Source organism: Delphinus delphis, chromosome 8 (genome assembly GCF_949987515.2).
Source record: "Delphinus delphis chromosome 8, mDelDel1.2, whole genome shotgun sequence".
NCBI classification, from domain to species: Eukaryota; Metazoa; Chordata; class Mammalia; order Artiodactyla; family Delphinidae; genus Delphinus; species Delphinus delphis.
Window position 1 is genome coordinate 99,101,756 of NC_082690.1, and position 65,805 is coordinate 99,167,560.

General features: G+C 38.8%; 1 protein-coding gene, 1 long non-coding RNA gene and 1 pseudogene across 3 annotated transcripts; 2 read left to right on the forward strand and 1 right to left on the reverse strand.

The window, feature by feature from the left end:
• Positions 1 to 6,130: 6,130 nt before the first annotated feature.
• LOC132429215 (olfactory receptor 9Q1-like) lies at positions 6,131 to 7,074 on the forward strand. Its single transcript, XM_060017430.1, is given in 2 exon segments — positions 6,131 to 6,556; positions 6,559 to 7,074. Coding segments are annotated over 2 exon segments (942 nt in total).
• A 3,802-nt stretch (positions 7,075 to 10,876) lies between these two features.
• LOC132430313 (olfactory receptor 9Q2-like) lies at positions 10,877 to 13,653 on the forward strand (annotated as a pseudogene).
• A 14,640-nt stretch (positions 13,654 to 28,293) lies between these two features.
• Positions 28,294 to 60,514, reverse strand: LOC132429944 (uncharacterized). Of its 2 annotated transcripts, XR_011246577.1 has the most exons (4): positions 60,255 to 60,514; positions 51,745 to 51,795; positions 33,132 to 33,305; positions 28,294 to 28,548 (listed from the first exon to the last, which is right to left on the reverse strand). It is a non-coding gene; the product is annotated as an uncharacterized lncRNA (long non-coding RNA). The 2 variants fall into 2 exon arrangements; XR_009520411.1 differs by lacking the exon at positions 28,294 to 28,548 and having other exon boundaries at positions 30,985 to 33,305.
• Positions 60,515 to 65,805: the final 5,291 nt, after the last annotated feature.

Below are 65,805 nucleotides of genomic sequence, written 5' to 3' on the forward strand. Positions count from 1 at the left end.
AAAGTTAAATGCTAGCTGTAGTTTGACCTAATTTTTTTCTATTGAAGAGAGACATTTCCTTTTGTTGAGGAAAACATCTTAAAGGGCATCTGGATTATGGAATTTAAGAAACTCTAATGTACAGTCTAAATGGAAGGTATTTGGGTATTAAAGATTCAGATTATCATGCATAACAATATACAAAGAATTTTGAGCCTTCTCCCAGTAGATTGGACTAGATAGGGATTTGGAAGATTGGGGAATTGGGAGAAGAGAAATACAAATGAAAGATGATCTCAGCAGAGAAAGATACGGGTCCTATAGCAGCAGGCAGGCTTAAGGTAGAGGCCAGGAACAGCCAGAGACAAATTCCTTGTGATGGAAATGACTGGGGAATTTGTAGCACAATGACATCAATTATTCAATTCTAATTTTCTCCCTAATCTGTGAAGTATTATGAACCTCTTAAGTTCTCTACAATATTTTTATTAAAAGTCAGCTACCCAAACAAACGCACTGTGTTAATTTTGCTTTGGAGAGTGAAGGATAAAGACAAAAGGCCATGCTTCATGCTTGGCATGTTGTGGTACTGGAAAGGGTGAGAAGTAATGGGAAGTGGGCACGAGTGTAAATAACACTTTAGCGGAAACAGGAAAACAGAGCCACGCACACGCAGGAGTGAGCCCTTGACTGTCCTTGGAAATTCTGGGGTGGGTTCTAGACTTTCTCCTGCACAAAGGATGCACAGAAGGTGAGGGGCGTGGCAGAGATTTCAGCCCAAATATTTGTTTGCACAAATATCTGTGCACTTCCCTACATCCTCTAGGTAATGTAGGCAGTAATGTTGAACCCCTGTGACTGGGTTCAGGTCACTGTGATGTAGGTGGGAGGGAGGCAGACCAGGCCTGGTCCTTAGTGGCATCCTGCTTGATCTTTCCCTGTCCTCCCCTGCACTAGCAGTCTTGAAGTTCAGCTGTACAAAATGGCTTAGCTGCAAGACAGAGGAGGACTACCTATCCCACACTGGCGTTTCCATGGGTAAATTTAAATGTATTGTGTTAAGTCACGGTGGTTTTCAGGTCATTTGTTAATACAGCATAGCCCAGAGGACTCACCTCGTCCTCGTCCAGTGAGCGCTGGGCGTGGATGTGGGTGTACGTGTGGTCATAAAAATATGTCCTCTTGGGCTGTAGGGCCTGTGGCATAGGCAGAGTCCATTAGCAACCAGGACCGACACAATTTCTAGTCCGCTCACCAGGTAACTACGTGACCTTGGGCCTTTCTTTGCCGTGTTTCCTCATCAGTACAGAGGAGGAATTTGTTATCTCTCTCAATCCCACAGGGGTCTTGTGAAGATGAAGAGAGTACTTGGAAATAGTTAAAGTTACTCTGCAAGTATTAGATCTTATTAGGTTGACTTTCCTACATTTTCTTTTCCTAACTGGAGGGTAGAGAGGAAAGAAATGGAATGTCCATTAAAAGGCACTTGTTAAGCCTGTGCCCTGGAAGCCGTTGGTCTCACCCTCCTTTTCAAGCGTAGGGTACCAGCGCTATGCTGTACTGTAACGGAGACTGAGGCAAAAGGAAAATCAGTAATACTGGTGCTCTTTATTTAAAATTTTGATATATATATATTTTTATTCTGTACCTGTATTTTCATTCAATTTGTTTTATTTTATTATTATTATTTTAACATCTTTATTGGGGTAGAATTGCTTTACAATGGTGTGTTAGTTTCTGCTGTATAACAAAGTGAATCAGCTATACATATACATATATCCCCATATCCCCTCCCTCTTGCGTCTCCCTCCCACCCTCCCTATCCCACCCCTCTAGGTGGACACAAAGCACTGAGCTGATCTCCCTGAGGCTGCTTCCCACCAGCTATCTATTTTACGTTTGGTAGTGTATATACGTCCATGCCACTCTCTCAATTCATCCCAGCTTACCCTTCCCCCTCCTTGTGTCCTCAAGTCCATTCTCTACATCTGCGTCTTTATTCTTGTCCTGCCCCTAGGTAAGTCAGAAAGAGAAAAACAAATACCGTATGCTAACACATATATATGGAATCTAAAAAAAAAAAAAAATTGTTCTGAAAATTTTGATATTTTATTCATCATAGAGATTTTTGCGTTGATTTTCATTTTTGATAATATTATATGGTTATTTACCTTGTTTACTAAAGGTTTTGGTGCCACCTTAACTTTTGAATCCTAGGTGAGTGCCTCACTCACCTCACCCTAGTCCTGGACTTGCCTAATACCATCCTGTACTGTGGCCAAAGCCCCGCTCATTGCCCCAGGAGTAGCCCCTGGGCTTTCCCGTCCCTGTGAATTTGCTCACGCTGCTCCCCCTTCCTGAAGAGCTTTGCCCATCATTCTCCCACCCCTCACTTCCATCCAAACTGCCTGCCAAAGTCCATGTCCGCTGGGAAGCCTTCCCTGATCTACCCCATCTATAAGTAATCTTGCCTTACTCTGACTCCCCATGGCACCTGGACTACACCTCACTTATGAGCTTAGTACCTGTTATCTGTAGGATGAATTATTATGTGACCTGCTAGTTTGCATAGTCCTTGTAGACTGGCATTGTGTTTTCTCTTTTACAGGGATTTGTTTCGTTTTGTGTCTCCTGCTCTTCATTTAGAATGCTTAGCACCGTGATGAATCAGTGACCGATATGGTCTCATTTTCTCTTGGTTTGCATAATTGTCCAAGAAAACAATTATTCTATAATTATTCTGTTCTTCCCCATCTTCCTTATTTCCTTTTCTGAATCGAGCCATCTTGACATTCAATGGCTTAACAAAATGCTTCTGAATTTGGGGCTAAACCAATACTGCTGTGTTAAAGATGCAGAGAGATGGCAAAGGCCATGCCAACAAAAAGGATATGCCAGCTTCTCCTCTGAGCAACATCTCAGGCTTTTGTTTTCCCTGTGATTTCATTTGCTTTTAAAGCGGGGGGAGAAGGGTGGGGAGGGGAGAGGAGACAGTGAAACACCTGACTTCCAGAGAGGGCAAACTTAGAAGACATGATGTGTCTTGTTGAGGTCTCTGTGTAGAGTCTCCACTGTGTCCTTCTGAGCGATGTGATAAAGCCTTGCGTTCACAAAGCACCCTTATTCCTTCCAGGATGTGGCCACACGGAGGAAGGCACAGTTTCTGACATTGTTCTGACAGAGAAGTTAAAGCCAGAGACATCTCACTCATCGAGGGACTGTGTAGAACTGGGATTTAGGCTTTTTAGACCCCACTTAGTGGGTGTGTTGAAAGGCTTTGGGAGCTGGGACTGAGACCAGGAGTCTTGTTAAGAATCCGAGTAACAGTTGCCTTTCCTTAGAGACCACATCAGCCATTGATTGGGGACTTCAGACTTTCAGAGACTATTGGTATCTTTGCCAAAAGGGATTTGCATTGGAGTCCAGAGCCCATACGACGAGGCTTTTCTCCAATCTCTGCTCTCCTAGCCTGGAACTGAACAAAAACCAGAGTGAGGAATGCATGTTAACCAGGTTTAGCAAGTCATGGAAACAGAAAGATTAAGGGAAGAGAGACAAGAAAGTGTTTGACTGACCAGAACTGGCAAGGGACTTGAGGGTGATATAGGCAGGGACTGGCATTCAGGCAGCTGTGACATTACTGTCCCCAAGTTGATTCACTAATGTGTGTGTGTATGTAGATTGTAGGGGGAGGGAGAAGGACACCAATGCCTGGAGAGATTAAGTAACTTGCTCAGTGTCGTAACTGAGCAGATTTGGGAGGACAATATCCACCCAGACCTCCTGCTACCCAGCCCAGTTTTCTCTCCCCAGACCCTTAGGATACTTCTCCAAGCAGTGGAAAAGAAACGATTTTTTAGAGACAAGGGAAAAATAGTGGACAAAGGGCGAAGAGGACTGGCCAGGTAAAGGTAACGTGGAATTCAGGTGAGAAAACTGTCCTGGTCCTCTTGGTTCATGCTCAGTTCAGGTCACCAGATCCAATGACTTTTATTTACCATTTTCTCCAACATGTCAGTGCAACACTGGCCTAGCTGTGAAAGTCTAATGCTTTAAAGATGATCAAATATCTTCTCTACCCCCCTGCACTGCAACTCTGCCAAAGGACTTTCTATCCATTAGCACAAGAGTCCCCATCCGCCTTCGGATATGAATAGACTGCAGTGCTGGTATTCATGTGTCTACTTAAAGGCAGACATTTTCTGGGTCCTCTTAGACTATTGGAATAGACATGTGATGTATGTAAAATCCTGTTTTCAGGTAAATAGTGCTTCTGTGTACAGTTTTGTTCTTCATGGCAGTTCCACCATTTACTAGCTGTGCAATCTTGGACACAAGATTGAGCTACTTAAAGTCTGTCTCAGTTGCCTCATCTGTGAAATGGGGGAAAAAAGTTCCTACCTCAAAAAGTGAATGTGGGAATTAAATGACTTAATATATAAATCATTAGAATAGTGTCTGTATATATGTTCTCTGTTATTAAAGAAAATATCTGTTCTTTTAAAATGGATTTGTGGTAAACTAAGAGGATCTAATTAAGACAACAGCTTTCTGTCAAGTAAGCGCACTGTTACGTTGAGAATTGGAGGGTAAGTCCAAGGATGGCTTATGGTCTCTGTGAATATTCATCAATTTTATTGGGTTTTTAAGACTTCAGACAGCTTCTGTTTTTAAATATTTTCATAAAAATAAGCATAATCCGGGGCTTCCCTGGTGGCGCAGTGGTTGAGAGTCCACCTGCCCATGCAGGGGACGCGGGTTCGTGCCCTGGTCCAGGAAGATCCCACATGCCGCGGAGCGGCTGGGCCCGTGAGCCATCGCCGCTGAGCCTGCGCATCCGGAGCCCGTGCTCCGCAACGGGAGAGGCCACAACAGTGAGCGGCCTGCGTACCGCAAAAAAACAAAACAAACATAATCCCTTGAAGATTTGCACAATGCCTTTCTCTTTGCAATATGCTTTATATCTCATTTGATAACTTTATTCCCCCAAAACATATTGAGGCTTTACAACGTGCTGAGCTCCAGAGGCACATACCCTGACCAGGGAAGACAGACTCAAGGGAGACTTCTTGTGGGATGTAGGATCTGAGCTGAGGCCTGAAGGTGGTATAGGAGTTGGGCAGGACCCTGAGGATGAGAAAGACAAGGTGTTTCAGCCGAAGGGGTGGCCTGCGGAAAGCACAGAGATGTGAATGAATGTGGGGCATTAGAAAAGCTGTAAATAATTCGGGTGGCTGGAGAGAAGCGTGGCTGAAGGTACAAGCAGTGAGGCATAAGAAAGGGACACGAGGAAGTAAGTGGGGGAGACCCCCCCGGAGGCCTTTCCCCAACACACTGAGGAGTCTAAAGAATATCCCATCCTTGATGGGGCGCCATGACTGGATTTTTAACAGGGGGATGAGAAAGTCTTAGAAATATCTCTCTGGTCACAGTGAGGAGAACAAACGTATGGACACCAAGGGGCAAAGCAGGGGCGGGGCGGGGGCGGGGTTGGCGATGGGATGAATTGGGAGATTGGGATTGACGTATATATCCTAATACGTATAAAATAGGTAACTAATAAGAACCTGCTGTATAAAAAAAAAAATAAAAATTTAAAAACTCACAATAAAAAGCACATATAAACAACAACAACAAAAATAAAATGTTAAAAAAAAAAAAGTTGGCAAGAAGCAAGTCTGAGGGCGGCGGGAGCTGTTAGCTATGTGGCTCTTGTTTTGATCCAGGCAAGAGATGAAGAGGGTTTGAAATAAGGGAGGAGGTATGGTCATAGAGAAAAGGGGACAGAGTCCTGAGATGGATATTTCCATGGTAGACAGGACCCCATGTATCAGCCCCTATTGGAGCGATAGGGAAAGTTTGGTTCTGTGGTTATCTGACTGCAGGGGCTCACACAGCTAGTTAGCCATGAAAAGTGGGAGAAAAAGCACTCCTATTCTGAAAATGTTTCCCCACATCAGTTTTCTTGACATGTCACAGAAGTCCCTTAGAAGTAGGAGTTAAGACCAGGCATCTCTGAAGGCCCACATAGCCCCTGGCATGTTTTGTCCATAGCACTTGTTCAGTACATGTAACCTAGAAATACAGTTAATTCCTACTTATAGTTCCCTAACTTGCTCTCATCCTAGCCTTCTCAGGTGCCTCTGGCTTCATGGCAGAGAAGAACCTCACGTTGGTGACCAAATTCCTCCTCATGGCATTCATTGACTGTCCTGAATGGGCACTACCTCTCTTCCTCCTGTTTCTATTTATCTATCTCATCACCCCTTTGGGCATGATTATCCTGATCCGCGTGGATCTCCGACTCCACAGCCCCACGTACTTCCTTCTGAGTCACCTCTCGTTCATGGACATCTGCTACTCGTTTGTCACTGTGCCTCTGATGATGGCTGTGTTGCTGGAGCACAGGGCCACTTTATCCTACACACTCTGTGCTGTCCAGTTCTTTCTCTTCACCTTCTTTGGCTCCATTGACTGCTACCTCCTGGCCCTCATGGCCTATGACCGCTATGTGGCCGTGTGCTGACCCCTGCTTTATGTCACTATCATGAGGAGGAAGGCCCGTTTGGGTTGTGTGTGTGTGTGTGTGTTGGGGGGGGGGCTTACGTTGCTGGTGTCTTCAGCGCCTTGGTGTGGAAGGTCTCAGCTTTCACGCTCTCCTTTTGTGGAACCAATGAGATTGACTTCATTTTATGTGACCTCCCTCCTCTCTTAAAGGTAACCTGTGGGGACAGCTACACTCAGGAAGTGGTAATTATTGTGTTTGCCATTTTTGTCATCCCTGCCTGCGTGGTGGTGATTTTGGTGTCCTACCTGCTCATCATCTTGGCCGTTATGAGGATTCCCTCTGCAGGAGGCCAGGCCAAGACTTTCTGGACGTGTGCCTCTCACCTCACTGCAGTGTCACTCTTCTTTGGGACCCTCATCTTCATGTATCTGAGACATAACTCTGGCCAGTCCTCGGAGGAGGACTGGGTGGTGTCTGTGTTTTACATAACAGTGATCCCCATGTTGAACCTTCTCATCTATAGCCTGAGGAGCAAGGAAGTGAAGGAGGCTCTGAGGAAAATTCTCAACAGAGCCAGGTTGTCTTAGCCATCCAACCTTGTTCAACCTTGGAAATTCCTGAGAATCATCTCCTCTGCAGTGCCAGCATTCTGGGAACTCATTATTTATAGCACGCTCAATGTTCAGATGAATACATCATGGCATAAGGCATTAAAAAAGGACCAGAACTTTTAGTTCCAGGGACAGAAAGCAAGGAGAGAAAGAGGCAGCCTGAGAAGACATTGGAGTGAGATTTCTAGCTCTCAGGACAAGTGACAAAAGAATCTGAAGTTAATCCTGTGTAATTCAGATGTGGCACGCCTTACTACAAGACAACATTTTTTTTTTGCAAATTTTCTGTGAAAGATTTCCATCATACAGAAATGTTGAAAATAATGCATAATGAACTCCCGATACCCAATACTTAGATGTTTTTGTTTTATCACATATTTATAATCAATCTATTCATTTATACATCCATCAGTTCATCCACAAATCCACCTTATTTTTTGACGCATTTCAAAGTAAGTTGCAGACATCAGTATTAGTACTCTTCTACACTACATAATGTGGAATGATGTCATCAATTAGGATTCAGTATTTAGATTATGTTTATTTTTTCAAATGTTTAAAAATTGAACTATAGTTGATTTGCAATATTGTGTCAGTGTCAGGTGTACAGCATAGTGATTCAGTATTTTTGTAGATTATACTCCAGTATAGTTTATTACAAGATTAATGGCTGTAATTCTCTGTACTATACAGTATATCCTTGGTGCTTACTGTTTTATACATAGTAGTTTTTTGTTTTCTTTTTTTTTAAAACATCTTTATTGAAGTATAATTGCTTTACAATGGTGTGTTAGTTTCTGCTTTATAACAGAGTGAATCAGCTATACATATACATATATCCCCATATCTCCTCCCTCTTGTGTCTCCCTCCCACCCTCCCTATCCCACCCCTCTAGGTGGTCACAAAGCACCAAACTGATCTCCCTGAACTATATTCATAGTAATTTGAATATGTTAATCCCATACTCCTAATTTGTCCCTCCCCCTTTGGTAAACATAGGTTTGTTTTCTATGTCTGTGAGTCTGCTTCTGTTTTGCATATACATTCATTTATATTATTTTTTTAGATTCCACATATAAGTGATATCACACTGTATTTGTCTTTCTCTGTCTGACTTATTTCACTAAGCGTAATAGGTCCATCCATATTGCTGCAAATGGCAGTATTTCTTTTTTATGACTAAGTAATATTCCATTATATATAATTATGTGCCTATATATATATATATGAATATCTTCTTAATCCAACTATCTTTTTATGGGCACTTGGTTTACTTCCATGTCTTGGCTATTATAAACAGTGCTGCTATGAACACTGGGGTGCATGCTTCTTTCTGAGAGTTTCTGTTTTTTCTGGATACATATACCCAGGAGTGGAATTGCTGGATCATATGTTGGCTGTATTTTTAGTTTTTTGAGGAACCTCCATATTGTTTTCCATAATGGCTGCACCAACTGTGTACAAGGGTTCCCTTTTCTCCACATCCTCTCCAACATTTGTTAGTAGACTTTTTAATGACAGCCATTCTGACAGATGTGAGGTGATAGCTCATTGTTGAAGTAAACTCAAAATGATTTAACGACCTAAGTGTAAGAACGGAAACCATAAAACTCCAAGAAGAGAACATAGACAGAACACTCTTTGACATAAAGCACAGAAGTATCTTCTTGGATCATCTCCTAAGGCAAAAGAAATAAAAGCAAATATAAACAAATGGGACTTAATTACACTGAAAAACTTTTGCACAGCAAAGGAAACCACTGACCAAAATGAAAAGACAACCTATAGAATGGAAGAAAATAGTTGCAAATGATATTATGGATAAGGGGTTAATATCCAAAATATACAAAGCTCATATAACTCCATGTCAAAAAAACAACCCAATCAAAAAATGGGCAAAAAATCTGAATAGGCATTTTTTCAAAGAAGATATACAGATGGCTAACAGGCACAAGAAAAGATGCACAATATCACTAATTATTAGAGAAATGCAGGTTATGTTTATTTTTAATGATTAAATTAAGGTAGTAGTTTGATAGTCCAGTTATAAAGCTGACCCTGCTCAAAGTATTCTTCAAACTCCTGTAGTAGTTTCCAGGGACGCCTCACGTGAATCTCTACGTGCTCACAATAATATGTCTGTCAGTTGCTGTCACCACCGGAAATATGTCCTGTTCTTTCTTCTTCCCCACATGTTCCATCTGTCACATCCTTTGCCTCAGAATCCACTTAGTGATTTATACCATTTCCTCTGCCCATAATGGTATTTGCAGAATCTGTATCATAGACGTCAACTCTTTATGTTCTTAAAGCTTTTGACCTTGGGGAGGCAGAGCATTGCTGTGTTCCATGCAGGAGTGGGCAGGAGGGAATCCTAGTCTGCACTGGGTCCCTGGGCTCTGCAACAGCTCAGCCTGCATCCAAAGCTTCCCAGGAGTCCACTGGGTCTTGCTCTTCACTTCTCTGACTGTAGGTACCTCAATCAAATCCAAGGTACTGGCAGGGAACAGGCCCCACCTACTCGTCATTTTCAGTTTTCCCTCTGATCGCTATTCTTAGAACTCAAACTCCTTTTCTACCTGTCCCTTGGATTAACAGAAAAACAAGATCCCAGGAGTATGAATGATATAAACCATCATGGGAGGGCATAAAGGTGGTGACAGTATCTCACAGAGGATGATTCCAAACTCAGCCAGCCAAAAATGATGTGTCACACCTGGAATTCCAGTAACAGAATTTTAAATCAGAAGAAGCAGATAAACGAAACATGGAAATTCAGGGTGAAGGCAGCCAAAGAATATTAAATTTAAGATCACTTATAATAAAGTAAAACAGTTAGACCTTCGAAGACATGATATTTATTCTAGAAGACAGGATGCTTTAACATGCATATTATAATTTTCATAAGAAATGTTTGATCCCTTTAATGATGGTTGGTCTGGTTATTAAAACCCCAGCTGAAAATGTATAGATCCTCTAAAAGGGGGATGGTTAATAAATAGTTCCTGTGTCAATTGTGTTACAGGAAAAATGTGGTGGGAAAAATTAAGCTAGTAGTTAGAAAGCTAGGGATTAGTTAAAAAGTTTCCTACTGATTGAAAAAGACAATATAGGGTTTGTTTGAATAAGAGTAGTATACTGCAGAGTTATTTGCTCTCTTGGAATCTGCCAGAAGGTGGAGAGAACACAACGAATTGACAGGGACTACTGAGAGAATGGGCTGTCAGGTCTAAGGAGACAGTTTAATGCCTCTTCCTGATTAAATGCTAAGCAGACAGTTAAAGACTTTTATTTAAGAAGGAAGGGCTAATTGAAAAGCCTCTAGGTACTGTGGCCACGAAGCCCCAACATTGCATATGAGACTCGATATACTTTTTACCCTATAGAAAGAACTTAGGAAATCTTCCAAGGAATATATTCCTTTTGGTACAAAATAGGAATGAGGCAAGACTAGGAACCAGCCTCATCAGACCCTGGTGGCAGGATGTAGGATGGGGCTTTGAGAGTTTGAAATTAAAGAGAAATCTTCAAAGATATTAGACACCTTGTTAGGAAGATAAATTGTCTTTCCCTGGAGACTTAACTCAGGAACCAATTATGGCATGATGCTGGGACAGAGAATACAAAAAGCACCACCAGGAAGGTCTAGTGCAGGATCAGAAACTCAGGGAGAGAGGCTGGTCCACAAGCCCTGCTCTCTTGGGCTGAGTCTGCAAAAAGTTCTGGGCAATTCTAACATCAGGGATGTATTGTTCTGTCAAGGGTGAGAGGAACTCCATGAAGTGAGAAGACATAGTGGTTCTGGAAGCAACCCCCTATCAACCAAGTTGCTATGATTGTGGACTCACGCTGCATTGTTGTTTATTTAAAGGGAGCAAAGACAACGTAATTGAAGTTCAGAGAAGAAAAGTGACTTGCCCAGGGTCACACATCTACTGTGAGTGAGCTACGGCCTAGGTCTCCTCTGGATCGGCAGGTCACTGGCAGAGGAAACACTAAACAAGGGAAGAAGACACTAGTGAAGTGGAATTCAGGTGAGGATGGTTCGTGTCCCGCTAATGCTTCTGAATCTAATTTCTCTTCTTTGTTATTATTTCTAATGGGTCAGTTTAGTATTGGCCTGGCTGCTGGTGTATCAGGTAATCAAATATGACCAAAGCCCTCCTTTACAGCTCTTTTCTAGAACTCTGTTAAGAACCTTCAACTCCATTAACCCAGATTCCTCCAACAGTGCTTAGACAACACCAGACTGCGGAAATACTTCTGCTTTCAAATTTGGGTGCTGTTTATTATCAAACTGCTGCTTTTATTAAGAACTATGAGAACAGCCAAACAATGCTTACGGAGCTCTGTGAGGGGCCAAAAGGAGCTTATGTTCGCTCTCTTGATTCCAAGGTTAATGCGAGTACTTACAAAAACCAAAAAACAAACAGAAAACCCTTCATAAGCCAGCCAACTCTAACTAGGATAACAGCTTTTTGTTAAAAATGCATGTTGTTAGACTGAAAATAGAAATATTCCTGTAAGCAGAGCCCATTGCTGATTGCTAATGGATTTTTTTTTTTTTGGTTTGTGCTTTTTTTGTTCATAGAATATAAATTACCCTTCCTTAAAATGTTCATTTAAAACTTTAAATAGCCACCATATATACATAGAGTGCTTTTAGCTTTCCAATGCACTTTTGCATCTGTTTTAATCTATGCATTAACCTTATCTTATAAGCAGGACAGATATTATGATCCCCTTCTGGCAGAAGAGGAAATTGAGGTTCAGAGAGGTTAAGTGCCTTGTGGAAGATCAAACAGCTAATTGGGGACAGAGTTGCAAATACAAGAGCTGACATAAGTTAGAGAATCACTTGCTCTCCATTCTTAGTATAATGGAAGCATTCATCACCTTTTATCTTATATTGTGTTGAGCTCTATATTCGTCCATTTCCACATTAGGCTGCGAAGTTTGTTGAAGTCGAATGCCTACCTATCAGACACTCAGTTTAAAGTCTTTTATTTTAAAATGACTCAATCTTTTGTTTTCTATTTTGTTTTAAAATTTTTATTGTAGTATAATTGCTTTACAATGTTGTGTTGGTTTCTAAATAAGTAAATAAGAGAAAACAAAAGAACAGAAAACCTAAGAGCCTTAAGTTCCTGAGGAGGATGAATACCACAAAATAAGAACAAGGGGAGAGTAGGCAAAAACAAGATATTGAGGGAGACTAGATACACTTTTGCCTAAGGGTACCCTGACTAAATTGTGGGAGAAATTGTGTTCAGTTTCCATGGTAAAACAATTTAAGTATCCTTATTAAATTGTCATAATGAAATTATTGGTTAAAAATATAAAATGAATTGAACTTGTCTTCAGGGATCCGGTTATCGGGCGCTTTCGTCTCAGCTTTCACAGGTCAACCGCTGAATGGAAGGCTGGGAGGAATTACACCGTAGTGACAGAGTTCTTCCTTACTGTGTTCGCTGAACATCCCGAGGGATGTTTTGTTATTATTCCTGACTTATAGGTAGATGAGTCATCTGAGACTTCGAGTTAATTGTGCCAAGGTCATCAAGCAAATGCTACAGTGGGGCTCCCACCCCAGCCAAGCCTGAGCTTTTCATTACCATGCACACAGTCTACAGCTCTGATCTACTGCCCACCCTATATAATCACTCAATCTGGAATTTATTCTTATTGCACTGTTCTTTTTTTGCACTGTTCTCCTCTCTTTCTGTCTTTTTGGGTTTCTATATACTCACTCTTCTGGGGAACTCGGGAACGATCTTCCTGACCCGCAAAGATTGCCGTCTCCACACCCCCATACTTCTTCCTCAGCCACCTTTCCTTCGTGGACATCAGCTAGTCCTCCGCCATCATCCCCCAGATGCTGACAGTGCTGCTGGAACGCGGCAGAGTCATCTCCAAAGCGCGCTGTGCCGCCCAGCTCTTCTTCTTCACCTTCTTTTCTTCCATTGACTGCTACCTCTTGGCGGTCATGGCCTGTGACCGCTACGTGGCCGTGTGCCAACCGCTGCTTTATGTCACCACCATGACCGAGAAGGCCCGCTTGGGTTTGGTAGCTGGGGCTTATGTTGCTGGTTTTTCCAGCGCCTTTATTTGAACGGTAACTGCCTTCACTCTCTTCTTTTGTGGAAACAATGAGATCAACTTTATTTTCTGTGACCAACCCCCTCTGTTAAAACTCGCTTGTGGGGAAAGCTACACCCAGGAGGTGGGGATTATTGTGTGCAGTTTTTGTCATGCCTGCTTGTATATTGGTCATCTTGGTTTCCTACCTGTTTGTCATCATGGCCTTCATGCAGGTCTGCTCTGCCTGGGGCCAGGCCAAGACCTTCTCTACCTGCGCCTCCCACCTCACTGCTGTTGCTCTCTTCTTTGGGACCCTCATCTTTATGTACCTGTGGGATAATTCAGGCCAGTCATCGGAGGCAGACCGAGTGGTGTCCGTGCTCTACACAGTGGTGACCCCAATATTGAACCCTGTCATCTACAGCCTGAGGAATAAGGAGGTCAAGGAGTCTGTTGTGAAAGCCCTGAGCTGATCAAAGGCTTCTGGAAGGCCCTAGATGGACCCTCATCAAATATGTCATTCCTTAGTTTCTCCATCCTTTCTGTCTTTCCTCAAATATCACCTACTTGGGAAGACTTTCCCAGAAAACCTTATTAATATTGCACCTAAACTTCCCACCACCACTTTCTGATTTACTATATCATGTAATACTTGTCATGATCTGATATACTATGTTTTACATATTTGATATTATCTAGTCCTCACAGCTAGAAAGTAAACTACATGAAAAGAAGCACTTTTATCTGTGAGATTCATTTCTGTACATCCAGTGCTTAGCAAAGCACCTAACACGCAGAAGACTCTCAAGAAATATTTGTTGAATGAATGAATGAATCTTAGGTTCCAATGTCGACCTTTAAGTTCCAGCTACTTCAGTCCTCAGTTTTCTTATCTGCCAAGTGAGTTCACGTAATTTATAGGACTATATTTTTGAGGATTCAGTGCATGAATGGACAGGGACCATGTCGGTCTTATTCACTAGCATCTGTGGAATGTAAGGCATTGCCTGGCACAGTTGATGAGTGAAACAAATCAAAAAGCTATCTACCAATGCACCTACTGTTTTGATCCAAAGGGATTTTCTGAATCCCATCGTTTATGTTTTCATTTTTTCTCTTCTTATTGTTTCTGTGGGTTCTGAATAATAATACCTTAATTAGTGATGATGATGATGATGATGATGATAGATAGCAACTAAGATTTACTAGGCAGTTATCACCTTCCAGGAATTGTAATGTTTGCTCCAGGAATTACCTGATTTAATTCTCACCACAACACTGTGAGGCGTTTTGTTATTATTCCTGACTTATAGGTAGATGAGGCATCTGAGACTTCGAGTTAATTGTGCCAAGGTCATCAAGCAAATGCTACAGTGGGGCTCCCACCCCAGCCAAGCCTGAGCTTTTCAATACCATGCACACAGTCTCCAGCTCTGATCTACTGCCCACCCTATATAATCACTCAATCTGGAATTTATTCTTATTGCACTGTTCTTTTTCCTTTTACCTAGTAAAGAAAGGATAAAAGCCCAATCTGTAGAGGTAGAAGGAAGTCAACAACATTTATTTTATAGCCCCGATGTGCTAGCACTCTGTAATGGGGCAGCATGTGTCAATGTGTGTGTGCGTGCATGTAGTTGTGTATGAGAAAATGAAGTGCATAGATTAAACAGATAGCAGCTCTGAACTCTAGGAACTTTCATTTTAAGGACATACAACAAAAATTTTAGAAAAGAGTTGTATAGACATGTTTAGGAAAAGATATTGGGAAAAATTGCACTGGCGGCCAAGATTCACACATCAGCCTTTGTTCATGTTTTGGCACAAATCCCTTAAAAACTGCAGAGTGGGGTGAAGCAACTCCACAGAGTGCATCTTGGAGGCCATTTTTCAGATATTAGCTGCCATGCAATGTTCCCTGACACATCAGCTTCTGTAGTAGGTGCTAAGAGACACTTGTATTGTAGAAAGAGCTCAGAATTTGGCACTAAAGTGTCCAGTCTGTCACTTCTTAGCTTATTATCGCTTCAGATTAGTTAGGGCCTATCAGCCTGCTTCCTCAACTACTGAGCATTTACTCTGGGCCAGATTTTCTGTGTATTTCATTTGTTCTCACAACAACTTGGGGCACGTGGAGGATGGGTAGGTGCTGGGTGAAGTTCTATAGACATAAACATTAATTCATAAATAGTGTTATTAAGGTGATTGTCCCAGGTTCCACAGCCCATGTGCACCAATGGGTAGAGGGACCCACAGCTGATCAGTGGACAACTTCATGTCAGAACTGTCTGGAGCAGTCTCTCTTGGGCCAAGATTAGAATTGGATCCAGATTCCTCCAGAATTAAAGAGCTCACCAATAGTTTTTAAGTGTAACTCAAACTAGTGTACACTTAAATGCACACTTAAACTAATGCTAGACACTATGCTAAAAGCTTCACATGAATCATTTATTTTAGTCCTCCGGACAAGTTTAATAGAATGTAATTATTATTGACCTCATCTAGCAAAAGGAAGAAGTAAGACCCAAAAAGCTTAAGTAACTTGCCCAAGTTATCTATCAGGAAAGTGGCAGAGCAGGGAGGATCTGATCTCAAGTCTCCTAAGTATGTACTCTTAAATGATATCCACTCTTCTGTATTTTTCCCTCTCTTTCTCCCAGGCCCCTCAGCTGCAATTTGCTTCAGAGGTGTCTGAATTTCAGTTGCATTCTTGGTCTCCATGTTTGGTAGGTGTGGGCTGGCACGGATGCGTCTTATGGCCTGACATAGATGTGAAGTTCATGGAACTCACCTTTGCCCTCTTGTAGGGCAATGAGGAGGATCTGGAGGAATTTGCAGCTCCCTCAGAAAGAGCAGGATTGGCTCAGATCAACTATTGCTCTCTGAAGCCCTTCTGAGCACCTCTGGAGTCAAAGCTTCCTCTGATAAGTTGTTCTTCGGTATGGGGTCTCCAAGCAGTCACCAAACTTGTCTTCATGTTTTCTTTTTCAATCTTCAGGGATTGCCTAAGAATTCAAGATTCCTTTCCAAACACCGATCATTGTTATTTCCTACCATTTAATAGCACTTTAAAATATAATTTATTTTTGATCATTGTTATTTCCTACCATTTAATAGCACTTTAAAATATAATTTATTATTTTGTTCTACTTATCATCTACTTATCTATCATCTATCATCACCATCATCATCATCTATCAATTATCTATCTATCTATCTATCTGTCACCTATCTATCTATTGTCTGCATCTAACTATTCATCTCTCTGTCTCATATTACTCAAGGGATGTGCCTGAAATGCCTCCTGATATGCTAAAACTTTTAAAAAACAGCTTCATTGAGGTGTAATTGACATGCAATAAACTGCACAGAGTTAAAATGTACAATTTGATAAGTTTTGATATGTGAATACACCCAGGAAACCATCACCACAATGAAGATAATGAACATATGATCACTCCCCAAAGTTTCTTTTACCCCATCGTACTTTCTCCTATGTGCCCCTTCCCACCACCCACACCTTCATAAACCCAGGCAACCACTTATCTGCTTTTTTCACTATACATTGGTTAGAATGTCTTAGAATTTTATGTAAATTTCATATAAATGGAATTATGTGTGACTTCTTTCACTTAGCATGATTATTTTGAACTTCACTAATGTTGTTGTGGATGGCAATAGCTTACTCCTTATTATTGCTGAGTACTCTTCCGTTGTATGGATATACTATAGTTTGATTATTCATTCACCTATTGATATACATTTTGGTTGTTTCTAGTTTTTGGCTCTTTTAAATAAAGTTGCTATGAACATTCATGGAAAGTCTTTGTATGGATACATACTTTCAATTCTCTTAGGTAACTAAGTGTAGAATGGTTGGATCATAAGGTGTGTATGATTAACTTTTCATGAAATATCCAAACTGTTTTCCAAAGTGGTTGTATCACTTAACACTTCTACATCCTCCACATCCTTGCCAACACTTGGTATGGCCATTCTTAATAATGCTAACCTTCTAATGAGGATGTAGTGATACCTCATTGTGGTATTAGTTTGCATTTCTCTGATGAGAAATGATGTTGATGTTTAATTTTTTTAATGTGGTCAATAGCCATTAGTAAATCTTCTTTGGTGAAATATCTTTTCAAATCTTTTGCCCATATTTAAGTGCACTTTTCATTTTCTTATGATTAACATTTGAGAGCTCTTTATATTTCTGGATACAAGTCCTTTATCAGATATGTGATTTGCAAATATTTCCCCCCATTTTCTACATGTTAGTTTTGTTATTCTTAACAGTGTCCTTCAGAGAGTAAACACTTTTAATTTTGATGAAATCCCATTTATCAATTTTGCCATTTATGATTGTGCTTTTGGTATCAAATTTAAGAAATCTTTGTCTGTCTCCATGGTCACAAAGATTTTCTCCTGTCTTCTAGAAGTTTATAGTTTTTTTTAATTTATGTGTAGGATCCATTTTGAGTTGAGTTTTGTATATGAAAAAGGTATGGGTCAAAGTAAACACTTTTGCATATGGACATCCAGGTGTTCCAGCACCATTTGTTGAAAAGACTATCTTTTCTCCACCAAGTTGTCTCTCACCTCTGTTGAAAATCTATTTTCCGTTTACGGGTGGGCCTGTCTCTTCTGTTCCAATGATGTATTTGTCTATTTTTACTCCAATACCACACTATCTCGAATACTAATAAGTCAGAAATCAGGTAGGGCTAGTCCTTCAGCTTCATCCATTTTCATAATCATTTTAACTACTTTAGGCCCTCTGAATTTCCATATGATTTTTAAAACAATTTGTCAATTTATACAAAAATGTCTATTGTAATTTTGATTGGGATTGCATGGAATCTGATTGGTCAATTTGGGAACAACTTACATAATATCAATATTGATTCTTCTGATCCATGAGGTTGATGTATCTCTCCTTTTATTTTGGTCTTCTTTAATTTCTGTGTCTTGTACTTTTCAGGGTATAGATTTTTCAAATCTTTTGTCAGATTTATTCTTAAATATTCCATTATTTTTGATGCAATAGTAATGGTATTGATTTTTAAATTTCAGTTTCCAACTGCTCCTTGCTTGTGTATAGAAATACAATTACTTTTTTATATTAAGCTGGCAACCTTGCTACTCTTACTTATTAGTTCTAGTAGCTTTTTTGTAGATTCCATTGAATTTTCTACTTAGAAAATCATATAAATAAAAATAGCTTTATTTTTTCCTTTCTAATTTGAGTGACTTTATTTCATTTTCTTGCCTCACTGCACCGGCTAGAAACTTTAATACAATGTTTCTTTGTTTTTTATTCCAAATTTGCTACCATCAGTTCTCCTTGGGCACTGCTTTCTGAGCCTGTGGCATATTATTTTATTTTATATATCTTTGTTATTTTTATTTATTTAATTTTTCCAGTTTTATTGAGATGTAATTGACATATGACATAAGTTTAAAGTGTGCAAAATAGTGATTTGATATATGTGTATATTGTGAAATGATTACTACAATTAGTTAACATCACCTCACATAGGTGAGAACTGTGAGAACTTTTTCCTTGTGATGAGAACTTTTAAGATTTACTCTCTTAGCAACTTTCAAGTATACAAGACAGCGTTGTTAACAATGGTCATCATGTACATTACATCCCTAGAACTTATTTATCTTACAACTGGAGGTCTGTGCCTTTTGACGACCTCCACCCAGTTCACCCACCCTTCATCCCCCACTCCCAGTTCCCCCACTCTCCATCCCTTGTCTCTGGCAACCACAAATTTCTATTTCTATGAGTTTGAGTTTTTCAGATTCTACATATAAGTGACATCATACAGTATTTGTCTTTCTCTGGCTGACTTATTTCACTTCCAATAAAAAGTTGAAGAGGAGTGATGAGAATGAAAATCCCTGTCCTGTTCTTGTCCTTAGGGGAAACTTTTCAGTTTCTCACCTTTCATTATGTAGATTTTTCACAGATGACTTTTACCAGGTTAAGGGAGTTCTCTTTGATTCCTAGTTTGTTGAGAGTTTTGTGTTTTTTTTTTCCCTAAAATCAGGGAAGAATAATGGATTTTGTCCAAAATCAATTTCTGTATCCACTAGGATGAGCACACAGTCTTATTTTTTGTTTATTAATATGGTAAACTACATTGACTGCTTTTGAAATGTTAAACAATTCTTGTGTTTCTAAGATAAACTGTACCTGATCACAGTGTGGTATTCTTTTTTTAAATATTATTATTTTTTTAACATTATTATTGCAGTATAATTGCTTTACAATGGTGTGTTAGTTTCTGCTTTAGAACAAAGTGAATCAGTTATACATATATATATATATATATCTCTTCCCTCTTGCATCTCCCTCCCTCCCACCCTCCCTATCCCACCCTTCTAGCTGGTCACAAAGCACCGAGCTGATCTCCCTGTGCTATGCGACTGCTTCCCACTAGCTATCTATTTTACATTTGGTAGTGTACATATGTCCATATATACACTCCCACTCTCTCACTTTGTCCCAGCTTACCCTTCCCGCTCCCCATGTCCTCAAGTCCATTCTCTAGTAGGTCTGCGTCTTTATTCCTGTTTTGCCCTTAGGTTCTTCATGACCTTTTTTTTTTTTTTTTAGATTCCATATATATGTGTTAGGTATTTGTTTTTCTATTTCTGATTTACTTCACTCTGTATGACAGACTCTAGGTCCATCCATCTCACTACAAATAACTCAGTTTCATTTCTTTTTATGGCTGAGTAATATTCCATTGTATATATGTGCCACATCTTCTTTATCCATTCATCTGTCGATGGACACTTAGGTTGCTTCCATGTCCTGGCTATTGTAAATAGAGCTGCAATGAACATTGTGGTACATGACTCTTTTTGAATTAGGGTTTTCTCAGGGTATATGCCCAGTAGTGGGATTGCTGGGTCGTATGGTAGTTCTACTTTTAGTTTTTTAAGGAACCTCCATACTGTTTTCCATAGTGGCTGTATTGATTTACATTCCCACCAATAGTGCAAGAGGTTTCCCTTTTCTTCACACCCTTTCCAGCATTTATTGTTTGTAGATTTTTAAATTATGGCCATTCTGATTGGTGTGAGGTGATAGAGATGGTAAACATTTTGAGAGTTCCTTCTCTGTTTCCTCTCTAGTGCCTAGTAGAGGGGAAACACTCAGTAAATACCTTGAGAATTGAGTTTAACTCCTGCACTAGGGATTATGGCTCCAAAGAGATGCCATATCTAGTGGAAGGGGATAGGCTACAGCTTTCTGTACCACTTAAATGAATGTCTGTGTTGAAAGGGAATCTGGAGACCCAGTAATTCAGCATTCAGGGCTTTTAGTTCCAAATTAAAGACATAAACTCTGGATTTTTAATATTGAAAAGAAATATATTGAAGTGATATTGGGTGGTTCACAGATACACTGGGAAGGCTGGAAATATAGACTCTGAAATAGGAGAAAGGGAGGATGCATAGCCAGAGACAGAACTGAAATTAATAGACTCTCTCTTCTAATGATTTCCTGTGCCTCATGACATAGTACAGCCATTTCTCACCCAAGACAAGAACACTCACCCCCTCCTCAACAGGAAGTGACTTAACCTATGGACAAACTGTATAAATATTCATGACTAATATTTAAAATAACTAGGTAATGGAGAAGAAACAAAAGGCAAGTTATTCTGTCTATCTATCTATCTAGTCACAGCTAGGAAAGAAATGTGGGTGGAACCGGAACCCTTTCTTCTACAGTTTGTCCATGAGGCATATTTATGAGTTCCTTCCTATACTACTGTTATGGTCTAAATATTTGTGTCCCCTTAAAATCCATATGTTGAAACTTGACCCCAGGTGATGGTATTAGGAAGTACGGTCTTGGAAGGTGATTAGGTCATGGTAACACAGCCCTCATGAATGGGATTAGTGTCCTTATAAATGAGGCTCGAAAGAGCTCCCTTGCCCCTTCCGCTATGTGAGGATGCAGTGAGAAAATGGCTGTCTATGAGCCAGGAGGCACTCTCTCACCAGACACTGAATTGCTAGTGTCTTGATCTTGGACTTCTAGCCTCCAGTACAGTAAACAATACATTTCTGTTGTTTATAAGCCACCCGATTTATGGTATTTTGTTATAGCAGCCCAAAGGGACTATGATAATTATTATCTTAGCATAGGTCTTCTTGTTTCTAGAGACTGAAACAAGAATTTATATGTCTTAACATTTTATTTGGAAGATGGAATCCCAGGGATGTAAGGAGGAGGACAATGGAGGGAACAGAGGCTAGGTTAGATGCAGAACAGTGCAATGAAATGCATCACTGCAAGTGTGATTGTTCCCAACAAGCACAGAAGAGACAGAGAAGATTACTCATCAGATATATTCGCCCAGCATGTCGGACTCCTCTGGCAGGAAAAATCATAGCTAGGAGGGCCAGTCCAGGGAGAGAAAAAAGGGATACTTCTATGTCCCATTCCTTTTCATCTCCTGCTTCCTATTAGCCAAGGTTCATCCATGGGGACTTGACCCTTTCGAAATTCCAGGTTGCATCATCTGGCCCCTTGGTGGCCACACAGGAAATCAGGAACCATATTCCACAATACGGCTATATCTGAAACCAGAAGATGAGGGAAATTCTGTGTGGGCAGGTTTGGCATATAGGTTTAATGTGGGTCTCAGCCAGCTGAGAGAGCTTGGAAAGAGGTAGCAGAGTTCCCGAGGTGAACTATGTCATTTAGAAAGAAGAAGGTAATATAAGGTTTGTGTCCGATGCAATCCACCTCTCGTGCTACTCATATCTACTCATGCCCTCTCATTATCTCTAGATTCTATAGTATAATTTTTGCAAGAGAATGAAAATACTTTGAGAAGGGAAGTACAAGTCCAGTCAGTCTAGAGCAGTTTCTCATCCTTTTATTCATTATTGCCCGAGAACCCCCTTAAGGAGGCTTATAGATCTTTTATCCTCAATTCTCTCCACCTCCCATGAAATCAAATGCTATGAGATAAGATTTTGTCAGGTATTGTTGAGCTTTGGAGAGGCACAAACCATTAAAATGTCTTAGATTTTTTTCACCTCGAAGTACTAATGTTTTCCCACTTCTGGGCAGCATCATCCCTGTTGAAACCCCTCCAAGTTGGCCAGTCCTGCCCTCCTGGAAAACTAAGGCAAGAATGTCATCGGAAAGCATCGCAGTCCTCATGGCCCATTAGCTGGTGCTGAGGCTCTGATCGTATTCTTCCTCTCCCTCCGCCGTCACTCATTAGATTCCCTCACTCTTGGCTCATACTGTGGCTAATTTAGGTTTGTCTCTGTGGAACCCAGAACTTTTGCCCTGAAGGGTATAATTCTTAGTGGCCCTGACCTTTGGGTTGTGGTGGCTGTAATTGCTTATTACAGTCATTCCTTCAGAGTTTGGAATTACCCTGGTTCAAGGTTTCCAGAATAGGAAGCCCATCTTCCCTACTGTGTTGTGAACTTGTGGAGGTTAGAACCTGAGTATTAACCCTATCTAAAGAGAAGGACTTGGAAAAATCGTCAGGGCCTCTAAATGAATTTTATCTGCTCCAAGTTTATTAATGAAACATTACTTAGGCTTTGCTTTGTATTCTGTTCTAGCCAAGTATTATGGGGAAGTCATGAGCGCTAACACTCAGGATTTTTCCTCCAAAAGTCCACGACTGACTTGAGGTATAAGATGTGAACAAAAAGCAAGAGTCTTTAGTTGCCAATGGCAGGTGGAGACAAATATAATGGTTCCCATCAGATATCAAGCATGGGAGGGAAAATGCTGCAGGAATTCAGGGGAGAGAGAGCTTTCTGTGGACTAAAGTAATAAGTAAATATTTCATGGAATAAGTGAACTAGAGCTATGCTTTAAAAATGGGTAGGGTTTATACAGGTAGAAAGACACAGAGGAGGGTTTTGAACCAAGTGCATGGTACGAGCAAAGGCCAGGTGGTAGGACCAGGCATGGCATATTCTGGTTCAGTAAAGAGACTAAAGAGACCAAAGAGACCAGCACTACTAAGACTGAGGTTTATAAGAAGAAGTAAGAAATAAAGTTGCAAAGTTGTAGCTTGGGGCCTGCTCCTGACAGGCTTTTAAAGTCAGGATAAGGTGTTTGCATTTGCATTTACCAATTCCTTACCAAACACTTCGTAGTCATTCATAAATTATACAGTGTCGCGTAATTCCATGAGTGAAGTCATAAAATCTATAGCTGGAGGGCACCACATACGTCAATGAGAACATCACTCATTGTGCAAATAAGTAAACTGACCCCCCCCAGAAGGATGGGTCTCTTGTCAACATCAGTTGATTAATTTTGGCAGAACCAAAATGAGAATCCACATGAAGTGGTTCCTAGTCCAGTGCTCTCTTGTTGATTCTCTTTCAACGTGATGTGGTAGAAAGAGTAGGGACTTTGAAATGAGACAGACCTGGATTTGAATTCCAGCTTTGCTACTTGACGGGTGTGTGACCTTGGGCATGTCACTTAGCATCTTAGAGCTCCCATTTCCATATCAGTAAACTGGAGATGAGGTTTGCGAAACACCTATCTTGGCATCTGGAACATAGTGAGCAGCTCAACAGGTGTTAGTTTCTCCTCCTCTGTTTACTTCAGAGGGGTCAGCATTCTAGGAATGATAATGAAAGAGTTCCATAATCCCAGCCTCTCTTCTGAGCTAGTTTGAGATAAACACTGATAAAATCACCAAGGGGTCAGATAACAAAGTATCTCCAGAAAGGCCTGGCTAGAACACAGGTATATTAGGCTCTGGAGCAGTGAGGGATGCGAATGGAGAAGCATCAGAATATGGGGGTCAGTCACAGAAACCATCCAACGATAAGTGCCCAATTTTACGCGTCAAGCACAAAATACCATGAAAAAGGAGTGTGAAGAAGACGTTAAAACCAAGCTCACAATGGACAAAGAAATGAGATAAACAAATTGTGGTATATTCATACAATGGATTGCTCCTCAGGAGTTAAAAAGAACAAATTGCTGAAATACACAACCACCTGTATGAATCTCAAAAACGTTATGTTAAGTGAAGGAAGCCATACTCAAAGGAATATGCACTGGATGAGTTCATCCATATGAAATTACCGGTTGGGCAAAGCTAATCTATGATGACAGAAGTCAGAAGCGTGGTGGACTGGGCAGGGAGAGGAACTGATTGGTGAGGAGGACAGGAGAATTTTCGGGGGTAATGAAAATATTTCATTATTGAGTACAATTTCCCAAACACATCAAACTGAACCAGTTGAGATCTATGCATTTTATCGTACTTTACTTACATTTCCATTCTAATATGTAACAAAAACAAGACAAGCTCACCAGTTTTTCCTTTTTGCTTCAAGTGGAATTTAAATCTGTTACAGTAAGTCCCCTACATATGAACCTTCAAGTCGCGAACGTTCAAAAATGAGAACGTGCGTTCAGGCGTGAGTGAAATGGCAGCTTGCCCTCTGTCTCCTGTTGCTGACGATCCTTCAGCTCTGCCACCTCCCACCCCCCACCCCCCTCCAGTCAGTAACTCTTCTGGCCTGTTCACTTGATGCCAGCCCCTGTATGCCAGCTGTTGTACCGTACTACTGAACTTTTCAAGGTACTGTACTGTAAGATTAACAATGTTTTATTTGTGTTTGTTTTTTATGTATTATTTGTGTGAAAAGTATTATAAACCTATTACAGTACACTACTATGTAGCTGATTGTGTTAGTTGGGTACTTAGGCTAACTTTGTTGGACTTAAGAACAAATTGGACTTACGAATGCTCTCTCGGAACTGAACTCGTTCGTAAGTAAGGGACTTACTGTATCACATTAGAGTCAATGGAAAATCTTTTCTTGCCTTGTCTTTCCTCCCAGATAAGCAGAGGTTGAGATGTTGAATCTTTACTATGACTCTGGAAGCAGAAGCTGGGAGGCAGAGAAGAATCAAGGATGCTCTTACACGTGATCACATCCAGAGTGAAGTTATCATCCCCCAGATAGTCTAATAAAAAGTAATACAAAGCAGCCACATAGCACAGGGAGGTCAGTTCGGTGCTTTGCGACCTCCTAGAGGGGTGGGATAGGGAGGGTGGGAGGGAGGGAGACGCAAGAAGGAAGAGATATGGGGATATATGTATATGTATAGCTGATTCACTTGGTTATAAAGCAGAAACTAACACACCGTTATAAAGCAATTATACTCCAATAAAGATGTTAAAAAGAAAAGAGTAATACACATTAGACATGAGAGAAGAGACCAGAAAAGTCATAGCTTCTCAGGAATAAGAAGACCCAGACAAGCCAGTGGGAGACACTTGTGTATAGCCACAAGGACTCTTTGCTGGAGGCTTGTGGCCTCATATGTGAGTGTGGAAGAAGTTGTCAGTGTAGACATTTTGGAGCTAAGGTTCCTAAGAAGAGCTCTTTGGCCATGGAAAAAAATAAATATTCTTCTTGGAAAACACAGGACTTGCCAAAACCTATCTCAAGGAAGACCTTAGCATATCTTTACACCACGGTCTTCTTGCAAGTATTATTCTCCTCTACTCTAGGGAAAAAAAGACTTATAATTGTGTGTTTATTTTCCCAGTGGTCTGTAAACTTCTTGAAAGCAGGTATCTTGTGTTTTTGTCTCTAAATTGCAAACATATAAACCGATACCTGGCAAATAATATGGTCCCATCTTCATCCCCAAGTCACTATTCCTCAGTAGTCCCCTAAATCTCCTAAATCCCAACTGAAGGAATTGTTGTATGATGGCATAAAAGAGTCCTTCTAAAATAGTTTCATAAAGATCACCAAGTGTGTGGTCCATCTTTGAAGATTGCTACACAAAACTGTGTCCCTTCTCTGTTGAGTATCCTATTTTTCCCAATGCTCTGAGTGCCATACTTTTCCGTTCTCATGAGAGCTGGACTGAAACCAAAAAGAGGCAACTAGGACAATCCTCAGACCGGAGCTGAGAGAGGCCATCATGTTTCAAACTTGTACTGATGTTCACTAGAATCTGTGATTTTACGATGTGGTTTTCGAAGTCATCTCTGAGAGAGAGAGAGAGAGAGAGAGAGAGAGCAAGAGAGAGAGAGAGCACGATCATCCTTATGAAAATACCTGTTGAGATTCTTGATGGTGTGGTACTGCAGGTTATTTTTGATCCACCCAATATGCATAAAACGAACAGTCTGTCCAGGATGTGTGGTTGCATGATAATCGCTCTCATTCAACGATTCCCTTATCTAGCCATCTCTCCATCTACATGCATTAGTTGTGCTTAGACAGCACAGACATGCAGGAACACACACTTCCTATAAGGTTTTCTTAGTCTTCAATATGTGGGAATGGGATATTGGAATTCCTGGGAATTTTTAGGAAAGCATGAAATTATAAGTCATTCTTAAAATATTTTCAGCATTCTTTATACTCTTTACTCATTAGTGTAGGTATCTAAAATTTGTTTAATAATTATAAATTTTAGATGTATTAGTATATACTGTGTATTGTAGACTACAGCAAACAGCCAAATACTGGAAAATGCCCCATGAACATTACTGGGTAGTAATTGAATAACTAAACATTCAGATCTCCCAATAAGATTAACAACATTATACAGAATCACATGTCAAAACTGCCAGTTTAAGGACTTATTTGTTTCTAAAATTTATTATTTCTTGGAACATCACTCATCAGATTTGTATAAAGTATCCTATGCATATAAACTTATGAATATTTATTTTATTTGCAAGAATGACTAACTGTTAACAGCAAACAGGGCCATGAACACACACATGGGAATAGCTACCAGCAAGACTGACTGATTAGCTTGTGATTGAGTCTCTACCAGTGCTTCTAGTTCTGGTTCCACAAATGTAGACTTAACTTCTGACTCTGTATGTCACGTTTCCTGGTTCCTACTTTCTCCTTGACATGAGTGGATTCCTCTGAACAAGTAACCTCTCTATGTTGATCATTACGCTTTGTTTATTTATTTTTAAATTAAATTAAAGTTTATTTTTAAAAAAATTAACGTGTAGCTTATTTACAATATTGTTTTAGGTATACAACATAGTGATTCAATATTGTTGTAGATTATACTCTATTTAAAATTATTGTAAAATATTGGCTATTTCCCCTATGCTGTATAATATATCCTTGGATCTTATTTTATACATAAACTGTACATATTTTGTACCTCTTAATTCTCTATCCCTGTGTTGCCCCTCCCTACTTCCCTCTCCCCACTGGTAACCACTAGTTTGTTCTCTGTAGAACTTTTGTAGACTTTTTGTTATTTGTAGACTTTTTGATGATAGCCATTCTGACAGGTGTGAGGTGATATCTCATTGCACAGTTTGATTTGCATTTCCCTTATAATTAGTGATGTCGAGTGATAGTTATGCTTTTATTCTTGCAAGAGAATTATAATACTTTTCTCAACTTTCCTGTTTTCTCAACTACCTTTTCTCAGAGTTTGGATTTAAAAATAAATACCTTTTTGGGGGGAGAAATGCTGGGAAGGAATTTCCACATAGAAGCACTACTCCTGCTGCTGTGACTAACCCTTCTCTTCACCCAACAGTTAAACTGTAAGAAAAGAGTTGAAGAAATCCACTGTATCAACATACCAGTGACATTTTTATCATGTATTCTGGTCATAAGGTGCTTATTGATTCATAATGGAAACATATGTGTACTTAATTACACTATGGATAGACTGTAATTTAATAAAATTATGGACTGTATTTTAATAAAATTCTAATGAGAGAGGCATTGGTAGAGAAGGCCAGTGTAGGGAAAGGTTACTTCCTGGGCAAGCACTTTTCTGTAAGTCACTTGATACCAAGGATAGACCAAACCCAAAAGGCTGCATGAAAAGGATGAGCAGGGCTTTGAAAGAAGGAGTGGAAATTTGAAAGTAGTAGTGAAGATGGAGGAGAGGAAAAGTAGAGGAAACCTAAAATAGTTTTGCAAGTTCTGACTTCCATTTATGCTACCAGGACTCTACCTTGTTACCAGGGAGTGGAGGGTGGTGGGGGAGGAGGAAACATCATTTTCTCAAGGGAAGCATCATCGATTGACATTTCAGTCCCATGGTGTGACTTATAGTGTACTGATATTCCACTCAATGTTCTAATTCTAGAATCTAACACCTTCATGCAAAGACTCTTATTTTAAGGGAATAATTTTTTTTATAAGAAGGAGGAGCTCATTACATTCAACTTAAATATGTTCAGAAAGGTAATTGGGGGAGCTCAGTAATTCGGTTGAAAGGATTGATCAACACTTCAGGGCCTTCTTTCCAACACGGTAACATTTCACCCTCTTCTTTTTGAATTCCAAGTTAAATTTCTGTATGATTTGTGACACTGAAAAAAAAAAAGAAAAGAGGCAAGGAAATGCAGTTGCAAACTTTCCTTTTGTTGGCAAGCCAGACAATGCTTAGCACAGTGTGTACATTTAATTGATTCATTCTGTTCTGATGCGACTTGGCCTGAGTTTGTTCATAAGCAACCCGCCAACCAGAGAGCTTTGTTTCTCTTCTCCAACATTTAGTTGGAAGCAAAGGCATTTCCAATATTGTTAAATCCATGGCTGTTCCTGGAATAAGTAACACTTTTTAGTTCTCCTTATCCTCATGTTAAATCAGCTTAAAAGTTTTAAAGTATCAAAAGTAGTCTTGAAGAGAAAAAGAAGTAACCAAAACAAAAAGTGTAAATCTAGGAAAAATATGAAAAGTGAAGGAGGAACATGCTGTATGATGGAATGTTCACTTGCCAAATAAATCTACGTGAGCCACAGATGCCTCTTAGAAATGATTATGTTCCCAGTTATAAGAGTAACACAATCTTATGTGAAAAATCATGAAAAATGCATAAATGGATAAAGAAGAAAAAGATCATCCATAATTCTACAAATCACAGATAAAAACTGTTAACTTTTTGGTATAGTTCTACTCATTATTATGCATACGTATTTTTACAAAATTGGGCTTCTATTGTAAACAAAGATTTGTACCTTGTTTTTAATCAGTTATAAATGCCCCTTATTATAAAGTATTGATTTAAATACAATTTAAACATACTGTACTTACGTGTCCAATATTTGAAACTACATTTAAATAACTTTTCATTTTATAAATGTAAGAAACAGCCTTATGATTTTATTTTTGTTTGACTCTCTGTTCATTATTTGAGGTTACAATTTTAGAATAAGGATTATTGAAACAAAGAATAGAAACCTTTTCTGGGCCTTTGGCATACTTAGTCATTTAGCATTCAAAAGGTATAGCCAAATATAGAGTTAAAAATTTAACAACTAACATTCTCTTTAAACACATGCATTAAATCAAATAATGTACACATGCTGTTTTTCTCTGCTAACTATGCTAATAAGTTCTTTCCTGTTTTGCTAGTTCTTCTTATCTTGAGTCACAGGTGTGTAGGACCAAGTGGTGAGCAGAAAAACTGTGAGAACATCTTGGCCAAAGGCAGACAACCACAATAGCCACGAATCATGAAAATGTCAAGAATCGTGGCGCCAGCTCAGCGACACCTTGATCACATAGTCCTGCGACCCCCACCTTCAAAATTCTCCTGAAGTAGACCTGCCCTCTTTCAGAGAGCAGGACGGTAGTTTTTAAGATGCTAGTTGGCTACTCTCCTCATTTGCTGGCAAATTAATACATTTCTCTTTCCTTTATCCTCACAACCTTGTCTTCATTACTCTCATTCAGCTCTGGGCACAGGGACCAAATTTTCAGTTACAAAGGGTTATATCAATTTCTTAGAACAGTTTTAATATCCACTGCAGACACTCACACTCTTGTAAAAATTAAGAAACAAAAACCTCAATTAAGATAGAGTCAGGGGCTTCCCTGGTGGCGCAGTGGTTGAGAGTCCGCCTGCCGATGCAGGGGAGACGGGTTCGTGCCCCGGTCTGGGAAGATCCCGCATGCCGCAGAGCGGCTAGGCCCGTGAGCCATGGCCGCTGAGCCTGCGCGTCTGGAGCCTGTGCTCCGCAACGGGAGAAGCCACAACAGTGAGAGGGTCGCGTACCAACCAAAAAAAACAAACAAAAAAAGATAATGAAAAAGTTTGAAATATTACAAGAATTACCAAACTGTGACGCAGAAGCATGAAGTGAGCAAATGTCGTTGGAAAAATGGTGCCGAAAGACTTGCTTGATGCAAGGTTGCCACAAACCTTCAATTTGTTAAAAAAAAAAAAAAAAAGATGCAATATCTGTGAAGCACAATAAAGTGAAGCCTGATAAAATAAGGTATGCTTGCATACCATTCTAAATACAGTTAAAACAATTCCTCAGCAAAAACTCCAGGTTGCTGGGCGATTAATCAGAACATATAATTCAAGATTGAGGAAGTTGTAATATAATAACCTGATTTGAGAAATCAAAGAGTAAAATACGTATTTAACACTAAATGGTTAGTGCAAATATTGTTAAAAGCAAACAAATTCTAAGAATAATTATTGAAAACATACATAATATAAAATGCAAAACATTAAAATAGCTATGCATATTTAAAACCACAAATTATACAACTGGGAAATTGGTGGGGAAGGATGGGAGAAATGAAAGTATACTAATTTCCTCCATCTATGGAAGGAAGAATTCAAGAGCTATTTCATGTAGACGTGACTAATTAGAGAAACCTCTCTTCAAACATGTAATTCTGAATAATAATCATCAGTAGAATATACACACAACATATCCACTCCAAACGACCTGATTTTAAAAAGTAAATATACCAATTAAAAAAAGTAAATATTGTGCAGAGAGAAAAAAGCTGAAAACAAAGGAAAATGTGATTAAGCATATAAGATAAAATAGCTTAACATAAGCTGAGCAAAGTAAATATTTCACTTCTGAAAATAAGTTTAGGTGAGGTTTATGTTTTATTAAAGGAGTCTCACATTTACATGAAAAAAATCCACCAAGTTTACATATATTGACATAAAAAGGCTAGCATCACTTTTATTTAGCATTGTGTTTTATGACATAGCCAATGCAAGATGACAGAAAAAGGATGCAGAAGATTTAATTGTTTAATTTAAGACATAACAGAACAAATTGAAAAATTGAGATGAATAAGATATTCATAATTGTGGTTAGTTCCAAATGGAATGTAGTAGGGAGTCTCAACTAATTCTTACTTAACTGATGTGTCAGATTAACCAATGCTCATCATCCCCTCTGTACCATATACTAGATTATGCCCATGAAGTACTGAACACAAAAGACCTATGGCTTATTCTCTGATATGTTTGAACATTCCTACAACCACAAATTGAATTGTATGTCTATAAGTCAGTTGGATTTCACCCAAGCCTACTTAGACCATTTGGATTCATTTTTGTAATGATGTAATTTTATTACATTAAAATGCCAATATTTTTATTTTTTTAATTCATTTTTCATTCTTTTGGCCATGCAGCATGTGGGGTCTTAGTTCCCTGACCAGAGATTGAACCCATGCCGCCTGCATTGGAAGCACAGAGTCTTAACCACTGGACCGCCAGGGAAGTCCTGACATTCAAATATTTTAAAAAGTGGAAGAAAACTAGAAGATAGTGTAGATAAATATTTTTCAGATCTCAGAGTACAACCAAGTGACTTAAAACCAAATGAGCAGAGAACATAAAAATATTGATATTTTGACAGAATAAAAATTTAAAATTTCTGTGTGTCAAAAGTACAATAAGCAAACTGAATAGAAAATGAAATTTTATAACCCAGAAAAAAATCATCATCAGAAAAACAGGCAATTCAAAAAAGAAGAATTCAGGGGCTTCCCTGGTGGCGCAGTGGTTGAGAGTCCGCCTGCCGATGCAGGGGACACGGGTTCGTGCCCCGGTCCAGGAAGATCCTACATGCCGCAGAGTGGCTGGGCCCGTGAGCCATGGCCGCTGAGCCTGTGTGTCCGGAGCCTGTGCTCCGCAACGGGAGAGGCCACAACAGCGAGAGGCCCGCGTACCGCAAAAAAAGAACAAAAAACAAAAAAGAAGAATTCAAAGGCAAACAAAAATATAAAAATTCAATTTCATTATTATTCAAATAAATATAAATTTAAATAAAATTGGATACTATTTTCTGCTTAGAAACCAACAGTTTTAGAAAAAAGATAATACCTAGTTGTGAAAGTTGCGAAGAGGAATATATTCCCAAATATTGCTACTGGAAGTATAAAGTGCTATAAAGATGTGTGGTAATATATAATAAAAGACTTGAAGAAATGCATTCACTTTGATTCAGCAATAATGTATTAAGGAATTTTTTATAAACTAACCATGTGTATGTGCATAAAATTGTCGACAGGAGTGTTCATTAAAGTTTTCAATATAATGGTGAAAAATTGTAAATATCAATAATGAGAAAATGCTTAAATTCACTGTGGTCTATCCATGTGATGGAACACTGCAATCATTTGAAAATGATGTTGAAAATGATCTTAGTAAGATTGGGAAGCTCATGCAAAACCATTATAAACAAGTGTTAAATCATGATTCCATTTAAAAAATAATTTCTGTTCATAAAAAATAAAAGAACATACCTTAAAATGTTAACAATGAGTATACCAGGTTGGTGGGATTTTAGTTTATGGCTTCTATATTTACAAATTTTACAAATTTGTATATTTACAAATTTTACAATGACTATACCCAATTTTGCAATCATATAATACATTTAAAAATTTCCTTTGTCTTTTGTTATTTTAACATAATGTTGGGAAGGAAGAATGGTAGAGTGTTAATCGCATGGATTTTTGTAGTCAGTTAGATCTGGGTGTGAAAACTACCCTTATGTGCGAATTTAATTTTTACTTAATTCTGTTACTTGATGCGCCTTGAGTCACTAATGTGTGATTGGAGATGTGAATACGGAGCATTATGAGGACTTTATGAAAATTAAATGTTTCAAATATAAAACGTGCCTGGATATAAGACTGGACATAACAGGTGTCCAGTGAACATAACTGCCTTCCCTTCTCTTTTCTCATGGTGGTGAGTTTCCCCTGGACATTTACGCTTTCTTATCTTTTCCGGAGTGGACAGTGAGGCTCCTCTGGAGTTGTATCCTCCCCGGCCTTGCAGTTGCTCTGCTAAACCTTGAAAATCAGAAGAAGAGTAAAAGAGAAAAGGAAGAAGAATAAAATAAAATGGATGAGACATTTCAGTAAAATAATGTGATCATATACCATCAAAGTCAAGTAAGATAGACCTTGGCTCAGGAAAACATTTAAAAAAGAATCTATCTTATTAAGATTTGAATATCCAATGAGCAAGATTTGGTGCAAGACATACTTAATCTGTGGATAATGGAAGATATATCGTTTTGGAGCCTGATATCTGCCAGGACAAGTTATACTAGGGCAATTTCAAGGGAAAAACCTAGCACATATATTCAGGGTGAGGCTATAATCTATTAAAAAATAAAACGCATCAAATTTTATCCTTACATATTAGGGTTTTCCCTTTCAATGGTCACTTTCAAAGGTTTTGCACTTACTCTGATGGTGTTTCTTTCAAACCATTTTAGGATTGCCTCTGGGGGGTATTTTAAAAGACTGCACATTTTCTTGAATATCATTAGTTGTGACGTATGTTCACACTTGGAGAATGCATTTGCTTTTTTTTCTTAATAGCAAAATATTTGAGGTACGGTGAGATAAAATATAGTAAATTAACCAGGTGGCCCCAGTTTGCACTATAGAGTTTGATCAGAACAGGAGTTGGTGAAGATAATACTGTTGTGAGTAGAAACATATGTTTTTCTTCAGCTCTTTTTTGAAATATAAGAATAAATATTATCATTGCTATTAGGTGTACCATTCAAGATGTGTGGCAAAATCTTTGTGAAAACTTTCCTCATGTTCAAGTTTTCAACCATAAGTAACTGATTTTGTCATTCCAATTCATCTGTTTTGGCCACTACCTTGAAGTAATCTCTCCATTGGCACAAATGAAAAATCTGACCATTTCAACATTTTCATCTGGCTTATGTGTGAGAGGTTGATTGGATCTAAAAAAGTTCTTGATAGACGTCATCCCGGTGCCAGCTCTTTACTTCATGTCCCAAAGAGCTCTGTGCAGATACATCTGAGTCTTTATCATCCTATCGTATTTCACGAGGCATTCAAAACTTCATTTCTTTATTACTTAACAATCCATGGAAATCCATAAAGCTGCATTTATTCTTCTCAGTCTTCTACTACTCTTCCCAAAACTGTTTCCAGAGAATCTTGCAACCCTGTTATCTTTGCTACTCACAGAATCCACTTTATTTCTGGGTGCCCACATTCCCTCCTTGTGGAACACTCAAGTCCTGGCAATGCCATTTTGATAAACATCTCAATCGGGGCTGTTTTTAAGCACCACAAGGGCAAGAATGCCTGTCTTGTTCACCAGTATATCTCTATCACAATTAATTTGATTTGAACTAGATTGAATTATTTTGTAGTTAAATCTCATGTCCTTTAAACTTCCTTTCAAAGCCAATATCCAGCGGCACCTTCTATAACCCAGTTTTGCAGCCATTGCTTTAGCCCTACATAGATTGGGGCTTTCTCAGTCCAATGGTTATTTTGCCTAGACTTGTCTGCTGTGTGCAAAAAAGGAGGGCTTCGATGGGGTAGATTCACTTGATTAATGGATGATGGAAAGCATAGCAGTTAAACTACTGCTGTGCTTGTAGAAACAGTTTGATAATATTGGGAAACTCATCTAGTTAACTGTTATCCTCAATGACTGTTGAAGCAGTATTACAAGGTGTAAGGTATGCTTGTTGCTAACCCACAAACACTGTGCATATAAAACCAAAGCACTTGTGAAAATGTCAGGGACCCATGAAACCATAGCAAAGCCCAGTCAGAGGTCCAATGTGTGCTCATTTATAGAGCATATATAAAGTTGAATCTCTATACCTGGGAACTGTAAGGGAATTTAAGAGGCACCTAGTCCTACATATATCCTACATGCAAAAACCAAGGTCTACTGAGATTAATCCTTATTCAGAGGCTAGTTATGAGCATATCTGGGCCCAGAATCTATGTTCTATTTGATTAGTTACCAGAGTGTAAAGTGTACACACAGGCCTTGAGTCTATCTCACGTTTCATCTACAGCAAAGGCTATGTAACTTATTTAAGAGAGTGCAAACATCCATGCAGAAAGGGCACAATATGATTCTGACAGTGATGCTAAAAACATGCCCAAGCTCAGTCTGATACTATGCTCACAAGAGAAGCGACATCTTTTGTAGAATAATTTGAAAACTCTTTAAAACTCCTGTTCCGAACGATTTCCCCTAATGTGGCCACTGTGCCATTCCCAAGTTAATTATGCCTTTGTTTTTAGTTCCCCCCCAACACCAGCTTTATTGAGGAAAAATTGATAAATGTAATTGTATATATTTAAGGTGTACAATATGATGATCTGATATCTATATATACATTTGGAAATGATTACCAAGATCAAGATAATTAAGAGACATTTGATCTCTCAACAAGAGTGTGGGTTCTGGATCTGACATTTAATAGTTTTAGAACCATGGACAAAGTAACTTAAACTCTATGAATCTCAGATTTTTAGCTACAAAGGGTATGATATAGTTACCCTACAGAGTTATCTTGAGAACTAACAGTGAGATGAATCAAGTGGTCTGCCTGACTTCTAGTAGGTGTACTTTTTCCATTCTCCTTATTGCACTTTCTGCCCCAGCTCTACTGAACCACTTTCAGTTCCTTCCCATGGTCCCTCTTGCTCTGGGGACTTGGCATTATCTATTTCTTCCTCCTTGGACACTCTTCTCCTTCTGCTCATTAGCTACATCTTCTCCTTCAGAGCTCAGTTCAGGTGTCATCTTCCCTAGAAAGCTTTCCTTGATCCTCATCTTTCCCCAACTCTAGTGATAGGTACTCCTTCTCTGAACTTCCAAAAAAACCTTCTCACCTCAACCATAAGGCCACTGTATCTTTTTTTTTTAAATTTATTTATTTATTTTGGGCTGTACTGTGTCTTCGTTTCTGTGCGAGGGCTTTCTCTAGTTGTGGCAAGCGGGGGCCACTCTTCATCGCGATGTGCGGGCCTCTCACTATTGTGGCCTCTCTTGTTGCGGAACACAGGCTCCAGACGCGCAGGCTCAGTAGTTGTGGCTCACGGGCCTAGTTGCTCCGCGGCACATGGGATCTTCCCAGACCAGGGCTTGAACCCGTGTCCCCTGCATTAGCAGGCAGATTCTCAACCACTGTGCCACGAGGGAAGCCCCAAGGCCACTGTACCTTATCAATAAATAAATCAAGCAGACAAACATATATTGAGTATGTTATGAACTCAAGTCTTGGGCTTAGCTACGAGGAGGCGTGTAACAAAATTATGACATGATTGCCAACTTCAGCCTCGTAACAGAACTTGACATGTAAGAAAAGAATCTAAACATCCTCTGAGGAACTAATTCCTAAATTGTGTTCCTTCGAACAGATTTCTTCACGGCACCTCAGAAATGAAAAAGTTCATGGTCAAATTAGAAAACATTCACACTTTTCCTCAAGAGTCACTGTGCGTATTAGCACAATGAAGTTCTGTGAGGTCCTGTTGTAAAGCAAACAGCTTAATTTTACCTAAAAAAATTTCCAACTCTATTTCACCACGGAATATCTTTTTTTCCCCACATAGCACCATTAAGTGCTTATGATTTAATTCTACTTGACAAAAGTGAGGCCCATGCCATACTCTTGACGAAAGTCCTGTGGAGACAATGTTGAAAGAAAAGAAAAAAGACACAAGTTTTATCCTAGCTTCATACTTTTAACTTACAGGATGTTGGGTAATTCAACCCTTTTCTGTATTTGTAAAAGTGGATAGTAGTACTTACCCTGATAATTCATTTGTTTTCCACAGTTTACATATATATATATATATATATATATATATATATATATATATATATATATATATATATACACACACACACACATATACAGATGAATATTCTTCTCCAATTGTAAAGCACTATAGAAATTTGTGTTTTATTATTATTTTTAGAAATAAAAATCAAAATCAGGGCTTCCCTGGTGGCGCAGTGGTTGAGAGTCCGCCTGCCGATGCGGGGGACACGGGTTCGTGCCCCGGTCCGGGAAGATCCCACACGCCGCGGAGCGGCTGGGCCCGTGAGCCATGGCCGCTGAGCCTGCGCGTCCGGAGCCTGTGCTCCGCAGCGGGAGGAGCCGCAGCCGTGGGAGGCCCGCGTACCGAAAAAAAAAAAAAATTAATGGGTCCCCTCAGAGGAGGAATTTCCCCAGGGGTTCCCCTTAAACTGAAGCCAACCAGAGAAAATATTTGAGAAAAATTTCTCGAGTTGATCAATTAAGCAAGATTAATGGGCACCACAGACAATTATTACATGGGAATTCCAGATGGGTATCCTCATTCCTTTTTGATTCCCAGCAGGGAACTTACTGATGTTGTGTTCCAGACAATCTCCCAGTGAGCATTATTGAAGGCACACATTCATTTCAGTTTGAGCTCACAGAACATGTGCAATGCACGAATTCAGCACTAGCCTAGGCATCTGGGGATCTGGAACCTAATTATGGCTCTGCCACGTGGTAGGTGTTGACCTCAGACAAGCAGTGGAGCTCTTATGTGGGCTTCTTTATCTGTGATACGAGGTGTTGTGCATTAAATGGACTCCGCAGATCTCTTCCCTAATATTGAACATTTGGGATGTTTTTTATTTTCTTACAACTTTAGATGAATATACAGCTAATTTAGACGATTTGAGGCAGCAGTTAGGCAGTGATCTAAGAGACGACAAGGCAGCCAGGAGAAGGGAAGGGAAAGCGTTTTAGGGCAGAGGAAACAGCAGGTGAAATGGTCTTCTCTGAAGGCAAAATAAGCATGTCAAATTTATCCATAAAGTCCAAAATATCGAAAATCCATGGAGTGAATACAGCTTGCTTTCTATATTCACGACAACAGTCAACTAAAGGACTCTGCGCTGGTTCTTAAAATTGAAGGGTGGCTAAGTGCATGTGGAGGCTATATTCAGACTTATTTTCCTTTTTTCTCACTCATTTATATATATCTGTTCAGATGACCTCATCCCTACAAGCATATGTTACGTTCTTGCAATGACAGCATAGAGTATTTCCATCAGACAGTAGGTTATAAATGTTTTTAAATGTAGTGTTTACAGTTATACGTTTTCATGACTACCTAATATGAATAGTGTTGATGTTCCAAAATTTATTAAACTATTCCCTAATACTGAACGTTTATTTTTATTTTCTTACAACTTTAGATGAATATGCAGCTAATTTAGACTATTTGATTTAGTCATCTACACTGTGCTTTTAAAAATGTGCACTTCCTTATTGCTCTTTGCTTAATTTACTTGGATATTTTTCTATGATCTGTTATATATTGTGTACTTAAATTTTGTTAAGAGAATAGATAGCACGTTAAGTATTCTTACCACAATAAAATTTTTAAATGTGCAGAAAGAGTATTTTTAAAACATAAAAGCTCTAAAGAAATCAACTTTGAAAAGTTTAGGTCATACACTTGCCAACTATAGTTGGCATCTCATTAACTCAATAACAGTAAATACAATATAAATGATCTTTACAGACTTATCTCCCTTTCATGGGAACTCCTTGATAAACCCCAGTTTCTTGAGTCCAGTAGGATTAGCCATGACAAGTTCAAAACTATATAATCAAGCATAGCGCACAGTAAATGCAATGACAAATAAGTCCAGGTTTAATAGCATGAAACTTGCTGTGGTCAGTGATTTCAAAGCAGTGGAAATAGCTCATAACCTTGCTAATTTTTTTGAGTGATTTATGTGTCTGCAGCCACAGCCTTTCTTCTGATCTAGATATCCAAAATATATTTCAAATTCAACATATCCAAAACGTAATTCTTGATTTTCACCATTAAATTTTATGTTCTTACAGGATTCCCAATTTTGGTAAATGGCATCTCATTATTCTGCTTTTGTAGGTAAAAAAATTGAAATTATCCTTGACTCTTTTCCTTCACTCACACCTGACATCCAGTCCATATAAAATTTTGTTGGCTTTACCTTCAAAATACATTCAAAATACGATTACTTGCCTAGATTGTCACAATAGAGGCCTAACAAGACACTGGTTCTTGGTTTCCTCTAAAATAGTATATTTTCTACTCTGCAGGCAGAGGGATTCACTTAAAAGGTAAGCCTGATAATGCTACTTCTCTGCTCAAATACCCTCAGTGGCTTTGCATCTTAAAGCAAAATAAAAGCTCTGACTATGGCCTGTTAATCTCTCCATGATTTTGATTTTAGGTAATTTCTTATCTCCTCTCCTACCATACCACCCGCTGTTGCTCTATACTTCACTGGGTGTCTCGAGTAACTCAGCCTCCTTGCTGTTCTGTGAAGAGGAATTGATTACATGCGTGGAGTAAGATGCCATATTACTTGGGTTTGATCCCTGGCGATCCCTGGTACATTTTTTTTTTTTTTTTTTTTTACCCTGGGTAGTTGTTTAGCCTCCCTGTGCATCAGTTTCCTTATCTGTAAATTGGGGACAATAATGATATTCCCCTCCTAAGGTTTTGGTAAGGATAACTGAATCAAACTATGTAAGTGATCAGTAGGTGTAGACTGTGGTCATCATAATCATTATTACCATCACCACCATTACCATCATCGTCATCATTATCCTCCTCCATCATCTGTCACTTCACCATAACCATCTCTCTCCTCTGCTTCCTCCTCAGCAGTAGCAGCATTGAGCATGCCAGTCAAACTTAATGAATGAATGAATGTCCAAACTCTCTGTCCAGCTTAATGAATCTGCACTTGCTCTTTGTTCTGCCTGATATGCTCTTCTGACAGATTTACATATGCCTTGCATTTACACCACCTTCAAGTCTCTGCTCAATATTGCCTCATACAAGAAGGCTTCTCATGTAGCTTTGTGTGAAGTAACAACCCTGTCACTCTTCATCCCTCTTATTTTGCCCCATTTTCTCCATATTGCATAATAGCAATTGATGTATTTCATTACTAATTATTACCTACTTTATTTTCTGTGTCTGGGACTTTGTTTACCTTAATCCTATATTCTCAGAGTCTAGAACAATGTCTGCATTGCATTAAATGTTTATTTGAATAATTTATGAATCCTCCTTTTCTCTTAAACTCTCTCATGTGTTTCAATATCCTTATGTCTCTGGCTCTATTCTGTGTGATTCCTCAACCCTGGTTTCAATTTACTCATTCTCATTTTGACTTGTTTTGTCAAATATTAATGCCACCTATAAAAAATTCTAAAAATAAAATTGACTATTTTTTTGATTCCACCTTTTTTTTTACTTGTTCTTTCCTATATTGGTCTATTTCTAATCATAATTACGATTTTCATTTCATAGATTCCTGTTCTTGCTATATAGACGCTATTTCTTCCTTATTACAAATTTATTATAAATTATAATCTTTTCACTTGTTTACAATTCTTGTTACCTTTTTCATTATTAACATGTTCTTTGCTTTCATTTATTGTAATGAAATGTATTATAATGTATTGTGGCAATGGATTTCTAAAAATGCTTTGTAATTTTGCCTGGTTGCTCACCTAATGCAGGAATTTTTAAAAATATTGTTGTTTCTGCTTTGATCTATCATTTTCACTGAGTTGTTTTGTTGTTGTCTTAATCCATCTTCCTGAGGTTCATGGTTCAGAATATGTCTTGTATTAAGGGATCGTAGTTTTTGCCCTGGGAAATATCTTGGTTTGCAGGCCCTAAACCACTAGGTGGTTTGGCTTAGTTACTGTGTATATGAATCTCTTGCCTGTCAAGGGAAAATGTATTGTTTCTGGAAACAAGCACTCTTTATGTTCAGGAAGGATCATCCAGATCTTATGTTTGTGTATGTAGACTGGTACTAGTACTCCACCACTATCGGATATGGCTGATCATTTCTAAATATGGCCTCCAATAATTCCTCCCAATGTATAAGTTTTTCCCCCTCCCCCAATTTATATGTTTTAGTCTAATCCCCAATGTGATAGTATTTGGATGTGGAGCCTTTGGGAGATAATTAGGTGATGAGGGTGGAACTCTCATGAATAGGATTAGTGTCCTTTTAAGAGAAGAAAGATACTAGAATTCTCTTTCTCTTTACTGTATGAGAATACAATGAGAAGACGGTTGTCTGCAAACCAAGAAAAGTGTCCTCACCAGAAACTTCTCCTGGCACTTTGATCTTGGACTTCTCAGCCTCCATAACTGCGAGAAATAAATTTCTATTGTTCAATCCATCCAGTCTATGATATTTTGTTATAGCAGGCCAAACTGACTAAAGCATATATATCTTGTCAATCATTTCAATGTGTTTGGGGTGGAATGGGGAATGTTTCCTTTAATGTTATTTCACTCATTGCCACTAAAATTCTTACAAGCTAAAATACTATTCTTTCACCTCAAAGTATGGTTTATATTTTTGGCAAGTCTCAAAGAGAAGGAATTCTCTCAGGTAAACCTACCTTTTCATTGTTACCCCTAAAAACCTCAAGACTGAGTATGGTGTAGAAATAAGCTCTATTTGGTGAGTTCATCAGAACATTCCAAGGGAGTGGATTTATACACGTTGAGAAAATGCCTGGAGGAACCTTTCATAACCTCACCTGTGTAAATGTTCTCTCCAATTCCCTTCCTTTATTTTCCCTCTCTGTACCTCAAATAATGATAGTCATAATGGTAAAAATAGTAATACTACCAATAATTTATATCATGTTTATAGGGCTTATTATAAAACATGTGTTAATTCATTTAATCCTTAATTGACCTTATCAGGTAGGTTTATTGTAATCTCCATCTGATTAAAAATGAAACTGAAGGGCAGAGAGTTTAAGTGACTTTTCCCTTGTCACACAGATATAATGAGGCAGAGCCAGGATGCAAATCCAGATAAACTGGCTTCATGGTCTGCGCCACAAACCTTTTTCACTGCCTATAATTCACGATAACCACTTCTTTAGTTAATTTTATAACAAGGGATTATTGCCTCTGGAATGCAATTGATAAATGAACATATGTAACTAGGGAGTTACTAGATAATTACTATCTGAAATGTTGAATGCTATAGAGAATATGTTAAAAAAAAAGACTTAAAAATCATCTTCTTAAAAGCCCTAAACAGCTGACAAGATAACAAAATGTAACCAGGATATAACTGAAGGGAAAACAGGAATTCTGTAAGGTAAATGAGAACAGAAGATACTTTTACTCTTCCCAGAAAATAAAGCTTGACTGAAGGGCACGCATCAGGAGGCAAAGAGGATTAAACAAAAGCCCAGAGTTGCACAAAGTAGAAAGTCTAACATGTGGCTCTCCCAACATGAGCCTGGGACTCCAAAGGGCTACACTATGAGGTGAGGTAGGGTGACAAACTATCCTGATTTTCCCGTGTCTGTCCCAGTTTTAGTTTCTGGGCACAACTGTTAAGCCAAAGCAAACAAGACTTGATGATTTGGGAAATTCTCAGTATATTCAGATTATCAAAGATACTAAAACCAAGCATTGCACTGTCAGGAAAGTAGCTTTGTAGAAAAAACCAAGGGTGCGAATGGATAATCTTTTTTTTTTTTGCGGTATGCGGGCCTCTCACTGTTGTGGCCTCTCCCATTGTGGAGCACAGGCTCTGGACGCGCAGGCCCAGCGGCCATGGCTCACGGGCCCAGCCGCTCTGCGGTATGTGGGATCTTCCCGGACCAGGGCATGAACCCGTGTCCCCCGCATTGGCAGGCGGACTCTCAACCACTGTGCCACCAGGGAAACCCCAGAATGGATAATCTTTTGCTAGTGCTTTGTAAGTATCAAAAGGTCATATTTCTCACTTATGCAGAGGGCTATTTGAAGAGATTAAGTGTGTGACTCATGGATGCCCCTCAACCATCTCAGCAGAAGCAGGAATACAGATACAATTATCCAGGGAAGATCTGTGGAAGGCCCTCTTGTCTAATGGAGTAAATCCCCATGACATACATGGGAGACCACAAGGTTTTTTGAGAAAGTAATATCAGCAGAAATTCAGGTAGTTTTGACTGAAAGGAGAGAGACAAGGGGAGATAAAAGAAAATTGTCATATTAATCTTTGGTCAGATATATAGCTTGCAAATATTTTTTTCCATTCTGTAGATTGCTTTTTCACTCAGTTGATTGTTTCCTTTGCTGTACAGAGATTTTTAGATTGATGTAGTCTCAATTGTCTATTGTTGCTCTTGTTCCTTGTGCCTTAAAATATATCAGGAATTCTTACAGCTCAATAGCAAAAAACACCAAATAACTGAATTTAAAAATGAACAAAGGACTTGAACAGACATCTGTCTAATGAAGATGTATACATAGCCAAAAGGTATATGAAAAGATGCTCAACATCACTAATCATCAAAGAAATGCAAGTCAAAACAACAATATCACCTCACACCAGTCAGAGTGGCTTTTATCAAAAAAACACAAAAAATAAGTGTTGATGAGAATGTGAAGAAACTGGAACCCTTGTATACTATTGGTGGGAATGTAAAATGGTGCAGCTGCTATGGGAAATAGACTGGAGGTTCCTCAAAAAATTAAAAATAGAACTACCATATGATCAGCAATCCCACTTCTGGGTATATATCTGAAGGAAATGAAATCAGTACCTCAAAGAGATATCTGCATTCCCATGTTCATTGCAAGATTATTCACAACAAACTAGATATGGAAACAACCTAAATGTCCATTGAAGAATGGCTGCATACAGAAAATGTGCTATATACATACAATGGAATACTGTTCAATCTTAAAAAAGAACAAAATCTGATTATATATGACAACATTGATGAACTTGGAGGACATTACGCTAAGTGAAACAAGCCAGTTACAGAAAGCCAAATATTGCATGATTTCACTTATCTGAGGTATCTAAAATAGTCAAATTCATAGAAACAGAGCATGGAATCATGGTTGCCAGGGTCTGGGGACAGGGAGAAATAGGGAGTTGCTATTTAAGGGGTATAAATTTCAGTTATACAAGATGAATGAATTCTAGAGAGCTGATGCCTGTAGATAACACAACTGTATCATGCACTTAAAATTTTGTTAAAAGGGTACACCTCATGTTGTGTTCTTACCACAATTAAAAGAGAAGAAAATGAAGGGAGCAAGACAATATGGAAGCCATCCATTTTGCTGTCATAAATCACAGCTTAGGGGACAAGATTTTATAGCAAACAGCTTCTGGGTTTTGTGACTTTCTGATTCTGGCAGAAGCAGTGAAAAGCTGGGACCAGAAATTTTTCCCAGAAGCTGCATGTACTTTTTCAGCCATTCCAACAATTTTGGAAACCGCAGAATACATAATAATAAACACTTTTTGCTTAAACCAAAAAATTAACCAAATAAACTCATATTAAATGTATCAAAAAAAAAAAAAAAGGAAAGAGAAAAAGGCGACTATATTCCTGAAATTCTGAAAGTAGGAAACAGGTGGATAAAACTACTCAGCTGTAAATATGTGCTACCCTTCATGAAAAAGGAAAGATGATTCTAGGGACAGAGCTGTGAGCCTAGAGAGTGGTGTCTTGCACCACAGAGAGTGATACTTTGGTCCCAGAGGAACTACAAGCCACAGAGGATTATTCCTAGGCCTTGAAAATTAATGGAGTTTTTCCTGTTTGATTTCAAAATTGGTTGGGGCCAATAAGTCCTTTTTTCCTTCCACTTTCTCTCTTTTTGAATGGAAATGTCTGTAACCATTATCCCATGCCTGTCCCTCCATGTATGTCGGGAACAGGTAACTTGTTTTCTAGTTCTTCAGGTTCACAGATGGAGAGAAATTTTATCCCAGCATGGTTCATACCCTAAGTCTCATCTAGACCTTGATTTAGATAGTTGGGATGATGAGATTTGAGACTTCTGAACTCATGACATTTGGATGAGATTTTGGACTTGAGTTAATGCTATAATGAGCTGAGGCTTTTGGGAGTGTTGGTGTAGGGTGAATGTATTTTGCATTTGGGATGTGTTATTAAATACAATTGTCAAAAGAAAATTTAGAGAGCTTTACTTGATATGAGTACTTCATTGAGCAAACAACTATTTGCAGATAGGGAGACTTCAAATTGAGAGTGATTTGAAGCTCAGAGGCATATTGTTACAAGAGGGCTTGTAAAGTGAGAATGAAGAAATTGTTTAACTTATACAGTGATTGTTTATTACAGTGGGAGTTTCCAGATGGCAGAGGATTTGGATAAAAGGTATTATACCATTTTAGGAAGATGATTTAAATTTTATTTATGATTATCAAAGACATTTACAAGGAAATATCTAAGCTAAGTTTCACTTACTTCATGAAATAAGCTAGATTACTTTTTGCTTACATGGCCTAACTAGTTTTGTCTGTTCAGGGGATTTTCAAGTCTGGTTTCCATTTTATTTTATTTTAACACAATGAATTCCTTACCAACCCCCCAACACCCCCTCCCGCCCCCCCAAATCTTAGGTTCACTGTGGTTATATGGCTAGGAATCACAGATAAAGAGAAAAAATTTACCTTAATGTGGGGAGAAAAAAACCATAAAAAACTAACGATTTCTCATGAGAAAAATGGGAACCAGAAGACAGTGGAATGACATCTTTAAAGAGATGAAAGGAAAACGATCGTTTCTAGAATTGTATATCCAGTGGAAATATTCTTAAAATTAAGATTAAAATGTAAAAACTACTTTTAGAATTCCTTTAAAAACGGTTGATTATTTATAACAAAAATAACATCCTATGATGGAATTTATAAGCAAAAGATTACAGTAAGAGCACAAACATGGAGGGTAGTAAATGGAATTATCCTTTTTAAAGTTTCTTATGCATTTACTTCAGCAGTATCATAATAAATCTTGGTAGGCAATGACAAGAATGCAACTACAGAAGGGACCTTCAAGATGGCAAAGGATTAAGAGGTGGAGATCACCTTCCTCTCCACAAATATATCAAAAATACATCTACATGTGGAACAACTACAGAACACCTACTGAACGCTGGCAGAACCTCAGACCTCCCAAAAGGCAAGAAACTCCCCACGTACCTGGGTAGAGCAAAAGAAAAAAAAAAAACTGGAGACAAATGAACAGGGATGGGACCTGCACCTCTGGGAGGGAGCTGTGAAGGAGGAAAGGTTTCCACACACTAGGAAGCCCCTTCACTGGTGGAGATGGGGAGTGTGTGCAATGGGTTGGGGGGAGCTTCAGAGCCATGGAGGAGAACTATTTCCTCTTCATTTATTTGGTCTTGTAGGTTTTTACCTTGCTCCTTCATCTATGACATATTTTATTGCTGTCTCTCTCTCTCCCTTTTTATTTTTTAATGAGTGGCATTGTGTTCCTGTTTTACTGATTGTTTGGCCTGAGGCTTCCAACTCTGGAGTTTGTAGGTTATTGGGTAGAGCTGGGTCTTGGTGCTTAGATGAGGAACTCTGTGAGACCTGACTCCAATGAATATTCCCTGGGGTCTGAGGTTCCCTGTTAGTCCAGTTGTTCAGACTTGGAGGTCCCACTGCAGGAGCTTCCACCCGACCCAGGCTCACAAGTCAAGATCCCGCAAGCCACGTGGGGTGGCAAAAAAAAAAAAAAAAAAAAAAGAACAATAACAAAGTAAAAACTAAAATTAGACTAGGAAACTAACAGATATGTTATAAAGAATGTAAAAATAAAAATATAGATGAATCAACAACCAGAAGGTACATCAGTACCACAATAGTAAAAAAGAGGAGGAGGGAAAAGAAAATAAAAAAGGAGGGGGCAAATGCCTTGGCTGTGGAGAGCGGAGCCTAAGCATGGGCGAGGTTGGGGCGGGGCCATTGCTCAGGACCCGCAGGGCTGGAAAAGGCCCTGGGGGCCATGGGGGTGGGGCTTAGGCTCAAGGAACAGAAGAGGCCCAGGCTGTGCCCCCCATCCCTTGTCTCAGAGGGCAGGGGACCTCACCTGGGAGCCCAGCAGGCTTCCTGGGCTCTAGTGGGCATGGCAAACTCCCTCTTCTCCTCTCCTGCTCCTCCCGGAGAGCCCCTCCCGCCTGCCTCTCCTGATCTCCCCAGCCTCAGAGGCTCTGATCTTGTCTGGCTTCCACTTCTCCTCCCCCCTCGATCCCCCTACGTCCTACCAGCTCACTCTGAGGTTCCTCCCCTCTCCTTGAGGTTCAGAGTCCCCCACCAGCAGCGGGCAGATGCCCTAGTTGTGGGGACACGCTAACTCTGTGTCTTGCCACAATGTCATCTTGACTCCTCCCCCCAAGAATTTGATAAGTATCTTAAAAGAATATTAGATACAAGTCCATCCATATTGTTGCAAATCATAGAGGGTCTTATGCTTAGTGAAATAAGTCACACAGATAAAGACAAATATTGTATATTTTCACTTATATGTGGAATCTAAAAAATAAAACAAAGGAACCAATACAACAAAACAGAAATAGACTCACAGATACAGAAAACAAACTAGTAGTTACCAGTGGGGAGAGGGGTGGGGGGAAGGAGCAAAATAGGAGAAGGAGATTAAGAGGTACAAACTACTAGGTATAAAATAAATAACATACGAGGATGTAATGGAAGATAAACAATATTTTATAACCTTATATTTATAAAAAAATCAAATCATTATGTTGTACACCTGAAACTAATATTGTAAGTCACCTATACTTCAGTTTAAAAAGACACAATGCAGAGTAAACTAATAAAGAGCTCAGTAAAAAATATCCAGGCTAAAACATGGGGAAGGGTTGTATGAACATGTATTGGACACTAAAAAAGTAAGGGGAAAGATAATACTTAAAGGGGACAGAAACAATTCTTAAAGAGATACCTGCCAAATTTTTTCCAAAGCAAAACAAAACAAAAGGTATTTTCATCAAATTTTTTCAAGAATAAATTTAACCCTCAATTGGAATATTAAAATTAAAAACACACCTAAGGACATCAATAAACATCTTGCCATGTCTCTGTCTGGATTTGGTATCAGGGTAATTACTAGCCTCAGAATGAGTTAAGGAAGTGTTCTTCCTGTTGTCTATTCTGTGAAATATTTTGTATTAATTCTTCTTTAAATGTTTGAGAGAATTCACCAGTGAAGCCACTTGGGCTTAAGATTTTTGTTGTGGATAAAGTTTTTTTTTGTTTTTCTCTTTTTAACATCTTTATTGGAGTATAATTGCTTTACAATGATATGTTAGTTTCTGCTTTATAACAAAGTGAATCAGCTATACATATACATATATCCCCATATCTCCTCCCTCTTGCGTCTCCCTCCCACCCTCCTTATCCCACCCTTCTAGGTGGTCACAAAGCACGTGGATAAAGTTTTGATTATTAATTTATTTCCTTGGTGTAAATCCATATTTTTATTTTGCTTGGGTCAATATTGGCAGTTTATGTCTTTTTAGAAATTGTATCTAAGCTACCTGATTTGTTGTCATATAATTGCTCATAGGAGTCCTTTAAACTTTTTTATTTCTATAAGGTCATTTGAGTGCTCTCTCTTTTTTCTTGATCAATATAGCTTAAGTTTTGTACATTTTGTGGATTATTTTTAAGACATGCTTACCCCCTGACCCCACACATGCATAACTTTCCCATTATCTACATCACTCTCCAGAATGCTGTATTTTTTTTCTAAGGATGAACCTACATTGACACATCATAATCACCTAAAGTCAGTAGTTTAATTAGGGTTCATTCTTGGTGTTGTACATTCTATGAATTTGGACAAACATAATGATATTATCCATCATTATAGCATCATACCAAGTATTTTCACTGCCCTAAAAATCCTCTGTGCTCCATCTACTCTTCCTTTCCAACCCCCTAACTCTTAGTAAATACCGATCTGTTTTACTGTCTCCATAGTTTTTTCCTTTTCCAAAATGTCATATAGCAAAATCATACAGTTGGTAGTCTTTTCAGATCAGCATCTTTCATTTAGTAATACGAATTTAAGTGTCCTCCATGTCTTTTCATGGCTTGATAGCTCATTTCTTTTTAACACTGAAGGATATTCCATTGCCTGGGTTGCCCCAGTTCATGAATCCATTCACCTACTGAAGGACATATTGATTGCTTCCAAGTTTTGGCAATAATGAATAAAGCTGCTATAAACATCCTGGTGCTGGTTTTCGTGTGGGCATAAAATTTCAATTCCTTTGGGTAAATACCAAGTAGAAAAAGTGCTATTGTATAGTAAGAGTATATTTAGTCTTGTAAGAAACTGACAAACTGCCTTCCAAAGAGGCTGCACTATTTTGCATTTTTATTAGCAATGAGAATGAGAGTTCCTGTTGCTCCATGTCCTTAGCAGCACTTGGTGCTGTCAGTGTTCTGGACTTTGGCCATTCTAACAGATGTGCAGTATTATTTCATCGTTGTTTTAATTTGCATTTTCATGATGACATAAAATATGGAGAACACCTTAATTTTAAGTATTGTTTTTTACTTTTAAAAGGATTATATCTAAGAAGAGGAGGATTCTTCAGGGCTGGTTTCATGAGCATGAAGCCTGTGCAGCCACGCAGACCCTGTGCTTAGAAGGTCCTCCAGTGCTCTTGTCAACTTAAAATTATTATACATTTTTAACAAGGGGCTCCACATTTTTGTTTTTACACTGGGATCTGCAAATTATGTAGCCAAAATGATTCTTCACACTTACAATACTCCAGGGAGGTTTTAGTATTTTACAAGGAAAACTCATAGAAAATGCAGATCCTGGTTCCTCTTCTCCAAAAGGAAAAACCTTCCCTATCAGGAGAGACAATCTGTTGCTGTGATCTTTCACTTGGTTCTGAGGGATATGCCCCAAACATTTAACTATCTCTGTCATTCCATAATAGGACCTGCTAGCATTTCAAGTCAAATTACAGGAGCCCTCAATGCTAGATTCCAGACATCCCATGAAAAAAAAAAAACCTGGCATTGTAGGTTTTTACACATTATGACTAGGACAGAGTTATTGGTCCATGTATTGATTACAGGAGTGGATGTTGTAACAGAGGAATTCCAGATAACTCTGAAATCGAACATCCTATATGATCACTCACTCTTTTGCTTCTGCCCCAAATTTCTTCCACTCTCCTAATCCATCTATGCCTTCCCCCCATTTTTCACACAATATTCCTCTTCTACTCAGATAGTGGCCAGTCCAGCTATGCCAGGTAAGAATCCATTTATTTTCTGAGTCATCTTGTATATTAATTAAGGTGCCTGAGCCTCAGTTTCTCCATTTTTAAAATGGACATAACAATAGAGCCTAGCGCTTAACAAGCATTCAATAAACGTAGATATTCTTACTGATAGAAGATAGTGACAGAATCTATATAGGGATCCAAAATGTAGGTGAGGCTAAGGATGGCTTCCATGTGAGAATGAAATCTGGGATGCTGTGATTTCACCTGCTTCACTTTTCTTCACATGAATCTCGTTAATCTATGCGACAGGTAACGATGGCTTGGACCAGGGTGGTAGTGAGAGAGGTAATGAGAAATTATCTATTCTGGATATATTTTAAAGGTAGAGCTGGCTGGATTTCTTGCTATATTGAATGTAGGACAATAGAGAAGCAGGGAACAAGGATGACTCCATTTTTTGTATAGTCACAGAGGGAATGGTGTAGAAGCAGCAGATGTTTGAGAAAGAACAAGAGAGACCATCTGAGATTAGTCATTCAGAGTCAGATTCCTTTTGGCCGTCCAACTTAGAAGGGTTGCACAAACTACTGGACTTGTTGCATCAGATTTTATTAAATTGAACCATATTGGCAATTTGCTAATGGTTAACTTTCTCATATCATGTTAAATCCACAAAACAAGATAACTCCACTAAAGGAAAGAGTTTGGAGAAAACAAAAATCAGAGTATTTCAATGTTACAAAGTCAAGATCACGAGGCAATATACTGTTAGGAGGAGAATGGGAGAGAAAATTTCTACCACTGAGATGGCTATTTAAAAAGCACTGTCCCAGGACACAGATATCAGTTGGACCAAGTAGGTAAAGGGAGCTTGCAGAGGAGAGGTTAAGTATCTATCGGGTTATGTTGATGACTGACTATAAATTCCAGAGGGAACAGTAGAATGATTTCAGGAGTTGGGCGGGAGTGGCTACTGGGCTTAGAAAGAGGGATATGAAGAGTTATGAACATTATTTAACAGGCGTTGAGGGCTGACCTGAGATTCCTCAGCTTCATGGTGAGTGACACCCTGATAAAGAGAATCATGAGATTAGTCCTCAGGTTTCAGGGTAGAAGGAGACACCCAGGTTATGAAGCTGTGGGGTGGAAAGGGAGGGTGAAAGTCTTGACAGAAGCCTGCAGTTTCCTGCTCCCTCTTTACTCCTGCTATTGGTGGTAGGGAAGCCACTGGGAGGCATTAGTATCCAGAGAAGACACCCTCTTGGTTCCTGCTTACCTTAATCAATACACATATTAGATGTCCCTAAATCTGGGGGGGGGGGGGAATGTGCTGAAAGCATTTCATTTTATTTCTCACCATCTTTCTTTTTCAACGAAGTGAAGGAGTGAGTCTTAATTCAGCATTTTCCTACAAGAGGAAAAAAACACTAGTTTCAGGTACATTCTTGTGATAAAATGAATCGACTGTTGAGAGTAAGAATTATAAAACATCTTTGAATTTTTATTTATTTATTTTTTTTGCGGTACATGGGCCTCTCACTGTTGCAGGCTCAGCAGTCATGGCTCACGCGCCCAGCCGCTCCGCGGCAGGTGGGATCTTCCCGGACCGGGGCACAAACCCGTGTCCTCTGCATCGGCAGGTGGACTCTCAATCACTGCGCCACCAGGGAAGCCAAACATCTTTGAATATTGACTGACCTCTGGGCAATGTTTCTTCAAAGGTTTTCATGGGTTGCACCATTGAATACAGGTGGTGTTCAGGAGATACTTAAAAAGTGCAATCTTCCTAACAAAATGCTCTGTGCCCTAGGTGAAATTCACATTTATTCTTCAAAGAATAACACAAGTTTCAAAGCTTCCATGAAGCCTTCAGCAACTCCTCTCTCCAGACACTACTTTTCCGTTATAACCTGTAGAGCACCATTGATCTCATTGTTAATCATAGTAATTTGTCTTATCTTAATTTAAGCTTCATCTCCCATATATATCATCAGTACTATATAAGCAGACATACAAACTTAAATAATGAATTAAACTATAATGGTGAGGAATTATCGAGCACTTTCTATTTTCAGGGCACCATGTCATACCATGCATACTACACCTCCATTGATTTATCACGCAACCACGTGAGATGTTATCCCCATTTCACATCCAGGGAAAATGAACCTTACTGACAAGGAGTTACACACTGAAGTCCATAAAACTAGCAAGTAGCAGAGCTGGTATTTGAAGCCATGTCATTTTGAATCAAAGCCTGAACACAAAAAATTACTCATTATATTGCCTGATTCTTGAGTGACTAATTTATTGAATCCACCATTCAGAGGCAACGTGGGGAATTAAAAGGCACAGTCTTGGAAATCAAATGTATTATAAGCTAGTGTGAATTTGGCAAACCCTCCTTCTGAATCCAGATGAATGATAAAAACTATATACAGAAAAGTGCAAATCAAACTCCTCTCTCCTCTCTACAAAAAAAGAAAAAGAAAAAAAAATCTACATTAAAAAGTGACATAACTTTTCAGTAACACCAAGTAATAAACCACATAAAGTGCTGGAATTTGGTCAGTAATTCATTCATTTCATTCTCCAAGTACTAAGTGCTTATAGTACGACAAGTTGTGTGCTAATTCTAAGATTTACAATCATTAAAAAAGTTCCCTGAGGGGCTTCCCTGGTGGCGCAGTGGTTGAGAGTCCGTCTGCCGATGCAGGGGACACGGGTTCGCGTCCCGGTCCGGGAAGATCCCACATGCCGCGGAGCGGCTGGGCCCGTGAGCCATGGCCACCGAGCCTGCGCGTCCGGAGCCTGTGCTCCACAACGGGAGAGGCCACAACAGTGAGAGGCCCGCGTACCGCAAAAAAAATAAAAGTTCCCTGACCTCAGGATGTGTAGTGGAACAAGACAGACATATAAACTGAGCATTATTATGAGATATTCTTATTCTTTATTCCCAAGCAGAGAGCATTGGTTTTGTCCCTCAGGATAGTGTGATGGTAGAATGGTCTCATTTACACTATAGTTCACCAGTCACTATATCTAATAGTTAATCATTCTGGGTGCCTAATGCCAGCAAAGCTTCAGAATGATAACTGGAGCCCAGGTTTCCTCGTTCCCATAAATTGTTCTTTGTAGTGTTGTATTTATACCTCTTCTTGAAGTGCGTTTTTATAACTGGTTTATTAGCATGGGTACCCCTCATTTACTCCTCTCCATTCCTTCTCTTTTTTATTAATGCTGTTATGTTTTCTCCAGATTATAATGAATTTTCAAATTGAGACCAAATTCCATACTCTCAAGGACCTTGGGATTAGCCAAAATAGCTAATATTTCCGTACTCCAAAAGCAGGGATTCAAGACCCTCTTGTTCCTTTAATTTTTTTTACTAGATAAATACGTATGTTCCTTAAGAACTTCCATGGTGTTTGGAACATATTCTCTTGTTAAAAGTCACAGACACATAATAACATTCAAAACGTTCAATATTGAGTTAAGTATAAATCAAACGGGAAACTGGTGTCTTGATATATTTTCCTAGAAAAATCTGTCCCTGCAAATTTATACAGAATGTAGATTGATCAGAGGCGTATCTGGCTCCCTGAACAATGAACAGGAAATTCAGCACATTCACATGTGAGTCTCAAATCAGAAATTCAGTCAGTGGAAGAAAGGAAACATTCTACTGAGATGTTCTTCTTAGCCTTTGATCAAAAGGGAAAAAGTCCTCTGGAGCAAGATGATATTGAGAAAAAAAATAGTTAATTGCAAAGGAAGTAGCTAACATGAATTCTATGGTAAGATCTACTGATCTCTCTTCTCAGATAAGTCACTTAATTGCTTTGAGATTCTATATCTTCGTCTATAAAATGAAGATATTAGAAAGGTAGCCCCCAACAATATCCTCCCTGAAAGACGGCCACTGTCATGAGAAAATAAGAGAATCCCTGTAATGTCCTGAGAAAGGGCAATCATCATAATCATAATCGAAGTCATGATTATTTGCAGGTATTTTCCCTGGACATTACTGCAGTCTCTCAGAGAGTATCAGTTTGCGGGAAGGCCATTGTAGGTATTACACAACTATTGACAATCGGGTGAATGGACGAATGGTCAAGGGACTCTGGCACTTGGTCTGTTACCTATACTGTAAGGTCCAATGGAGTCGTATGAGAACTTGAAGAGTGAAAGAGTTACACACCCACGGAACCCCCAGGGGACAAAGTCCCCATGAGAGCAACAACAGGTCTTTATCTCACACTACTGGAGAACAAGCGGTGAATGTGTCTATAGGAATCCAGCCTTGCTTGTTGAGGGAGACCATGAGTGCATTAACATAACTTGTATTAATTCTCTTTGAATGCTAAAATCAAGTTACATCATTACCTCTGAAATTAAGGTAGATGTAACAACTGAAATTAAGGGCCCCATATTGACATAAACACGGAGGAACAGGGACAGAGGTCTGTCATTAAGCCAGATGGATCCCAGAAAGAGCTGCATCCCTTAATTCGTTTGAAATCTTTGTATCGTTGATAAGAATTAATTATTCATTCAACTCTTTATTGATCCCAAATGAGTTGGGCCATAGTCCTGGCCCTGTGGGTACATGTCCATGCAAAACAAACATGGTTCTTAGTTTCATGCTTAAGTTTATATTGGAGAAGACAAACATGAAACAAACACACAAATAAGAATATAATAAAGATAGAACAAGGTGCCTATATGAGAGTGAACAGTAAAAGTCTACTTGGAATTGATTGGTCAGAATGCTTTTCTCAGGAGAATTAACACCTTAGCCAATACACAAAAGACGAATAAAGGTAGCATGGATGATTGCCCCAAATGACATGAAGAGTTATGGTAAGACCTCAAGTTGTCAAAGAAGTCGGCAGAATCTAAAGAAGCCAAGTAACTGCAGAATAGTAAGCAAGACCTCTTCCTTGGCAATTGGTATTGTGTCCTTTACAGAACAAAATCTGTAAACAAATCCAAACAAACAAAAATGCTCATCCCAAACACAGAAGTTATCAGGAGGAGTGACTGGCATGTATCATAGGACCAGCGTGGACAACTGGTAAGAATAACTCAAATCTTGTCCTGCCTAAAGCAAAAACCACTGGGACTGGCGTTTAGCTTTAGACTGGAGTACATTTCATTCCAACTGATTTGGGAACCTGCATTCTTGTACGCCAAGTGATAACCTATTTGTCAAGGTGAATCCATCATACCTAAAAAGTATTCCTCACAGCCTATGAGTTTTAAAAGTCCCAGTGCAGTAATTCCTAGGATTTACTTTGTGATTTTTGAGTAATTAATGTCTACTATATGGAGGCATGACTGATTGGAATTCTCACACCAAGGTATTCAGACTCTGCATATATCATTAATCACCATCTTATACTACTAATGTTTTGAGTTTTTTTTTTTTTTGCTTGTCCTGGTAGAAACAGCTGCTGCTCTTATTACTGGAAATGCATTAGAATCTTTCTTTCCTCTAAGCTCATGCTTTTACCAGTATCTATATAGTGTGAGAGATATGCAGACAGACACATCGAGATTTAAATACCAGACTCTCCATTTTGTACTTATGAAACCTTTAGCAAGCACTTGAAATAAGATTGGCATGATGGTACTGTAGACATCATCACATCATAATATAGTTGGAAGGAGATTTTATATATATATATCATATCATACATATATATATATATATATATATATGATGTAGCCACTATGCCTAAAGTGATAATCACTCAAAAATTTTATGATTGTTGTTATTCTTTTATTAGCTCACAAACATTCCTTGAGAACATGTGTATTAAACCCTTTTTTCCCAAGAAATACAGACGCTTAACTTAAAATTGGAATATAAAACATACACACAAATATTATGTTACAAATAATAAGTGATGATTATGGTCAGTGAAGCACAGGTCAGTTACCATTAGCATTTACAATGACTCTGATGTTAATTTCACTAATAGTATAATGTATATATATAGTATAATATATAGATTTATATGTTACACATATAACATATATAGTATAACATATGGCTGCTAAACATGTTATATGCCAGGCACTATCTAATATAGTACTCATAAAAACCCTGTGTAGACATTATTACTATCCTCTTTTAAAAATGTAAAAAGAACACACTTGGAGAAAATAAGGAACTTGCAAAGGGCACACAGCAGGTATATGTGAGAATTCAGGCTACAGAAATCCTAAGCATTACATTTAAGTCCTATGCTGTGATGCTAAGAAGGGTGTTACATACACAGTACAGAAGACCTGGTTTATGGTAGAAAGTGGATCACAGTAAGGCTGCCTGTCTCAAAAAGTGCTCCACAGAATTCTATTTCCTCAAGATGGTAATATTTATTCAAATATTTGTGATACGCTGCACAACCCTTTCATGGAGATTTACTTATATGTGAATTTAAAGTTAAATTCATATTTGACAAATCCAGTGTTTCCTCAACTATGTTTAATCCTGGACCTCCTTTTTTAAGAAAACCCTACTAACATTTTACAAAAAGGAGTGTGAGAAAAAAAAGTAGTAAAGTCATTCAAACAACTGGCTTGTTCCTCACATTTGGAATCATATTTTAATTTAATGGAAGTCAAAAAGCAAATCTTAAAAGCCACCAGAGGAAAAAAAGAAACATTATTTTCAAACGTGCAAAAGTGAGACTGACCAAATTTCTCAAAATAAATAATAAATTCAGAATGGAGTGGAGAGAGTGATGTCTTTAAAAGTACTAAGGATAAGTAACTCACAATCTAGAATTTTATAATCAGATACCCTATTTTTCAAAAGTGAAACAAAATGATAACCTTTTCAGACAACAGATTAAGGGATCCAGTTGCCCGCAAACCTGTACTGAAAGAAATACTAAAGGAGGTTCTTCGAACAACAACAACAAAAAGATTCAAAATGAAAATACAGGACATTAGAATAAGCTCTGGAAAGACTAATATGTGAGTAATACAAATAAATTTATTAACTCTAAAAAATAATGTTGAAAAAAATCTTCTAAAGTTTTAATTATATTTAAAGTTAGAATATATGAGAATAAAAGCAAAAAGGGGTGAGAGGCATCCAGAATCAAAATGTTATACTGTTCTTTCCTAGTGAGGGCAAAATAAAAATATCAAGGTACAACTTAATAAGTGAAGGATGAAAGCTGCAATAATAGGGGACAAAAAAAAGCAAAAGTAGTTAATTACTTAATCTGAGATAACCTTATTCCAAAAGGAAGGAAAAAAAATGAAACAAAGAACAGGTGGGCTGAATAGAAAACAAGAGGCAGATTGAAACCCAACTGTATCAGTTTTTACTTTGAGTGATAAAGTTCAACAATTTCATGCAAAGATAAAAGCTTTTTGAACTGAAATACACTGAACTGAATATATGTATTTGGGTATCAAAAATGTGATAATACAAAACACTTGTTTTCTAATTGTTAAGAAAAAAAAAGACTAGATGGCTTCTGCTACCCTTTAAGTTACGCTAACATCAACATTTCCTAAAGCTGCCCAAAGATGTAATCCCAATTCCTTTTCTACTAATTTTCCCTCTTCTGGTTACAGCACCATAACCACCAACATCCTTACAAGATGAAGTACGATGATAACTTATTAGGAGAAGCAGGTTATGGCTTCCCCTTGGCACTGAGATCTAAATTATCTCTGTTTTTGAGGTATAATTGGCATATAACAATATGTTAGTTTCGGGTGTACAGCACAATGACTTGATATTTGTATGTATTACAAAATGATCACCACAATGAGTCTAGTTAACATCCATTCCCATACATAGTCACAAAAATTCTTCTTGTGATGAGGACTTTTAAGATCTACTCTCTTAGCAACTTTCAAATATGCAATACAGGATTACTAACTATAGTCACCATGCTGTACATTACACCCCCATGACATTCATTGTATAACTGTAAGTTTGTACCTTCTGAAGTATCTTATCTCATCCATCTGAATACAGCTTTTTGACCATGAGCGGATTCCTTGGCACTACACGTCAAACCTCAAAAGTCCTAAATACTAGATTTCTCGTTTCAGAGGGGAACAAAATGAATTCCTTCACTTTGCTGAGTCTCACTTTCTACAACTTTTGAATGGAATTACTAATAACCACCCTTGATGTTTTACAGAGCGCTTTGAGGATGAAATAAGACAAAGGATGTGAAATCCTTAGTAAATCACTCAGTCTAGATAAAAGATTCCTCTTGTTATCAGAGTGCTATCCAAGGTTATTCTGACTAATGTATCACAGCAATGTCACTGTGAAGGAAACGGCCTCCGGCAGTGAGACCCTGAGGACTCCGTTGTAATAAAATAAAATCAAGTGAACAAGGTTGCTCTGGGCACAGGTTGTTCTCACTATAGTGAGTCTGAATAAAGCCAGATTGGGATTTAAGGGTCCAGTGACTGATGTCTTGAAGGGGATTATTCTGACATGAAGCTCTCAGGGAACAAGTTCTCCTGTGATCCATCCACAGCTCCATGCCTCATGTACTGAAAATTTTAATTAAAATCTTGCCTGTAGGGACCAAGTACTTAGGGAACTTGCTAAGCAAAGTCATGGGTGTATGAATTGTTATTTCTTCTCCAGCATACCCATCTGTGCTCAAAGATACAGAAAAAGAGGTTATTAACATTCTTAGAAGCAGCTGATATGGACATCAGAGCAGGAAATGAAACACAGGCTGGGGCATCCAACCAGTCACAAAGGCCTCAGACAACATTACTTCCATAAGTCATGTGGGATTTTTTTCTTATTTTCCCTTTGGAAGTAAATATCCTCCTGTGTCTATTGTGCCCCTTGACGTCTGAAGCCATAGCCTGACTGGGAGTAAAATCCAGCAAATGGCTGGTACTCCAACTTTATTCTCTTCCAACACTAATCTTTGTTTCATTTTATGAATCTTGAGATGAAATTTTTATTTCTTGGTTTTCTTACAATTAGATATGGGTTGTATGGTTTGGGAAGTGATTTATTTCTAAGTCGTAGAGACCTAAGCTTCTTGCATTTGTAGTACTGACATTAGCACAAGTAACTTCAAAGGTTCCCATGGGTTGGAGGAGAGAGCACAGATAAAAAGAATGAGGAATACACATATATTTTTAAATTTTAGAAGCCACAGCTTAAACTACCATGATAAACTACCTTCTGATTAAATAAGGTAATGCACGTCACAGTAAGCATTCAATATATAAAAATAATGACTATTATTTGTCTAAGTACTACTTTGGGGCATGCCACACTATTCTTCATGCTTGACTACACTTGAGTATTTCTATCTTGTGTCAGAATTTATTTCAGTCCTTGCAGGGTTTTTTTTTTTTTTTTCCATCTCTGCTGTTATAAAGGCCCCAAATTTTCTTAGGGAACAAGATTTTTCAATTCCTCAGGAGATATAGCATCTCTCCAATATGCTCTGCAAAGTTCAAGCCTCTAGTTTGGGGCCTTCCTCCTCTGTGCATATGCATTCATCAAATTCTGAAAGGAGGTTCATGAACCACAAAAAGGCTAAAGAACCCCAGCTCAAACTATTATGACTGAAGCACAGCTGCTCTATTTACGAGGAGCTGGGGTTTGGCGCTTTTCTCCCTAGTCCTAGTTTTGTATGTCCAATGCCAGATAACTCCTAGATTTTCTTTTTGTCAGAGCCCCGTGGAACGCTGGTATCATTCCATAAACCCTAAAAATAATTCTGTGTTGTCAAAATTCTTAAAGTTTGGAAACAATACTTAAAACACCCCCATCCCAGAGATTCAAATGCTCACTAGCCTATTAAAAATGCTGAGAAGTACTGCAGTAAAGAAAGCTGTTTAACTTACCTCCTCGTGGAAATGCTTTTTCCTGTGTAAACCTATTAACTCCCCGACAGCATTAGTATCCGGAGAAAAAAAATTCCCTATTAGACAGAAGTGTGCAATCCATGAAATTCATACAAAGTATCCCCCAGGAGCAACGCATTTCAGAGTTCTACTCTTTGAACATTTCGTGCCAGCTTTCAGAAGGACTGTATATATTTTGCCATGTATAATTCATGATTCTCTCTCATTAAGCTGAGCATTTTGTAAGGACTCACTTTTTGGTCATGCTTACCTTTCAAATACCATCAAAATGTCTGAAATGTTTTAGTTATCAATAAAAGCTTCATGAATAACTCAGAACATTTTGTTTGTTTCATTGATGGGGAATTGAGTAACCAACTGTTCCAATTTTCCCAGGACTGAGAGGTTTCCCAAGACTGGAGTCTTTCAGTACTAAAGCTGGAAAGTCCCAGGCAAACTGGAACAAGTTGGTCATGCTAAGTGGTGGTGATTTTTTGTTTTGTTGATTTTTGTTTTCAGTAGTTCTATTTGTGCACTCTGTGTGTGTGTGGGGGGGGGGGTATGTGTTGGGAATTGAGCTAAACATTGACCATGAATTTTTTGTTGTTGCTTAATCCTTAGTCCCAGGAAATAAGAGGTATTATTTTGTCTCCATTTCAATGACAAGGAAACTAAGACAAAGGTTTCATGCCTGGCTCAAGAATACATAGACTTTCTCTGAAGAAAACCATAATTCGAAAGGATACATGCACCACAATGTTCATTGCAGCACTGTCTAGAATAGCCCAGACATGGAAGCAACCTAAATGTCCATCAACAGGTGAATGGATAAAGAAGATGTGGTACATATATACACTGGAATATTACTCAGCCATAAAAAGAATGAAATAATGCCATTTGCAGCAACATGGATAGACCTAGAGATTATCATACTAAGTGAAGTCAAATATCACATGATATTGAGAAAGACAAATATCACATGATATCACTTATATGTGGAATCTAAAAAAAAAAATGATACAAATGAACTTAGTTATAAAATAGAAACAGACTCACAAACTTCAAAAACACACTTATGGTTCCCAAAGGGGAAATGTGAGGGAGAGAGATAAATTAGGGTTTGGGGATTAACATACACACACTACTATATATAAAATAGATAAACAACAAGGACCTACTGTATAGCACAGGGAACTCTACTCAATATTCTGTAATAACCTATATGGGAAGAGAATCTGAAAAAGAATGGGTATATATATATATATATATATATATATATATATATATATATATATATAAATATAAAACTGAATTACTGAGCTGTACACCTGAAACACAACATTGTAAATCAACTATACTCCAATATAAGATAAAAATTAAATTAAAAAGAAAAAAGATTACACAGCCTTGACCCCCCCCCCCCCCAGCCCTGGAGCCTGTGCCCTTAACCACCTCTCTCCTGCCTTCCAAAATGGCTTCTGCAGGTACAGCAAAGACAATAAGGTCACAAAATTCCCCTTTGAAAATAAGCACTCAGTAATTCATGTGGAAAATAACGTGGACAAGGCTAATCCACTTCCTGCTGGGTGAGATAGAGATGGGAAGGGAAAGCAACCTGGAAAGTCATAATCTTGACATTAATCCAAGAGGCGAGTGAATTTGAATATGAGGTTTTAATATGTTATAAGCAGGCCAAGCAAGCTGAGGGCTATTTTTAGCTCTGAGTTATGAAACACGATCACATGGGCAAGTGGCCTACATTTTCAGTTTTATATTTGGTGAGGAGTTTTGCCATCTAAGTGAGAATGACATTTTGCCGACCCCATTTGGAAAAGGCAGCTGGAATGCTGAGTGTGCCGAGCGGGAGACCTACTGACTGGGGTAGAGCTGCTTACAGATTTTGTACCTCAGCTTCCTCATCTGAGAAACAGGAGGTGGTGGGAAGGTCAAGATAGAGTAGAAGGCATGGAGAGCCAACAGAGTGGATGAGAATCCTGGTTCTACCCCTTAGCACCTGTGTATCTGAACCTCAGTTTCACCATCTAGAAAATGAAAAAAATTAATTCACCTCTCACAGATGTACTGTGAATTTTAAAGAGGTACTGTACATTAAAATATAGAAAACATATCTGGCATGATAAAAGTGATCAATAAAATTATAATTCCCTTTCCTTGAAGGTTTAGTCATTAATCCTTTCAGGAAGATGCATTGATTTAGATTCCGCATATAAGCGATATCATACGATATTTCTCTAAAAAAATTTTTTTTCAATGATGATACACATGAACTTACATACAAAACAGAAACAGACTCGTGAACTTAGAGAATGAACTTATGATTACTGTAGGGAAGGGTGTGGCGGAGGGATAGTTAGGGAGTTTGGGATAGACATGTACACACTGCTGTATTTAAAATAGATAACTAATAAGGACCTACTGTATAGCACAGGGAACGCTGCTCAGTATTCTATAACAACCTAACTGGGAAAAGAATTTGAAAAAGAATAGATACATGTATATGTATAACTGAATCACTTTGCTGTACACCTGAAACTCATACAACATTGTTAATAATCAGTTATACTCCAATACAAAATCAAAAGTTAAAAAAATAAAAATAAAGGAAGATGCATTGAACACCTGCTATGTGCCAGGTACTAAGTTAGGCGCTAGGGATTCAAAAGTAAAGATGACAGAGTGCCTGTCCTCAAACCACTTACCATTTAGTAGAATATGGTGACACTTTTCCAACTTTTCGTCCTTTGGGAAGTTACTCCACAGCTCTAAGGCTTGGTTTTATCAATTATAAAACTAGGGATGGAGTGGGAGTTTGGAGTCAGCAGATGGAAACTATCACATGTAGAATGAATAAACAACAAGGTCCTGCCGTACAGCCCAGAGAACTATATTCAATATCCTACGATAAACCGTAATGGAAAAGAGTATGAAAAAGAATATATATATGCATAACTGAATCACTTTGCTGTAGAGCAGAAATTAACATTGTAACAGTGTAAATCAACTATACTTCAATTAAAAAGTAAATAAAAATAAATACATAAAAAATAAAACTAGGATAATAAAGTAAATGCTAATAGAGTAACTGTGAGAAATAAAAGTGTTCAGCGGAGCTTTCAGCACACAGAAAACCCTCAGAAAATATTTAAGGAAGGGGGTGTGGTCTCTAAGCCTCTTTACATCTGTAGGGTGTACGAATGTTGTGTGCACTAACCTCGGGGCTACTATTTTCTTCTTTCTTCAGAAAACGTCTGGAGGTTTAGGATTCTATCTCTGCGATTGTTGGCAACAGAAATCACGATCCTGAGGAATGTAGAACAATATTATTCGACCCTCAGAAACTATCACAGAATTTAGAGTGTGTGAGGAGACTTCTTAGATCATATTTGCTGGGAAACGGGCTCTGAGACTGAGATTTGCATGCAGGTGGCTCCCTGGGGAATGTTCTTAGGAACAGCACCTGTGAGGGAGAGACGGCAGCAGGACCAGAGCGAGAAGTTGGACTGTGATTGTGTTGCAGTTGCAACAAAGGCCTCAGCCAATCCCTTGGGGATCTCTGGGGCTGGGATGGCCCTTAGGAACTGTCTCAAGGAGATAAGGGGCCAGGCCTTTGTATCCCTCACTGACCAGTCTTGGATGTGGGTTACCTTGAGTGAGGTGTCTCCCTTCAGCTGAAGGCAATTCCTGGAGGGAGTTCAAATATGAGGTCCAATTAGAGAAATGCAAATCAAAACTACAGTGAGGTACCCCCTCACACCGGTCAGAATGGCCATCACTAAAACTCTACAAATAGCAAATGCTGGAGAGGGTGTGGAGAAAAGGGAACCCTCCTACACTGTTGGTGGGAATGTAAGCTGGTGCAGCCACTATGGAAAACAGCATGGAGGTTCCTCAGAAAACCATATGATCCAGAAATCCCACTCCTGGGCATATATCCAGACAAAACTCTAATTCAAAAAGATACATGCACCCCTATGTTCATAGCAGCACTATTTACAATAGCCAAGACATGGAAACAACCTAAGTGTCCATCGACAGATGAATGGATGAAGAAGATGTGGTGCAGATATACAATGGAATACCACTCAGACATGAAAATGAACGAAATAATGCCATTTGCAGCTACATGGTTGTAACTAGAGTTTATCATACTAAGTAAAATAGGTGAGAAACAGAAAGACAAGTACCATATGATATCACTAAAATATGGCACAAATGAACTTATCTACAAAACAGAAACAGACTCACAGACACGGAAAACAGACCTGTTGCCAAGGCGGGGGTGGGGAGGGATAGACTGGGAGTTTGGGTTTGGTAGACGCAAACTATTGCATTTAGAATGGATAAACAACAAGGTCCTACTCTATAGCACAGGGAACTCTATCCAATCTCCTGGGATAAACCAAAATGGAAAAAAATATTAAAAAATAATGTGTGTGTGTATATATATATATATTTACTATTATTGACATAAGGGGTGCTTGGAATTGAAGAGAGGAAACGTGAAGAGTAGCCAACTAGGGACCCAAAGAGAAGATGCTACAATTAACTTGAAAGGCACAGGTTGGCTCTTGGATATGACCTTCTGTCCAGCTCTAGCCAGGCCCACGTGTCACGCAGGTATAAAGTGACATTATCTGAGGAGGGAACCAGTCATGTGTTTATAAGAACAAAGGGTGATTCTACCAGAAACATCCCGGGAGAAGCAAAAGTGGGTGTTCTCGAGCATAGAGTGGGTTGCGGCCACCAGCCAGGAGCACTGTGGTGTGTGTGGCGTCTGCAGTGATGGAATATGTCACAAGATCTGGCTCTGCCACTTTCTGGATGTGAGACCACTTCCCCTCCCTGGGCCTCAACTTCCTTGTCTTAAACATGCAACGGTGGTCTCTTTTATTCCTATGTACCAATAACTCCAGATCTTAATCCACATTGTCAGCATGAAAAATTGGTTAAAAAATGGATGATTCGGTAATTACTCAGCTTCCTGAAGTAGGTTAAATCTTGTGGCAATGCTTTCTCAGCATTATTCATTTTCCTACTGAAATGCCAGGTGAAGCATTTATGGGCTTATATTATTGAGGGTTTTTTTCCGCTATTCTTTCAACATTTTACATTTCTACTCTATGTTTCAATTTCTTGAGGCTGGGGGTTTGTCTCTTGTGCACCGTACAGTCCTGGAGGAGTGTCTTTCACATGCTAGATATATCAGTTATCTGTTTTTACAGAGACCAACTCAGGCTAATATAAAGGAAAAAACGGGGGTGATTGAAAGAATATCAAGACATTCACAGAATCAAAGGGAAACTGGATCCAAGGTAGGAACCAAGGGCATTTCAGAGGCTAAGGAACAGAAGTCTGCAGCCAAGAAACCATGTCCTGGCTAGAATGGCCCAATGAGAGTCCCACAGATGGGGCAAACGCCTCCAAGCCTACATGCTGCCCTTGCATCACTTGCTTCAGATTTAAATGGGGGGAAATGGGAACTTGTTATTGGCTGAGCCTAGGACTCATGCCTGCCTCTCTAGATCTCTGT